General features: G+C 39.2%; 8 protein-coding genes across 8 annotated transcripts; 4 read left to right on the forward strand and 4 right to left on the reverse strand.

The window, feature by feature from the left end:
* Positions 1-14,525: 14,525 nt before the first annotated feature.
* Positions 14,526-15,908, forward strand: LOC133726979 (uncharacterized). The gene has a single exon (XM_062154610.1). It carries the CDS (start codon positions 14,526-14,528, stop codon positions 15,906-15,908), a length of 1,383 nt encoding a protein of 460 aa, XP_062010594.1.
* A 12,774-nt stretch (positions 15,909-28,682) lies between these two features.
* On the forward strand, positions 28,683-30,297 carry LOC133710385 (2-alkenal reductase (NADP(+)-dependent)-like). Its single transcript, XM_062136446.1, has 5 exons — positions 28,683-29,063; positions 29,145-29,325; positions 29,436-29,602; positions 29,679-29,761; positions 29,855-30,297. The coding sequence occupies exons 1-5, from the start codon at positions 28,830-28,832 to the stop codon at positions 30,231-30,233; spliced, it is 1,044 nt and encodes a 347-aa protein (XP_061992430.1). The 5' UTR covers positions 28,683-28,829; the 3' UTR covers positions 30,234-30,297.
* A 137-nt stretch (positions 30,298-30,434) lies between these two features.
* Positions 30,435-32,690, forward strand: LOC133710367 (pentatricopeptide repeat-containing protein At5g48910-like). The gene has a single exon (XM_062136427.1). It carries the CDS (start codon positions 31,084-31,086, stop codon positions 32,662-32,664), a length of 1,581 nt encoding a protein of 526 aa, XP_061992411.1. The 5' UTR covers positions 30,435-31,083; the 3' UTR covers positions 32,665-32,690.
* Positions 32,691-32,908: 218 nt separating this feature from the next.
* Positions 32,909-36,433, reverse strand: LOC133710375 (beta-glucuronosyltransferase GlcAT14B-like). Its single transcript, XM_062136435.1, has 4 exons — positions 35,280-36,433; positions 34,579-34,654; positions 34,333-34,448; positions 32,909-33,695 (listed from the first exon to the last, which is right to left on the reverse strand). The coding sequence occupies exons 1-4, from the start codon at positions 35,824-35,826 to the stop codon at positions 33,178-33,180; spliced, it is 1,257 nt and encodes a 418-aa protein (XP_061992419.1). The 5' UTR covers positions 35,827-36,433; the 3' UTR covers positions 32,909-33,177.
* A 1,249-nt stretch (positions 36,434-37,682) lies between these two features.
* On the forward strand, positions 37,683-39,434 carry LOC133710399 (probable sugar phosphate/phosphate translocator At2g25520). Its single transcript, XM_062136471.1, has one exon. The coding sequence runs from the start codon at positions 37,982-37,984 to the stop codon at positions 39,011-39,013; it is 1,032 nt and encodes a 343-aa protein (XP_061992455.1). The 5' UTR covers positions 37,683-37,981; the 3' UTR covers positions 39,014-39,434.
* A 1,115-nt stretch (positions 39,435-40,549) lies between these two features.
* LOC133710390 (protein NRT1/ PTR FAMILY 6.2-like) lies at positions 40,550-43,625 on the reverse strand. The gene is made up of 6 exons (XM_062136460.1): positions 43,304-43,625; positions 43,089-43,191; positions 42,570-42,787; positions 41,931-42,481; positions 41,379-41,725; positions 40,550-41,144 (listed from the first exon to the last, which is right to left on the reverse strand). Exons 1-6 carry the CDS (start codon positions 43,304-43,306, stop codon positions 40,627-40,629), a joined length of 1,740 nt encoding a protein of 579 aa, XP_061992444.1. The 5' UTR covers positions 43,307-43,625; the 3' UTR covers positions 40,550-40,626.
* Positions 43,626-47,967: 4,342 nt separating this feature from the next.
* On the reverse strand, positions 47,968-51,177 carry LOC133726966 (protein NRT1/ PTR FAMILY 6.2-like). Its single transcript, XM_062154598.1, has 6 exons — positions 50,939-51,177; positions 50,720-50,822; positions 50,348-50,565; positions 49,710-50,260; positions 49,149-49,495; positions 47,968-48,913 (listed from the first exon to the last, which is right to left on the reverse strand). Exons 1-6 carry the CDS (start codon positions 50,939-50,941, stop codon positions 48,396-48,398), a joined length of 1,740 nt encoding a protein of 579 aa, XP_062010582.1. The 5' UTR covers positions 50,942-51,177; the 3' UTR covers positions 47,968-48,395.
* Positions 51,178-55,913: 4,736 nt separating this feature from the next.
* LOC133736146 (uncharacterized) lies at positions 55,914-56,939 on the reverse strand. The gene is made up of 3 exons (XM_062163585.1): positions 56,729-56,939; positions 56,286-56,438; positions 55,914-56,203 (listed from the first exon to the last, which is right to left on the reverse strand). Exons 1-3 carry the CDS (start codon positions 56,769-56,771, stop codon positions 56,034-56,036), a joined length of 366 nt encoding a protein of 121 aa, XP_062019569.1. The 5' UTR covers positions 56,772-56,939; the 3' UTR covers positions 55,914-56,033.
* Between the last annotated feature and the right edge of the window lie 9,661 nt (positions 56,940-66,600).

The raw sequence follows: 66,600 nt of genomic DNA on the forward strand, positions 1-66,600 counted from the left end.
AATTTGTGATCACAATATGTTGCACATTCATTCACTTTCTTTTACCTAGCCTAATGAACACAGAGCATCAAAAAACCATTTGATCACAATAGATTAGTAGTGTACACATAGAGATACACATCCTCAGCAGCGCCGACATTCACCGTTTGATCTGCCAACACCTCTCGGAATAAGAAAATAAACTCCGGAAAAATCATTGCCAAAGTATCATCAGACTTCACCTCTTGCCAGAACCAACTCCAATCGAAACTTTCTGCTACACCCTCTGGATCAGATTTCTCAAATTCAGATTCATCAAATTTAATTCTGATGAAATGGGAATCATCGTCCGACAAGGCAGAAAGCGTCAGCAGTGCCAGTGGGACATCAACCAGTTTCTCAGATTCTGAGGAAATGGGAATCACCGCCGTACGAGGCAGAGAGCGCTGGCGGTTCGAGTGGGACATCAACCAACACTGGTTCTGATCTCTGAAACATGGACAAGTCGGTGTGAACTTCGGCCAACAATGGGAGCAGAACGGTGAACAATGCCGCCGCCGAAGGTAGTTTTGCCTTGATGGCTCTTGGTAAGCAAATTACGGGATCTTGACCAAAAGCCCCAAAATGAGCCAAAGTTATCCCACTTACCCCAGCAACAGATTTTTATTCCCACATACACAATTTAATAGAAAATGACCATTTTGCCCTCAGCCCAATTAAACAATTACAACCATTGCCACTCAACACCAATCTCTCACACATCCCGATCTCTCTCTCCTCTCTCTATGCCCCTCCCTCTCTCCCTACTGACCTCCGGCTCCGGCGCACGACCCAGGCTCTCTCTCCCCTCCGGCGCTGGACCCAGGCCATCTCCCTTTCCTCCAGACTCGGGCCGCCCACCACGGCTTCGTCACCGGAGGAATCGACCTCGACGACTCTGTCCAGATTGGAGTCGACCTCGACGACTGGCTGGTCCTAGTCCAGCACCACTTCACCGTCGATCATAGTAACGACCACAACGCCGAATTCAAAGTCGACAATTTCTCCGTCGACGACGACGGCGGTTCCACTCCCAAGTCCTCCTCTGCCGTGGCGATTCGTCGAACACCTCGAGCTACAGGTCCACCAGTAGCATCCGGAAACTCGATCTCATCCCACTCCAAAGCGGTGACTGACCTCGGTGGATCGGCTGGTCCAGGTGACGTAGAAGAGGTGAGTGAGTGAGTGACGTCGGTCAACGACGAGAGCTTGGCCTTGGAGTCCTAGGCGTTGGAAACGTCGCACTGGATGTACTCAACGGAGGAGAAGAAGAGGAGCGAAGGAGGAAGATAAGGAGTGGAGAGAGTGAGGGGCTGAGAAAGGCCGGTAGATGAGATGAGGGGAATAGTAGGTGTTTTGAATCTTTTGATTTCTGAGCAGCCATCTTTTTTTTCTCCTTTTCTTTTTATTTTTCCTTAATTATCTATTGTATGGACTTGCAACAACTAGTATTAGAGAATCTTTGAAGATTGGAGCCTACTCATCCTGCATATAGTCCATACCTTGACTTGTTTTTTTATGATTGAGCTGCAACCCTCTTGCTTTTTTTATTTTTTTACTTTTTTGGTAAAATAGGGGGCAGAAGGTCGAAAAGGAAAGAAAAAAAAAGGAAAAAACAAGTTTTATTGAGGGACAATAGACGTCTATTGGGGGGCAATAGACGTCTATTGCGGGGCAATAGATATTTTAAATTAATGTAATCTCCTCTTTTTTTTCTTTAATTAAAGTTATATTTGTGTAATTTTAGAAAAATTAGTTCTCATTTCGGTAATCGAAACGTCTATTGGGGGGCAATAGACGTCTATTGGGAGGCAATAGACGTTTTAAAATTGATATAATTTCTTCGTTTTTTTCTTTAATCAAAGTTTTATCTGTCAAATTTTAGGAAGATTAGTTCCTATTTCGGCTACCGAAAGTTCTATTGGGGGGCAATAGACGTCTATTGGGGGGCAATACATGGCTGATAGTCGTCTATTGGGGGGCAATAGACGTCTATTAGGGGGCAATAGACTATCGGGGCAAGAGACGTCTATTGGGGGGCAATAGGAGGCAATAGAGGTCTATTGGGGGGCAATAGATGTCTATTGGGGGCCAAAAAACCTTTCCGGTGAGATTTTCAACAAATTCCGGTGACCGGAATCCGGCGGCCGGTGATCGGAATCCGGCGAAAGTTTGCCGGAATCCGGCGGCCGGTGACCGGAATCCGGCGACCGGTGACGGGCTCCGGCGAAGTCTCCTATGGTTTCTCTCTCTTCTATTTTCTCTCTCTCTCTAAGTAAATAAGGGGTGAGGGGTAAAATGGTATTAAAAAAAAATTAAAAACAAAAAAAAAATCTTAATGGGGTATTAGGGAAGACTCCCTTAGAGTGTATTGGGTAAGAGGGAATTAAAAAAACTCAATGGGGTTAGTGGGAAAAAAATCCCTAGAAATTGGGTAAATGGACAAAACCCATTCAGAGGAGGTGAGATGAAGGGTTTTCAAGCTTCCCTTTCTGACTGAATCCCTTTTCCGACTAAAAACCCTAACCCAAAAATTGAAAATATCCCGTTTATACTAAATCAAAAATGACTACTTTACCCTCTACTGCAAAATTTGGTGGGACCTTATTCTAATCAGTGTTGCTAGGGTTTGGGAGCTGGGACCTTATTCTAAAAAATATTTGATTAATAATATATGTAGTTTAAAAAAATTGTCTTTTGTTTTTTTTAAAAAAAAAAAAAAAATCTGGATGACAGTTTTTTCCACACCCCACCCCTGATGTCAGTGAGATTTGAATCTATGACTTCCAAAGTGTTAGTTAAGCTAGCTAACCAATAAGCCATGACTCATCGACTAGTTTAAAATCTTATTCTAATAACTTATTTTTTCTATTAAAGCTTTGGTATATAGTTTAAGAAGGAACGTTCTAGAGCTAACCAGTTACCTTTTAAGAAGCTAACCGGCTTTTAGACCAACTTTTTGGTCATTATATCGACATCTCTACCATTCAGTTTTTAGGTCTCTATGAATAGATTATTTGTGTTGTGGCTTTTGGTCATTATATCAATTGCAGAAGTAGATGACTCAACAACCACAATACCGAATGGCTACTTTCTTGAAAACTGTCACAGCCCATGAAGACACCAGTCTTGATGCAAATCTTGCCTGGCTTCCAACCTTCAAAATCGTTAACCATCGAAGCAATGCGAGGTTCAAAGACACTGCGCACAGCTCTGCCCTTCCAGGGACTGATAGTCAGTGCCAACCATCTAACATGAAGAAAGCACAACCAATAGCTAATATAGCAGTGTACACATAGAGATACGCATCCCAGCAACGCCGGTATTACTGTTTGATCCGCCAACACCTCTCGGAAGAAGAAAATAAACTCTGAAAAAATCAACGCCAAAGTATCAACAGACTTCATCTCATGCCAAAACCAACTCCAATCGAAACTTTCTGCTACACCTTCCAGATTAGATTTCTCATATTCAGATTCATCAGATTAAATTCTGATGAAATGGGAATCACCGTCTGACGAGCAGAGAGAGCAGGAGGATCGTGGCCGCCGGAGAGCACTGGCGGTTCAAGTGGAACATCAACCAACACTGGTCATGATCTCTGAAACATGGAAAAGTTGATGCTAAAACTTCCACAACAACGGAAGCAGAATGGTAAACAGTGTTGCCGCTGGAGGAAGTTTGATTGTGATTGGAGTGGGAAACTGTTGCCGCCAGAGGAAGGTTGGCCGTGATGGCTCTTAGTAAGAAAACGATGCATATTTGTTGATTCGAAAGAGGTGAGATGAAGGGTTTTCAAGCTGATTCCCTTTCCGAGTGAATTATTTTCCGACTAAAAACCCTAACCTGGAAATTGAAAAGATCCTGTTTATACTAAATTGGAAATGACTACTTTACCTTGTAACGCAGAATTTGGCGGGAAGGATTAGGCTAGACCTTATTCTAATCGGTGTTGCTAGGGTTTGGGAAGAATTAGTCGGGACCTTATTCTAAAAAATATATGATTAATAATATATGTAGTTTAAAAATAAAAAATAAAAAAAATAAAAAAATTGGATTACAGTTCTTCCCCCACTCCATCCCTGATGTTAGTGAGATTTGAACGCATTTTCCCCACTTCATCCCAGATGTTAGTGAGATTTGAATGCATGACCTCCACGGTGTTAGTTAGGCTAGCTAACCAATAAGTCACGGCTCACCAACTAGTTTAAAAAATCTTATTATAATAACTTATTTTTATATTAAAGTTTTGATATATAGATTAAGGAGAAGCGTTCTAGATCTAACCGGTTACCTTTTAAGAAGCTAACCGGCTTTTAGACCAACTTTTCGGTCATTATATCTCGGTATCTCCACCGTTCAGTTTGGTCCATATGAGAAGATTATTTATGCAAATTTTTAGCCAAATTAAGGATCGTTCGGGTACCGAACTCAATCAAATCAATGGACGAACCGAATATGTTCAGGTTGAACCGTTCGTGTTCATAATTAGTAAATCATGATTATGAATACCCAAACGATCATCAATTTGGCTAAAAATTTGCATAAATGATATACTCACAGGGACCTAAAAACTAAATGGTGGAGATTTCGATATGTGATCGAAAAGTTGGTCTAAAAGCCGGTTAGCTCTAGAGCGCTACTCATAGTTTTGTAAGATCAAATATGGACATAACACATATCATCATAAAGTAATTGATGATTAGCTTAATATCAATCCTAGATTAACATGGATACAAACAGTAAATCAATACTTGTAACTTAATGGAAGAGTGTATCTATTCATTAAGGTAAGTAATCCTATTCTTAGTCTGCAAGAAAGACTACAATGAAGTGTTACATTAGGAATCTAACTAGGAAACCTAAACCGATATGGATTGCTTTAATGGGAAGCTTCTTGAGGTTTAAGTCTACTATATATACAGACGAATTGGTCCCTGATTACTACCGACGTTTTGCATATTGTTCTGTCCATTGAGAAGCAAGTTGATAAGTAACAAAAGGCCATATTCAGTGAACGTGTTTAGCAGCTGCATAAGATGGAATCCATGTCAGTGATTGCTGAAGGTAAGCCTTGATCCCTTTTAGATTGTTATGCATATGTTGTGAGCATGTAACTATGGTTTTACAATTGGTATCAGAGCATAGGCTCACAAATATGAAAAATCGTTTTAGGGTTTTGCAAACCAAACATAAAATATTTAAATGGTTTTTTGCTTTACGGGTCATGTAACTGATCAGGTTTTTTTTTTTTTTTTTTTTTTTTTTTTTTTTTTTTTATGGTAAGGACCAAAGTGGCCTCCCTCCAAATATTATTAATAGCAAGAAGAATACAAGTGGGTCAGAGAGCAAACCCTCTCCCAGCACTACAAACAAAGAAAGAAACACTACACACAATGAAAAGAACACTCCAGAAAGTTCTAAAAACTGACAGCCAACCACCCATGCACCATCTCTAGCAAGAACCAATGAGCCCAACTTATCTGAACCTATAAGTAGGCAAGGACACAAAGTCTCGCCCAAATGCAGGGACCAAGAACTGAGGTAACACCTCCCAAACATGGCATCCATCATTCGAAGCTCCATAGTTAGCGAGCACATCCGCTGGACCATTACCCTCACGGAAAATATGAGTTACTCGTAAACGCAACTGCCGAGCCATCACCATACCATTATTCCACAACGTACGCAGCCTCCAAGGAACTAAAGTCGGGGAGGCAAAATACATAACCACCATTGCAGAGTCCGTTTCAACCCATAGAGAAAGCCATTCCCGGAGTCTAGCCACACGAATCGCTTCAAGAAAAGCAAGGACCTCTGCATCTAGGTACCTGACCAAGTAAGTAACTGACCAAGTAACTGGTCAGGTACCTGATCAAAGGTAAGTTACTTAAGTCGATTGCTGCATCTGGTTAAATATAAAATTCACGCTTCCGCTATGATTTTTTTTTTTAGCAGCAAATTGGGGAAAAAGCAAAAACAGGTTTTTTTTGTGAAAATTGTTTTCGATTCATAGCATGATAATTAAGTTTTGATTGTGCTCAAGAACCCTAGTAGCATTCCCGGCGTGCGTTAGGTTAGAGTAGATGGTGACCGGATGAAATTTACAATTTCTTGATTGTTCTGTGGATTCTTGGAATCAAAACAATTGTCTGTGCTTCAATGTGTATGTGTGAATTGATATGCATGTTCAGTTAATTGCTGATATGGTATTGTATCTGTGATTGTGTAAAATTGTATGAAGAACAAAAATCTCCCAGAAATTATTTACACATTTTTAAGGTTGACAAGAGCTTAATTTTCTTATAAGGATGAATCTAGATAGAATATAAAGTAAAAGAGCTCATATGTTTTGTGGTTTTCTGTTGGCATAAGTGATTATGATGCACAAAGCATCCTTCATTGATGTTGGCAGAAAACATTGATCAGGTACGTGTAACTGGTCAAGTAACTGACCAAGTAACTGTACCTGATCGAGTAACAAAACTGAAATTGTGTTTTGTGTTTTAAAACTATGCTTCAGTTTTATCTTCCAAAGAAGTGGTTAAGTATGGTTTTAGAATACAAAACAGCAGTATGCATGCTTGATGAAAATAAATACGGGTACTTGGAAATTTTTCTTCTGTCTAAAGATGTGGATGAATTTCTTTGGATAACATATTTTGATTAAGCATGGCATATTGATAAAGAACTCCAGGATATTAAGTTTCTGCTCAAAAGTGATGCTTAATATTGTTTTTTTTTTTTTATGGACTGACATGAGTGCAAGTATGGATGAATAGGTTTTCTGTATGAACTTTTCTTGAACTGTTCTTGTTTTAGTTGCTTAAAGCTAAATAAAACACAGAAAACTTAAAAGTTATTTTCTTTACAAAATTAAGAACTCACTTGAATTTCTTTTGCTCCTTAGGTAACTCTTACATGAACTTGAACAGTGTCTTGATGCTAACTGGAACAAATTATAGAGCTTGGCTAGACTCCGTAGAAAACTATATGGGAATGCATGAGAACATAGACTATTGCTTTACTGAGGATAAGCCTGAAGAGTTAAATGAAAAGAGCACCAAGGAAGATACTGACCTTTACAAGAAGTGGCATAGATCTAATAGAATGGCTAAGAACCTCATCAGAACATCTATGTCTAAAACTGTCAGAGGAAGTATTGAAGAGCCCGAGCTAGCATCAGATTTTTTGGAACACATATGTGCTAAGTTTAAAGAAAGTGAAAAAGCTGAAGCAGCTAGGCTGACTAAAGAGTTTCATGATTTGAAGTACATGGGTTCAGGGGGAGTTAGAGAGCATATTATGAAGATGATCAATATAAATGGCAGACTCAGGAAGCTCTTGATGGGGGTTAGGGATGAGCAGGTAGTGCATTATGCACTACATTCCCTACCTAATAGTTTTAGTCATCTTAGAACCAGTTACAATTCACAAAAGGGAAACTAGACTTTAGATGAACTTATATCCATCTGTGTGGATGAGGAAGCTAGGATCAAGGAAGAAAAGGAACCTGCAACATCCATAAATCTCATAGAGAAGCCTAAGAAGAAAAAGCCCCAGAATAAGCTTAAGCCTACCAAAGCCATAACTAAGAGTTCAACAACTGCAGTGGCTAAGGAAAACAGGTCATTCAGGTTCAAGTGCTACTTTTGCAAAAGAGTAGGACACATGAAAAAGGACTGCACTGGCTATAAAAATTATTTAGCCAAAAAGGGTAAGATTTTTTCTAATACAGTTTTTTCCTTAGAAATTAATCTTATAAATGTTGAACCACAGTCTTGGTGGATAGATTCAGGCTCACCTATTCATATTACTAATTCTTTGCAGGGATTCATAAGGAGGAGAATCCCAAAAGGTGATGAAGTGAACCTGTGTGTAGGAAATGGCATGAGAGTGGCAGTCAAGGCTATTGGAACCTTAAAGCTCGATTTAGGATTAGGAAAATAGTTAGTTTTGGACAATGTTTTTTATGTACCTTCCATGAGAAGGAATTTGGTTTCAGTTTCTCTTTTAGTAAAATCTGGTTGTAGACTTATTATGGATAGTAATGGAATTCTTATTTCTAAAAATTCTGTTCAAATTGGTTCTGGTGTTATCTCGAATGATTATTTACAGTTAAATTGTTCAATGGCTCAACAAGAAATTTTACTTGTTGAAAATAACACCAACAGTACTAGCACTTTAACAGGTGTTAAAAGAACCAAACTAAATGAAAAGTCTGCATTTTTATGGCATAGAAGACTCGGCCATGTTTCAAAAGAGAGACTGAAAATTTTGGTGAAAAACAACATCCTAAATGAACTTGATTTTTCTGATCTAACAGACTGTGTTGAATGCCTTAAGGGAAAAATAACTAATACTAGAAAGAAGACTGCATATAGAAGCCAAAATTTATTAGAACTCATACACACTGATATATGTGGACCATTTAGGCATCAAACTATCTGTGGGAATGTGTATTTTATCACATTCATTGATGACTTTTCTAGATACAGTTATATTTATCTACTTTCAGAAAAGGCACAAGCATTGAAAGCCTTTAAAATTTTTAAGTCTGAGGTAGAAAATCAACTAGAAAAGAAAATCAAAACAGTGAGATCAGATAGAGGGGGTGAGTTCTATGGCAAGTACACTGAATCCGGCCAACAAAAGGGTCTATTTGCCTTGTTTTTGCAAGACAATGGAATTAAAGCTCAATATACAACACCCTATAACCCACAACAGAATGGTGTTGCAGAGAGAAAGAATAGGACTCTTTTGAACATGGTTAGATGTATGATGTGTACAACAGGTTTGCCTAAATTTCTGTGGGGTGAGGCTTTAAAAACTGCAAATTATATTTGCAACAGAACACCTAGCAAAGCTATAGAAAAGACTGCTTTTGAACTTTGGTGTGGCAGAAAACCTAGTCTTCATCACTGCCATGTTTGGGGATGTCATGCAGAAGCTAGGATTTATAATCCAAGCTTGAATAAACTTGATCCTAAGACAGTTAGTTGCTATTTTATAGGTTATCCAGATAAATCTAAAGGCTATAAATTATATTCTGCTTATCATTCACCTAGAATTTTTGAAACACATCAAGTAAAGTTTCTAAGTGAAAAAGTTCACAATACAAATCTTGAGGATTTATCCTCAGATTTTGAGGAAATTGTGTCGGATGAGAATATAAGTGTTGTATTGCCTTTAGAACAAGATGTCACTGATCGAGTCACTGGTCGAGTAACTGACCACGTAACTGTCCCTAATCAAGTAACCGGTCATGTAACTGGTCATGTCACTGACCATGTAACTGACCAAGTAACTGTACCTGGTCATGTAACTGACCATGTAACTGGTCAAGTACCTGTCACTGGTCAAGTCACTGACCAAGTAACTGTCGCTGGACAAGTAACTGACCATGTCACTGGTCAAGTAACTGACCAAGTAATTGTCACTGGTCAAGTAACTGACCATGTAACTGACAATCCTCAGCCTAGAAGATCACAGAGAGCAAGAAAACCAACTTATGGGGGGGAAGATAGTGACTACATTGTTTATCTGCAAGAAGCAGAAATTGAAATGGATTGTGCAGAGGACAATGATCCAACTACATTTAACCAGGCCATTGAAAGTAGTGAATCTCATCAATGGCAGCTAGCAATGGAAGCAGAAATTAATTCCATGAGTAAAAATGCAGTTTGGGAATTAGTTGAACCTGACCCAAATCAGAAACCTATAGGTTGTAAATGGGTTTTCAAAACCAAAAGAGATGCAAATGGCAATGTAGAGAGACATAAAGCAAGATTAGTTGCCAAGGGTTTTACACAAAAGGAGGGCATTGATTTTATTGAGACTTTTTCTCCAGTTTCTACAAAAGACTCGTTTAGAATAATCATGGCTTTAGTTGCTCACTTTGATATGGAGCTACACCAAATGGATGTTAAGACAGCCTTTTTGAATGGTGAACTAGATGAAGTGATTTATATGAAGCAGCCAGAAGGTTTTGTGCAAGCTGGAAGTGAAAACTTAGTATGCAGGTTAAGAAAATCAATTTATGGCCTTAAACAAGCTTCTAGACAGTGGTACAAGAAATTTGATTCTGTGATTTCTACTTTTGGATTTACAGAGAATCTTGTTGATGAATGTGTTTACTTGAAGACAGTTGGGAACAATTTTATTTTCCTAGTACTTTATGTCAATGATATACTTTTGGCTAGCAGTAACATTAAACTGCTTAAAGACACCAAAAGCTTTCTGTCAAAGAATTTTGACATGAAAGACTTAGGAGAAGCATCCTATGTACTAGGCATTGAGATTAAAAGAGATAGAGCACATAGACTACTTGGTTTGTCTCAACAGAATTATATTACCAAAGTTTTGAAGAGATTTGGTATGGAGAAGTGTGCAGCAGGAGAAGTTCCCATGTCCAAAGGTGATAAGTTAACCAAGAAGCAGAGTCCTAAAAATGATGTTGAGAAAGAAAATATGGAGTCAAAGCCTTATGCCAGACTTGTAGGAAGTCTCATGTATGCACAAGTCTGCACTAGGCCAGACTTGTCTTTTGCAGTAGGGATTTTATCAAGATTTCAATCTAATCCAGGCCATGAACATTGGGTAGCTGGGAAGAAAGTGTTGAGATACCTGCAGAAAACTAAAAGACATATGCTAGTTTATAGGCAAGTGGAGGATTTGAAACTCGTTGGATTTTCAGATTCTGATTTCGCAGGGAATTATCCAGACTCCAAGAAGTCAACTTGTGGATACGTGTACATGCTAGCAGGAGGTGCAATTGCTTGGAAAACCATGAAGCAAACTCTAGTTTCAACCTCCACCATGCAAGCTGAATTTATTGCAGTATATGAAACTGTGTGTGAAGGACTTTGGATAAGGAATTTCTTGATGCAGACCAAAGTGTTAAGTCACATTGTGGCAGACACACTTGTGATTATTGCGATAATGAAGCAGTAGTTTTCTTTAGCAAGAACAGTAAAAGATCAAATAATTCTAAGCATATTGATTTAAAGTATTACAGTGTTAGAGAAAGGGTTAAGCATGGTGAGATAGCTGTTTTGAGCATTGACACGAATTCACAGCTAGCAGACCCCTTCACCAAGGCATTGTCAGTAGCAGCATTCCAGAAGCATACAGCCAGCATTGGAGTTTTAGCTAATCTAGATGCTTAGGTTCAGTAGAGAGTTAATCCAGTTGGAGCAATTTAAATTTCTAAGGTTTTTGAGTTCTTGTATTTTTAGTTGTGATATTTTGACTTTATTTATCATAACTTATTTGTAATGACAGATTTTATTATTAATAAATTTTGAGGTATTTTCAGATTTTGGTTTTTGCTGCAGCTTTTATTAAATGTTCTGAAAATTATCGATTTTGTGTTTAAAGTTATACTTGCGATCAGGTGGCTGAAATCATGTTTAGCATGATGTTAAGGTTCAAACAATAATTTTAAGCCATCGGTGTTCAGAAAAAAAATTGCTTGAGTTTCTGGTTTAAGAAACATAAAGTAGGACCTGGTATATATATGCCTTCTTGTTGATACACATTAGCATATATCGTATCACTTCTGGATTGACATATGTAGATTGCAGGGGCTTGTGTTAGTGGTTTTGAAACTCTGCATTTTTGTTAAAATGTATACTGTTTCTTGCTCTACATAAGTAACTGTGATCTGACCATGTTGGAATGGATTTTCGATTTGAGTTTGTTATCTGGCGCGCACTTTAGTAAGTTAAGTAGGTTTTGATGTTTTCTGGTGCAAATCATCGAGCATGATATGTGTGAGTCCAAGGGGGAGATTGTAAGATCAAATATGGACATAACACATATCATCATAAAGTAATTGATGATTAGCTTAATATCAATCCTAGATTAACATGGATACAAACAGTAAATCAATACTTGTAACTTAATGGAAGAGTGTATCTATTCATTAAGGTAAGTAATCCTATTCTTAGTCTGCAAGAAAGACTACAATGAAGTGTTACATTAGGAATCTAACTAGGAAACCTAAACCGATATGGATTGCTTTAATGGGAAGCTTCTTGAGGTTTAAGTCTACTATATATACAGACGAATTGGTCCCTGATTACTACCGACGTTTTGCATATTGTTCTGTCCATTGAGAAGCAAATTGGTAAGTAACAGAAGGCCATATTCAGTGAACGTGTTTAGCAGCTGCAAAAGATGGAATCCATGTCAGTGATTGCTGAAGGTAAGCCTTGATCCCTTTTAGATTGTTATGCATATGTTGTGAGCATGTAACTATGGTTTTACAAGTTTAAGTTCCAGAATTTTTTTTCTAAAACATCCGAGTGCCCCCTTTGAGATCAAATTCTAAAAAGTTATTATTATTTTTTATTAAAGCTTTGGTATATAGTTTAAGGAGGAGCGCTCTAGAGCTAACCAGTTACATTCTTAATACGAAGCTAACCGGCTTTTAGACCAACTTTTCAGTCACATATCGGCATCTCCAACGTTCAGTTTTTAGGTTCTTATGAGTAGATCACTTATGCAAATTTTCAGTCAAATTGATGATCATTTAATTAGGTACCGAACTAGATCAAATCAATAGACGAATCGAATGTGTTCAACATGACCAATCATGTTCATACTAAGTATATCATGCTTATGAATACCCGAACAATAATAAATTTGACTGAAAATTGCAGAAATTATCTACTCAGAAGGACCTAAAAACTGAACGATGGAGATGTCGATATGTGACCGAAAAGTTAGTCTAAAAGCCGGTTAGCTCTAGAGCGCTACTCATAGTTTAAGTTTTGAAATTGTTTTTCTAAAACATTCGAGTAAAGCCGGTTAGCTCTAGAGCGCTACTCATAGTTTAAGTTTTGAAATTGTTTTTCTAAAACATTCGAGTGCCCCCTTAGAGATTAAATTCTGGCCCTAGTCCCTACCACTGCCACGAGGCATAATTAAATAACTTGAAATCAACTTAACCAGAAAGTATGCCAGCATTAATGTTTTACCTCACATAGAGGTATATTTTCACTTGGCAAAGATTAAATATGGTGTGTCTAGTATAAACCTAACAAATTTAGGTGTTGAGTCGCAAAATTGAAAAGAAAATAAATCCAATTTAGGTGTTGATTTGATGATGCATTCAACTACAAGGAAGAGCTTGATTTATAATCAGCTGAATGGTAGAGTTGATTGAAGAACAAATAGATCAGTGCAAGAATGGGAAAGTCAGCACAGTGCAAGTTTGGGTTCTGACTGCTGATTAACTATTATAATACCTTTATAAAAGATTAATAGAGGAACGGTCAGACGAGTCAAAGACAACGCTTTGCCCCAACTTATAGCTTTTCCAGGCAATCGAGGTTGTTTAGGCCTGAAATCAGCATTTTAATATATATTAAAAATTCATTCAGTTTGGTAATTTGTTTTATTTTGGAAATGTGGACTTGATTAGAACTTTTGTTAGCGCATCAGGGTTTTTAAATTATATTTAAGTACGGCAACTAAACATATCTTTCATGTTATCGATTATAAATAAAATTGAGAAGTTCATTCTCAATTCTCTGAGGGATCCAAGATTTATTCTCTCAAATACCGGTTTACCACTTGTAAACACTTATTACTCCGGCTGCGTCATCAAAGGTAAATCCTCATTTTTTTTTTTTTTTTGGACAAAAGGTAAATCCTCACTTTAGATCGGGAAGATTAGGTACAACTAGCGCACTCACAGACTTGCACCCGATAAGTACTCTGAGTCTTCTATTAAAAAAAAAAAAAATGGTACGTACCCTGAGTCTTTTCGACCACAAAGTCATTTCATCAAACGGCTACTACTCATTTGGATACATATATACCCGCCATTTTCAGATGATTCAAAAAACCATTTTTTTAAGACCTACTATCTGGTTCTCCTCTGCCACAAATGCAAATCCCTGAACCAACTCAAGAAAATCTACTCGATCCCATCTCCTCACTTCCACTCGACCCGGAAACCCATACGCCGTTGCGCCGCTCCTCTCCTCCGCCGCAAAAGTTCTAAAAGGGATGTGGTGGCGTGGGCCGCGATGATTGATGGGTATGTGTAGAATGTTCGATCGATGAAATGTCTGAGAGAAATTCTGTATCGTTGAGTGCAATGATGGCTGCGTATTCTAGAGTGAGCGGCTTCAGAGAGGTGATTCCTTTGTTTCGACAAATGCAAGAAGTGGGGACGAGGCCTGATGAGGCATTTCTTGTTAGTGTTCTCACTGCCGCCGCTCATCTCGGTGCTGTAACACGGGGTTGTGGGTGCACCTACTCCTATGCTAAGAGGCAAACGCTTGAGTCAAATACAATCTTGGCCACTGCATTAGTTGATATTTACTCAAAGTGTGGCTATGTGGAGGCAGGCAGGCAGCTTTGAAGGTCTTTTAGGGCATTCCCAATAGGGACGCCAGAGCGTGCATGGAATACTATGATTACCGGCGACGCAAGGAAATCGATTGAGCTGTTCAATAAAATGTTGTGGATAATAACCAACCCATAAAATGACGATGTCGGCGACAAGCGCAGGAATACCAACAGAGGCTGTGTGTCCATGGGCCTTCCTGTGCCCCTTGGAGGAGGGTTTGCCTCGTCTTCAACCAGCTCCAAAGGCAAAAACATTCGCCTCCATTCTCTCCGACTCAGTTGAGTCTTCGGTCTCTCTTAGCCAACTCCCTGCTCCAGTCATTCGTGGTGACAAGACATACGTCAAAATCAATGAAGCTCTCTATCAGGAACAATTGAAAAACTTCAAAACCAATCTTATTGGTAGATTGCTACTGCGAAAGGGTTCTGTCCCAATGAAAACTTCTGTTCTCAAGGGCTTGCTTGCTGATCTATGGAGGCCGGCAGCGCCTTGGCGCTTGGTGCCGCTTGGGAAGGGTTATTTTGACATTCACTTTGGCACCGAAGAGGATCTCCGACGAGTTTGGGGAGGTGGTACATGCACCCTTGCAGATGGGCTCTTTCGACTGGCTCAATGGAAACCTGACTTTGTGCCTGGAGACGTCCTTCCACAAACACATGCCCAACTATGGATCAGACTGTATGGCTTGAGCCAGGACTACTGGCATCCTCAGCACCTCATGGAAATTGCACGTGGAGTGGGTACGCCCTTGCAGTTAGACAGGGCTACGAAGGAGAGGGAGTTTGGGTACTATGCTCGAGTGCTTGTTGATGTTGATCTTGCTAGCGAATTGCCAACGTCGGTAATGGTTGAGCGTGAGTCACTCTGTTTCCCCATTGAGATCATTTATGAAAACAAGTGTACTCATTGCGGTATCGTTGGGCATATGGTTGATCGTTGTAGACGATTGCATGGTGACAACCCAAAGCCTCGCAATGTTGGAAAACCTTCCACAGTTTCAAGCACGGTGGTTCGCCAGGAGTATAGGGTGAAAGATAAGGTGCAAGGTGACCAAGATCCTATACAAGTTTCCGGGAGAATCAGTGAGCCTTGTGGCGGTGGAAGAGATGATATTCCAAGGGGGGTAGCCACTGAGAGACCGGCAACTCCTAATAATGATTCCATGGAGAATCAGTTCGCCATTTTGGCTCAAGAAGTCATTGCGGGGGCTGCCAACGATTTAATTGAGCAATTGGCAGCTCAAGTGTATCTTGAGCCAATTAATCAGTCTTCTGACGTACAACATTCAAGGCAGGTTGCTGCTGAGGCTACGGATGATGAACATGATTCTTGCCCCACCTCCCTAATAGTGACGGAGGGAGATGAAGAAGTTGTTCAAGGGCAGGAAGATGATATGATTATTGTTCTTTCTAAATCGCAGAGAAAGAAGAAAAAGAAGAACATGCATAAGGAAACAGTACAGGAGCAAGCTTCCGACCGCTATCCTACCCGCAATAGGGCTCCCACTCCTCGCCTTAACCTATGAAGGTTCTTTTTTGGAACGCTCGGGGCTTGGGTAACGCCCCCACTCAAAGAGTCTTGCGTAGAATGGTTCATAGATACAAACCTGCAATTATTGGTATCTCTGAACCTTTTATTAATTTAAGTGCACTTAAATCTTCCTTTTGGCATTCTTTGAAGATGTTTCCAGCTGCAGTGAAGGATCGGGGAGACCAACCTCCAAATATTTGGCTCATTTGTGATCAGGCTGCTCAACCAACCATATTACTAGCTACTGATCAGCAGCTCACGGTTTCCTGCACTCTGGACACTGTGAAGTGTGTTATCACCTGGGTTTATGCTAAAACAACGGTGCTGGAGCGTCGTCGGCTTTGGAGAGATCTTCTACAGGTTAAAAATACTTTTGTTCAAGGGCCATGGATAGTGTTGGGAGATTTTAATTGTGTTCTAGGTGCTCATGAAAAAAGAGGAGGACTTCTTCCCAGTGCAATTTCTTGTTCTGAGTTTCAAGATATGTCAACTAATTGTGAACTAGTTCATCTTCCTACTAAGGGTCTGCCTTATACTTGGACGAATAAAAGGGGTGTTAGTGCGAATATTGAAATGAGGCTCGATCGGTGCCTTAGTAATTTTTCTTGGATTGATATTTGGCGCAAGTTGGAGTGCTCCACCCTCCCTCGTTGTTCCTCAGATCATTCTCCTCTTTTAGTGTCCTTCTCAAGGCTCATGCTAATTCAGCGACCACCGTTCCGGTTTCAACGCATGTGGTTGGATCATCCATGTTTTGTTTCTTTGGTAACTGAGGTCTGGCAGAGTGCGCAATTCTTTGGTAATCCAATGTTTGTGTTGGCTTCTAAGCTTAGGACTCTTAAACAACGGATTCGGGCTTGGAATAAAACTGAGTTTGGGGATGTCAACAAAATGGTGGAGAATTCTTTTGAGGACTTGGACAAAATTCAGCAGGAAATTGCTAGTTTGGGGCCTTCAGAAGACAGGCTTTCCCAGGAAAGTGTGGCTAGCGCTCAAGTTCATATGGCCCTGGCTCATCAAGAAAAATGGTACTGTGATAAATCAAGGATTAAGTGGCTTTCAGAAGGTGATCGTAACACATCTTTCTTCCATGCAATGGTTAAGGTTCGTCAACTTAAACAATCCTTATCGGCTTTGAGGGATGGAAGCCGTGTTATTGACGATCCGAAGGAGATCAGTGACCATGTTGTTAATTATTTTAGCGACCTTTTCACTGCTGATTCTTCTGTTAGAGACACTGGTTTGGTTTCTCAAGTAATTCCCAAGCTTGTAACTAATGAAGAAAATGCTCAGCTTACGGCAATTCCCACTTCCGAAGAAATTTTTCAAGTTATGTGCTCCATGGATCATAATAGCTCTCCAGGTCCAGATGGTTTTGGGGGAGTTTTCTACATGAGATGCTGGTCGATTGTTGGTGAGGAGGTAATCCAGGCTGTTCGGAGTTTTTTCACTCACGGCTACATTCTCCCTCACTTTAATTCAAACCTGATGATTTTGATTCCTAAAGTTCCAGGTGCAGACTCGGTAACACAACTGCGTCCTATTGCTATGGCGAATTTTGTTTTCAAGCTTATTACAAAAATTATAGCAGATAGATTGGGTTGTATTGCAGCTCGGATTATATCCCCAAATCAAAGTGCTTTTCTTAAAGGTCGCACTATTGCAGATCCTATTATATTGACATCAGAGTGCATCAACCTCCTGGATCATAAGTGCAAGGGTGGAAACATAGCAATTAAATTTGATGTGCGAAAGGCTTTTGATACCCTGGACTGGAGATTCTTAATTCGCGTACTGAAGGCTTTTGGGTTTTCTGATCCTTTTGCGGATTGGATTAAAGCTATTTTGAATTCTGCACACTTGTCAATTCTTATTAATGGTGCAACGGAGGGGTTCTTCTCCTGTTCTCGGGGTGTTCGACAAGGTGATCCTTTATCACCTATTCTGTTTTGTCTTGCTGAAGAGGTATTGAGTAGGGGTCTCACCAAACTGGCAGAGGATGGCCGTACTGATTTGTTGTCAGCTCCTCTTGGTATTACTCCGCCCTCCCATGTTCTTTTCGCAGATGATATTATGGTTTTCATGCGGGGTACTAAGCGTTCGTTGAGAAATCTAATGCTTTTTATGGAGGAATATGGCTTGAATTCGGGGCAGCAAATCAACAGAGCAAAATCTATAGTTTTTTTGGGGAAATATGCCGCCCGTCGTCGTTTTATTATCCGGAAGTTTCTTGGCGTTAAGCGAGGGTCTCTTCCTTTCACTTATCTTGGCGTCCCCATTTTCCAGGGACGTCCTAAAAAACTGTATTTTCAGGCCATTGCAGATAGAGTACGATGTAAATTGGCATCTTGGAAAGGTTCTTTGCTTTCACAAGCAGGTAGGCTTCAGCTTATTCAGTCAGTAATACAAGGCATTTTGGTCTATAGTTTCCAGATTTATGAGTGGCCGACATGCCTGCTTCGTGACCTGCAATCTTGGATTAGGAATTTTTTTTGGACAGGTGATCCTTTAAAAAGAGGCATGTGTTGTAAATCATTATGGCTATATCATGTAAATAGATATAGGGTAAATCATTATGTTGTTATAGGCTTACCCTTTCCATGTTTTATGGATGACTTTAGGAATCCTTGTTTTATGGAGGACTTTAGGGGTCCTTGTTTTATGGAGGACTTTAGGCTACATGTTCCCTATCTTCCACTATATGTAGTCCATTTCTCATCCATGTTATGAGATGAAAAACAGAAAATACTACACTTATTATCTGCATCTAAACTCTCTCTCTCTCTCAAGTTCTTAGAAGCAAAGCTCTCTCCATTTTCTGAAACACTTTCTATGTTCGTTTTACAACACGTTATCAGCACGACTAGCTCTAGGATTCGGATTGCCGATCGACAAGAGAAGAGGTGAATAACTCTTGGGTTGCAGAAAAGAAGAGGTTCATCATTCAATCAACATCAATCTACCAGCTCTACAACCAAGTATGTTTTTCCAAGCAAAAACGGATTTTACTGTTTCAGTTTACCTTCTGTCCTCTGTGTTCCCGTATTTATTTAAAATAGTAATTCAACTCCAAAATTCACCAAATTTTGTATGCTGGAGCCCTTATGTGTTTAGTGAATCTCTGTAAATTTTCGTATTTTTCTGGGTAGTTTTGCTTAATGTTTCAGTTCGTCTTTCGACTGTTATTCAGTAGAAGCTGCAATCATGTTTTTGATTTTTGTTGAAGCATTATGGACTTAATTTTTTGGTTACACTAATTTGAATTATGCCATTATAATTCCTTATGCTAGAAGCATTATGGGCTAAATTATTACGCGATTATTACTTAAAGTTATGCGATAAGCATTTACTCAATTTATTACCTATACGAAATGCCAGAAGCATTAATGGGATTTGAACCCATTTCCTTAGGTACATAACCCCTGCATTAATTTGTTTCTGTTATGATGTAATAACATATATTGAATTTGGTTATGTTATAATTGTGAATATTAAATGTGGTTGAGTCAGAAGCTCAAATCAAGCCCAAAGCCACAATAACAAACCCGAGCCAGAAGCTCAGGCCCAAGCTACAAGACCATAACAGAAGCTCGCCATGTGTTGCCATGACAAAGACCAGTTTGAGCCCAGCAGGCCTACTCTCCCTCTGCAGGACCTAGCAGCCCAGCAGGCCTCACACACCATTTAAATTACGCATGAAAGGCCGGGTCACAAGCCCGCAGACTAAGCCCGATAGGCTTCACTATCAAGCCCACTCTTTCTTTGGTCCAGCAGAACCAAATAAAAGAAAAAATGATTTGATTCTACTGAGATTTGAACCCAGACAATGTGCATGTCATTATGGCTATTGTAAATAAATTCACTATATTTCATATGTGTAATTAATTGCCAGAAGCATTTATTCACATAATTGTGTGATAATTAATATGTTATTTTACTAGCATGCAATTAATATCTCAATTGATTTGTGATTTCCATTTATCCAATTTGTGAGATTATTTCAATCTGCTCAATTCAATATTATTGTGTTACTTGTCTAAATTTTCGCACTAGAATATATGTGTAGAAAATGCAGGTACCTAATGAACTAGAAGTTCTAAATGAACCAGTAGTTCATTCACATATCGAACCTGTAGTTTCGATAATGCCATTTAAGAAACTTGAAGTTTCCTTCATAAATTCACCACACATGATAAAACCAGTAGATTTTACATGTTTAATCCGATTTTCCATACCATGTTATAGAACCTGAAATTCCTATTAGTTGCTTATGGACGATACTACCCAAAGCACTAAGATTATTTGTTCCTTTCCTGTAAGAAATGCCAAATCTCAACAAACTTGACTTTGTGGCTTTGGAGGTTTCCAGAAGAAACTATCTAAAGTGGACTCAAGATGTGATAATTCATCTAACTGCAAAGAAGATGAGATCAACAATCAATGCTAACAATGTCGTCATTGAGGCTTTTAATATGAGTGCCATAATTTTCAAAGGAAACATATGGAGAAAACACTCCAAGTTGAGTATCCGATGAAGAGGATACACAGATTCTTTGGGTCGCTCTAGAAGAGCACTTTCACCATCAAATGACCATTTTCTTGCTTGAAGCAAGACATGATTGGCAGAACGAAATTAGCCCATATGACCGTCTGCCACTTGGCCAAAGCCCAAGAGGCCATGTAATCAGGCTCCACGTGGCCAAGGCCCACGTGGTAGGAACCATGATGCCATAACTCAGCAAGCCCAAGTTGAAAGGAACACTGGTCCGGCCCGCTGCCACCAGAATCAGCATGATCTTTGTTATCAATGTGGAGGAATTGACTGCTGGTCCCGCACCTGTTGTGCGATAGCCTAAGCAGTAGATGAGTATTACGCCAGTCGCAGAACTCGAAATACCAACTTTATTAAAGGGTCATTTTCTATCGATTCCACACTAGAGATCATGGATTTTCAGGCAGTTACTGAACATACCGAGGATTAGAACTCGAAGACATGGGTATAATTGGCCCCTTGTGCCATATCTATTTCATCTTAATGAATGAAACATCTTCGGATTTTGGTGATTTATGTTTTCAATTATTTTGGATTATAGAAATGTGGTTATGTTCGAATATATTTAATTCAATAAACTTATTCATACATGTGATCCATTGAATTAAATAAATGAATAGGCATATTCTGTGGGGAAGTTTGTTGTCCGGTTAAAAGTGCTATTACGCACACCATACTCCGAGATCGGAGATATGTTTCAAACTTATTGCCCATGCATACCTCTGTGACAACCATATCAGGCCAATCCAACCTGATAGAAGGCTATGGCAAAGCCCACTTTATGTTGTCCAATGGTACTGAATTTACCATTAATGAGGCCTTATATTCTCCACGTTCCAGAAGAACGTTATTGAGTATTAAGGATATTCGAACCAACGGTTATCACGCTGAAACCACTGAGAAAAATGAGTGTAATATCTTTGCATAACCTCCAAAGTGTGTGGCCAGAAGCGTACATTGGAGAAATTGGAATCTGTTAGCTAGATGCTAACTAATTTAAGCAACTACTTGCTATGGCATGACCGTTTGGGACACCCAGGTCAAAGTATGATGCATCGTATCCTCAATTCATTGCAGGTGCATCCCCTTCTGAATAAGGGTCTTGTATATAATGACACGCTATGCCATACTAGACCATCATATGCAAAGACTAGTACATACACCACCATTTTTCTGCACAGAATGCAAGGGAAATTTGTGGACATATATATCCAACCACCATGTGGACCAGTTAAATATTAATGGTTTTGGTTGATGTATCGACAAAGTGATCACATGTTACACTATTGTCCACAAGAAAACGCTGCTTTTGCTAAACTCTCACCCATATCATGAAATTGAGGGTTCACCACTCGGATTATCCCATAAAGTCTATAAGACTTGATAATACCGGAGAGTTTACATTGAAGTCTTTCGATGATTATTGCATATCCCTTGGGATTGATGCTGAACATATAGTTCCCTATGTTCACACCCAAGATGGTCTCGCAAATAGAATCTTGGTAATGCGCACCAAGCTTCTAATTTTTGCGTGGGGCTATGCAATCTTGCATGCAGCTATGTTGGTCCCGTTGAGGCCCACTGCTACCCAACCTTACTCCACGTTACAGTTGGTAACTGGGTACGAACCTGATGTTTCGCACTTACTCGCATTTGGGTATGCAGTCCGCGTGCCAATTGTGCCGTCACAACGTACAAAATTGGGTCCTCAACGAAGGATGGGCATATATGTCGGTTATGAATCCCCATCCATTATACGCTTTTTAGAGCCCTTGACAGGCGATCTCTTTACCGCTAGATTTGCGGATTGTCACTTTGATGAGACAGTCTTCCCGCCGTTAGGGGGAGATAAGAACGTTACCGTTCCTGATGAACGACGTGAATTGACGTGGAATGTCCCCACTATGTCTCATCTTGATCCCCGAACCGCACAATGTGATAATGAAGTGCGGAGAATTCTAGATCTACAGAGTGTAGCCCAAAATATGCCAGACGCTTTCTCTGATCTAGCTAAAGTGACGAGATCACATATACCTGCTGCAAATGTGCCTGCAAGGATAGATGTCCCTGTAGGACGCGTCGTCCCAGATGGACGAGGTACGACCATGGCGGCTAACCAGTCACATATCCCTGCCCAGAAGCTAGATAGACCATTAGGTTCGAAAGATTCTTATCCCCAGAAGAGGGTAAACTCGGCACAAATGAATCTTCTTAACATCGCAATCTCAAACTGATTCATCTCACGAGATAAATCTGGATTATGGGTCTGTCCTAGAAGAGACGACGTTGGGGGACGCTCCAACATTTGAACCCACTCCCGAGAATAGAGAAATCTCGGTAAATTTTGTGAGATTTGGAATTTGAATGAGATTATCATCGATGATATATTAGTATTTGCGGTGGCCACCGAAACTATAATATGCGATGATCTCGAACCTTGCTTTGTTGATGAATGTCAACGAAGAAACGACTGGCCAAAAAGAAAATAAGCAATCCAGGTCAAATTAGATTCCTTGACAAAGAGAAAGGTGTTTTGGACCTGTTGTTCCTACACCTCCCATGTTAAACCTGTAGAATTTAAATGGGTATTTATAAGGAAGCGTAATGAGAAAAATGAGATTGTGATACACAAAGCTCGTCTAGTGGCGCAAGAATTTTCTCAACGCCCTGTGATTGATTACGAGGACGCGTATTCTCCCGTAATGAACGTCATAACGTTCCACTACCTTATCAATTTGGTAGTTTCCGAAAAACTGAATATGCAGCTTATGAATGTGGTCATAACTTATCTCTAGGGGGATCATAATACAGAAATATACCTGAAAGTTCCTGAAGAACTTAATATACCCGATGCAAATAGTTCTAGACCACGGAACACGTTCTCCATTAGTTTTGAGGTGTTCACTTTATGAATTAAAACAATCTAGACGGAGATGGTATAACCGTCTAAGTGAATATTTAATCAGGATGGGATATGTGAATAATAAACTATGCCCATGCGTGTTTATTAAGGAAATAAGTTCCTAGTTTAGAATTGTGGCGGTCTATGTCAATGACATGAATTTGATCGATACTCCTGAAGAGATCAAGGAAACCGCAAAGCACCTGAAGTTGGAATTTGAGATGCTTTCCTTGGGAGAACAAATTATTGTCTCGACCTGGAGCCCGAGCACAGTGCAGATGAAATTTTGGTCCATCAACCAAATTACATCCAGAAGATGTTAAGATGCTTTAATGAGGATAAAAGCAAGCACACCCATGGTCGTCTGAAGTCTAGAGAGAACCGTATCGTCCTGCAGATGATAACGAAGAGATATTGGTACCAGAAGTCTCATATCTAAGTGCAATAGGCGCATTATTGTACTTGGCTCAATGCCCTAGATTCCTCATCTCATTCGATGTGAACTTGTTAGCTAGATATAGCTCTGCGCCAACACGCCGCCACTGGAATGGCATGAAAGACATTTTTCCGCTACCTTAGAGGTACAACGGATATGGGCTTATTCTATCCCTACGCATCAAGGAATGGATCAAACCCCCTTGATCCTCAGAATGATGCTCGCCTTGTTGGATATGCTGATATAGACTATCTATCAGACCCGCACAAGGCACGTTCCCAAACTGGTTATGTCTTTACCATTGGGAATACTGCAATTTCTTGGAGGTCTACGAAATAGACACTTGTTGCTACCTCTTCGAATCATGCTGAGATACTAGCTCTTCAAGAAGCAGTATGTGAATGTACATGGCTAAGAGCCGTTACAAAGCATGTTCGAAGCACATGTGGACTGCATTCCACCACTGATGAACCAACCATTATCTACGAGGATAATGCTGCTTACATAGAGCAGATGAAGACGGGTTTCATCAAAGGAGACAACACCAAACATATTGCACCGAAGTTCTTCTTCAATCAGCAACAACAGGAGCATCAGAAGATTGAAGTCAAGCAGATTCGATCTGAAGATAATCGTGCAGACCTCTTTACCAAGTCACTACCAAAGTCTACATTCCAGAAGCATGTTCAAGGTATTGGTCTACGTAAACTATCTGAATTACCTAACATGTAATTTTCAGGGGGAGTCGAAATCAGGGGGAGTATCCCGAAGCACATACACTTGACCATCGTGTACTCTTTTCGTCCTTCGTCCAGGGTTATTTTGTCCCACTGGGTTTTGTTACCTGGCAAGGTTTTAACGAGGCACATCTTTAGAATGGTCACCCCACTTATACTACATCCTGAAGATGCTTTGATTTGACATATATGCATTTGCTCATCTTTTCCCTTCGACCACGGGTTTCTCCCACTGGGTTTACCGGGCAAGGTTTTGGTGTAGCAAATCTAAATGCATCCCTCTCGTAGACATACTACCTACTTATGATGCTAATAAGAAGACTCCACTTATCTCCGAAGCTGTGATATTACTACTCCACACTCATACGCGTTGTGCTCTTTTTCTCCTTCGACCAAGGTTGTTTTTTTTTTCCACAGGGTTTTTATTACTTGGCAAGGTTTTTGATGAGACAACTTAGAAGCGCACAACCCATGCAACACTATTGACATGAAATATCCAAGGGGGAGTGTTGTAAATCATTATGGCTATATCATGTAAATAGATATAGGGTAAATCATTATGTTGTTATAGGCTTACCCTTTCCATGTTTTATGGATGACTTTAGGAATCCTTGTTTTATGGAGGACTTTAGGGGTCCTTGTTTTATGGAGGACTTTAGGCTACATGTTCCCTATCTTCCACTATATGTAGTCCATTTCTCATCCATGTTATGAGATGAATACAGAAAATACTACACTCCTTCTCTACATCTAAACTCTCTCTCTCTCTCAAGTTCTTTGAAGCAAAGCTCTCTCCATTTTCTGCATGAAACACTTTCTATGTTCGTTTTACAACAGCATGCCTCTACTAGCTTGGCGTATTTGCTGTAAACCCAAGGAGGAAGGTGGTTTGGGATTACGTGATCTCTTTGAGGCTAATCATGCTCTTCTAATAAAGCGGTGTTGGGAAGTGCTCTCTTCTTCCTCTCCTGCTTCTGTTTTGGTAAGGACTCGGTTTTTGAAAGAAGACTTTCAACCTCTAAAATCCTTTAAAAAATCCTCAGTTTGGTTGGGTCTCAAAAAAGTTTGGCCTACATTCTTCAATTCTCTACAATGGTGTGTTGGTAATGGTCGGAAAATTTCCTTTTGGCTTGATAATTGGTTAGGTGGGCCTTTGGCTTCTTCTATTGGAGTAGCTGACGCCATTCCACTTCAAGCCAAAGTTCATGAGTTCATTGTGGATTCAAATTGGGTCCTTCCAGAAGATTTTACAGCTTCCTTCCCTCAAGTTGCTTGTAAAATAAAACAAATTGCTTTGCCTGTGGAAGACACATCGGATTCCCTTTTCTGGCCAGTTTCCTCCTCAGGTGTTCTGACAGCTAAAGAAGCCTTTACTTTCTTTTCAAGTCACATTGATCGTCGGAATTGGGGTAAAGTCATATGGAACAAAGCAATTCAGCCACGCAAAAGCCTTGTTGTTTGGAAAGCTCTTCATGGGCGGCTGCTTACAGATGATGCATTGAAGCGGCGAGGTTTTTCCCTCCCATCTTGTTGCTCTTTCTGTGGTAGTCATGCCGAGTCATATACGCATCTTCTCCTACACTGTCCTCAAACTGTGCCCTTATGGAAATGGATTTGCCTTCTTTTTTCTCATTCTTTCTCCCCTTGGAATACTCTTGAGGAAGTGTTCTTTGGAGATTTTGCTTCTACCCTCTCTAAACATAAGCGTCAGCTTTGGTTTCTAGTAATTTGCAATCTAATTTGGTATATTTGGATCACTAGAAATCTGCTGCGTTTTGAGGCTAGGGTGTTTGATGTTTTGGATGCCCAGCGTCACCTTTTGGAGTTGTTCAAGGAGTCTGCTAAGCTTTCTTTCCATCCCTACAAAAAGCACACAACTGCTTCTATTTACTCTATTCTTGGGATCTCTCAATTGTCAGCCGCTGCTACTAGTTTTATTCCGTCCTTCCATTCTTTGGAACTGGTTTCGCTCTATCATCCACCATGATAACACTTATTCAAGTCCCCCACAGCTCCTCACCCAACACTGTCCCATATTCTTGTCACATATTCTTGGTGCAGTTGTCAAAGTTTTCAACTGAAACAAAGTGGTGGACCATGCTTCTTCACGTGTGCAAAAATGGGTCTTCTTGCTCCCCCACTTGTGAGATGCTCCTCAGCTTTTTTGGCAGGCACGGTATTATAAACGTTGGGCTGTGGGATATAGCATGATAATACTTATTCAAGTCCTCCCACAGCTCCTGACCCAACACTGTCATATTCCCGTCGCAGTGTTCAATGTTTTGGGACTGTTGGGGGGTCTATGATACTATGATCTGTGTATCTGCTCCTCACGTCCCTCCTGTTATTTATGCTCTACAAAACCAACTGGTACAACGCTGGGGAGCACGCTTCTTCACGCGTGCAGAAGTGGGGTTTTGTCCAGTGCTCCACTTCTCTTTGTGTTAGTGGTCAGGGTCTTTTTCTTTGTGCGTTGGAAGGCATGTGAAGCTCACTAAAGCTGCTTTTCCTTTGCAGCCCCCACTGTGTTCATCCATTTCTCATTGTCTAGGAAGTCAGGATCTTTTCCCTTGTCCGAGGGAGGCCATGTGAGGCACAATTAAGTTTGGTTATGAACATTCTAGAATGTTCCTTGCTGTGCTTCCATATTTGTGTCACTTTTCTGGGATTGGCCTTGGCTTAGTCCTCCATCCCTCTTGTATTAGTTTTCATCCTCAAAAAAAAAAAAAAAAAAAAAAAAAAAAAAAAAACCCATAGAGACCACATTCGTTGCCATTCTCACAGCTTGTGCGCCTGCGAGGATGATAGACAGGGGTCTAGTTAAACCGGGGCTTCAGAACTATGCGTTTGTTGTTGACCTATTAGCCAGAGCAGGCAGGTAGAGGAAGCTGAGACCTTTATAGAGGACAAGATGGGAGGACTATGAAGAGGGATTTCCAATGTGTTGTGAGCATTAGTAAGTGCGTGTATAGTTCATGTTCGTTCATATAATATGTACAAGGAAGCTGGCCTGAGAATGGAAGCAAATAAGAGAATCCGAGATATGATCTCAGAAGCTGGAATGAAGAAGAAACCTTGTTCCAGTGTGATAGAGGTAAAATGGAGTGGCTGAAGAATTCCTTGTTGCTGATTACTGTCCTCCACAAGCACAAGAAAGGCTTAAGATGCTTGGTTCTTCTCGTAAAATGGTGAATTCAGATCGAGGATGTATGATATGGTGTAAGATCTTGACACTTTGACAGTGAGCTAGCTAAAGCGTCCCTTATGTATCAATCCATATAATAATGTTGAGCAGGATCCGTCATTCTTTTCCCTCAAAAATCAAAATACATTGTAAAGGTAGTGAAATGTCGAAAGATGACAAGAAAACTAAGCTAGTGTGCAGATTCAGTAGATAATTTTTCAAATAATGTGAATCTTACCTCAAAGTTTCAAGCAATATATAAACAAAACAAGAAGAAGAAAAGAAAAGGAAGAAAAAAAAAAGCACCTACCCCCATTTTTAGATACATGGAAAGAATTACAGGCTAGGCTTATACGCATGCACTTATCAGCAGAGTTGGATTAACAACTGAGGTCTTGTAGACTGATAATTAAGTTTAATTAATCACTGGATTAATCTTAAAACATGTTTGATATATTGTTATAAATGAATGTTGACTTAGCCTCCAAAATGGTATAATCTCTTTGAGAAAGGAGAGAAGAAGAAAGAAGCAAAAAAGTAAGACGTCGAAAGTATCGACATGCATCTATTAATAGATGGTTGGCTTGACGTTTTGGGAACTATAACAAGTGTACAGGATCGACCGAAAGCATCTTCATCTGGATTTTAAATCTCCAATTGATTGATTACTTTACTTTCCTTTCAAGTTTTTAAACTTTTATATTGGTTTTGGCCTATTCTCAAAGGAATCCTCCATTTTTGTGGATTCTTATGAACATGTGATTCCTTGTACGTGTGTGCCATTTTCCTTCGTGTTTTAATCAATGTTAGACTTTTCTTTGGACGCAGTAACATCTAACAACACTTTGACAACGTATAGTATATGACTTTTTTTGTCCTATTCTCAAAAAGGCATATCAAATTATCGATATTTAAACAGCATGAACAACAAAACGTCCGGTCCACTTAATTTTTCTGGGGAGCATAATGCCATGTGCCCAGAAACCGGATAATTAGGAACGCTCAGTGAGGCTAGCTATTTATATCTCATCCTTTTTTCTGCTAGTACTTCTACATATATACCTTGTTCATTGAGCTTTCCCTGCACAGAGCTAGGTAGTTGAAAATGGAGGTAACCAATAGGTACATCACCATAAAGACTCAGGTAGACGGAGAGCCCAAAGAGTCTGATTTTGAGCTCAAAACTTCAGCCCTTTCACTCTCACTTGACCCCAGTTCCAATGACATCATTGTGAAGAATCTGTATGTGTCAATCGACCCTTACCAGCTAAACCGCATGAAAAGTCAGAGCTCATCACAGAAAGCTATAGGTTTTGCAGCAGCCATCACTCCCGGCGAGGTAAGCTAGCAGCTATACAATTCAGGTTGAATGATAGAGATTCATTTATATAGATTGGTGTAATTGTTTTTGTGATCACAGGATATTGATGCTTATGGTGTCGCGAAGGTTGTGGCTTCTGGGAACCCTGAGTTTGAGAAGGATGACTTGGTTGTGGGGCTCATCACTTGGGGAGAGTACAGTTTGCTAAAAGGAGGAAAATACATGTTGAGGAAATTTGATCCTATGGGATTCCCACTGTCTTACCAAGTTGGAATTCTAGGTATATATTTACCACTTTAGTGCCACGTACTATTAATTACATGTGCTTGAACTCAAAGAAGTACTAGTTCTTCATAAAAATGTATCAATTTGCTCATTTTGCTGTTGCAGGTTTCAGTGGACTTACAGCATATGGTGGATTTTTTGAAGTATGCAAACCGAAGAAGGGGGAGAAAGTTTTCGTCTCTGCAGCTTCTGGATCGGTTGGGAATTTGGTCGGACAATATGCAAAGCTTTTTGGTTGCTATGTTGTTGGATGTGCAGGAAGCAAAGAAAAGGTAACATTACAAAATACTACAGAATGTACATTCTAGTGAAAGGTGACTACTTGAGCTGAAGTTAAACTTGTTATAGGTAGCATTGCTTAAGGAAAAGCTTGGATTTGATGATGCATTCAACTACAAGGAAGAGCCTGATTTGAAGGCAGCTCTCCAAAGGTAAGTCATTCATTTGATGCTCAAGGTCAAGGATAGCAGTTTGAGCCTTTGAGGCAAACACACGGCGAATTATAACTTGTGTTTGATATACAGGTACTTCCCTGATGGGATTGACATCTACTTTGATAATGTGGGGTTTGAAATGCTAGAGGCTGCAGTTGTTAACATGAACACCTTCGGTAGAGTTGCTGTCTGCGGCGTGATCTCCGAGTACATTGATGCTACGAAGCGAGCCGCACCCAATATGCTAGATGTTGTGTACAAGAGAATTAAAATCCAAGGGTTTCTAGCAGCCGATCAAATGAATGTGTTTCCGGATTTCCTTTCCACCACAACTGATCATCTTCGTACAGGAAAATTGCATGCGGTTGAAGACATCTCAGATGGTGTGGAGAGTTTCCCATCGGCTTTCATTGGACTTTTTCGTGGTCATAACACTGGAAAGAAAATGGTTAAAGTTGCAGATGAATGAACATTACATGGAGTCACATTTTGCTTGATCTATACTTAAATTGGAAGTGAGCATTTCTTATGTCTTCCTATTGTGTCATTGCTTCTACTAGCTAGCCCTATTTTTATCTGCAATAGTTTCAAAATAAGAAAGAGTTACTAAACAGAACTAGCTAGGAGAAGAAGAAACCTTGTCCACTTATGCAATGCATTTGAAGCCAAGTCTTCGATCAACTTAATGTAATATGAGCATGACTTGGATACAAATTAATTTTGAGAGGAAATTAGAACTTGAAAACTGATCACCTAGCTGGATATGTTCACGAAAAAAAAAATGAATAAACTCAAATTCGACCATATTAATTAAGCAGTCATGTTCACCTACTCATTTTATCTTGTGCTCAACTGTCATTGAATCTGGTAGTTAAGAATAATGAAGTTGTTGGAATAAATATATTACCTCATTATTTTTCACCGTATGCATGATTTAGATCCAATGACGAGGTATATCTAAATAAGAAATACAGCCATTAAGTAAGAGGAGCAGCCGGATTAGGTGCGTACAAACCCAATCACATACTTCCCAACCTGAAAAATGCTTTGACTTCACAAAGCCAATAGATCAGACGTCTCCTACTCATTTTGATCAATTACCCTTACACCCAATGACCAAAGTATCAATAGTTTGAAAAGAAAAAGAATTTTTTTTTATGGAAATATTGAATATCGATAAAAATTATATATTCAACTAAAAATAAAATATCAAAAGATGTGAAAATTAATACCGATAATTGTAAAATCTTGAAAAAATATCAAAGATATTGAGAATATTTTAGTCTCAAGGCCCAAGACACATACCCGCCATTTTTCAGATGATTCAAAAAACCGTTAGAACCAACGATCTCATTCTCCTCTGCCAAAAATGCAAAACCCTAAACCAACTCAAGCAAATCCACGCCCACCTCCTCACTTCCACCCGACCCAAAAACCCCTACGCCATCGCGCCGCTCCTCTCCGCCGCCGCCAAAGACGCTTCCTTGTTCTCCTACGCTTGCTCAATCTTCAAACACCACCATCCCCACCGCAACACTTTCATGTACAACACCATGATCAGAGCGCACGCGCAATCACACGCGCCGGTGGCTGCGGTCATGTGCTATCTAGACTTGTTGAGTTACGGATTGATCGCTAATAAGTTTACTTTCCCGCCATTGATCAAGGCTTGCTCGATTTTGGTCCATAATTCTGAGCTAACCGGAAGGTTGGTTCATGCCCATGTTGCGAAATTCGGGTTCGGAGATGACCCGTTTGTTGTTAGCCGGCTAATCGAGTTTTACTCGGTGATTCTTGAGATGGGTGCTGCCCAATTGGTGTTTGATAAAAGTCCTAGCAAAGATGTGGTGGTGTGGACGGCGATGGTTGATGGGTATGGGAAGATTGGGGATGTTGAGAATGCACGGAAGGTGTTCGATGAAATGCCTGAGAGAAATGCTGTGTCGTGGAGTGCGATGATGGCTGCGTATTCTCGAGTGAGTGATTTTAGAGAGGTGGTTTGTTTGTTTAGGCAAATGCAAGAGGTGGGGACGAGGCCTAATGAGTCTGTTCTTGTTAGTGTTCTCACTGCCGCTGCTCATTTGGGTGCGGTGGCGCAAGGGTTGTGGGTGCACTCCTATGCTAAGAGGCACGGGCTTGAGTCGAATAGGATATTGGCCACTGCATTGGTTGATATGTACTCCAAATGTGGCTATGTGGAAGCAGCTATGAAGGTTTTTGAGGGCATTTGTAATAAGGATGCCCGAGCGTGGAATGCCATGATTACTGGGGTTGCGATGAATGGGGATGCAAGGAAATCGATTGAGCTGTTTGATAAATTGGTTGTAGATAAGATCCAACCTACAGAAACCACATTTGTTGCTGTTCTCTCGGCTTGTACCCATGCAAAAATGGTAGACAAGGGACTTGAACTGTTTGATCAAATGAGTACCCTTTATGGGGTTGAACCCGGGCTTCAGCACTATGCTTGTGTTGTTGACCTCTTGGCCAGAGCAGGCATGGTAGAGGAAGCTGAGAAGTTTATAGAGGACAAGATGGGAGGACTAGGAAGAGGGGATGCCAACGTGTGGGGGGCGTTACTGGGTGCGTGTAGAGTTCATGGGAATGTTGAACTGGGGGACAGAATTTGGAAAAAGCTGGCTGATATGGGAGTAGCCGATTGCGGTATTCATGTTCTTTCATATAACATGTACAAGGAAGCTGGCTTGGAATTGGAGGCAAAGAGAGTCCGAGATATGATCTCAGAAGGCGGAATGAAGAAGAAACCTGGTTCTAGTGTGATAGAGATAAATGGAGTGGCTGAAGAGCTCATTGTTGGTGATCTTTGTCCTCCACAAGCACAAGAAATGCTTAAGATACTTGATTCTTTTTGTAAAATGGTGAATTTGGAGGATGTATGATATGGCGAATTCCTTCCCTTGATGTATTTATCCATATTTTATGTCACTTCATTCTTTTGCCTCAAAATACAGCGTAAATTGAATAATGCAGCAGAGAAATGTCTTTACTTGAACTTTTAGGAAGCACAACAAATTAATACAGGAATATGTAACTATTTACTTGTGGTTGCTGTATTCACTTTCTCTTCTGATCAAAGAACCAAACGATATGAAAGAAAAGAGATGGTAAAATCTTTGCTTCAAGTTAATCAAACATGCAAGCTTTTATAACCCTTCTTATTATGTAAACTAAATGATACATTACAGTACACTTTTAGCTTTTGAACTACAAGAATATCGTACTCAATATTGAGATGAGGTAACGAATATATGCTGGGAAGGTAAAATTCTCGTTCCCACTACGTTTCTATAGCCTGCTATCTGCCATGTCAACCATTATTAAGATCAATAGTCTGCCATTGCTGCCTACTAGGTATAGGATTAGAATAATCGTTTATCTGGACTCTTCGGATGTCAGGTGCATTGCTTCGCATGAAAATCCTCTGCAGATAACAAACCAGTGATGAGACGTTTTAGTCTTTCAGCACCAGGACCTGGCCTAAGAGTGGTCACATTTTTTATTGTGTAATCCGGAAGAGTAGCATTTGCATTTGCTCCAGTACTGAGCCATCCTCCTGGTACATACCCATCAGCATTGCAGCCTAAAAGCTCAGAGTCGATCTTGCTTAAAACCGACTCATTCCTGCCAAATTTCCTGGCGAAGGGTGCATTACTGTCTACCATGCGCTGGTAGTCATCAGCGGTGAGGAAATGTGGATGTTGTTTCGGGGGGTTGTCCCATGATATGAAGTGAAGATCATGGCTAACAGTAGTGTTTCGAAACTCCTCAGCATTACAGATGACTGTGTGGAAATACCCTTCTGGTGAAGAAAGAAAGTTGGCATAATACATAAGGACTATCCTTGGGAGGTTGTCCCACCCCCATACCATGTATTCCACAAAAGGACGGGAGAGCATCATCCAAGCAGAACCTGAGGAATTATTGAGCAGTATCCGGAATCAGGTATTAGGTAATGAATGGAGGGACAACATAGTTTATAGTTGAATAAATCAATTCAAAATCTTTTTATAAAGGAAAGATGACAAGAAAACTAAGCTAGTGTGCAGATTCAGTAGTTCAAGTCCATGTCAAGTGACAACAAATTTTAATCATATATTCCAAGCAATACATAAAACAAAACAAGAAATAGAAAAAGGAAAGAAACACAATGACACCCTTTTCCAGACTAATATTCCTGAACTAGCAGAAGGAAGTAGTTATGTAACTTATCTTACAGAACAGTATAACTGGTCACTTTTTGCTATGAAAGCCATACGCAAGGCATAAACTGACCAACTAGGCATGGACTAAAGAATTGTTTAATCTTTGCAGAGCTGCTAATAATAGTTCCGATTTCCGAACAGTGTCATAAAACTACCTTGGTATTGGCCTAAATCCATGCTTGGAGAATGATCTTATGTTTATCTATGAACATTACCTAACCTAGCTGTTCACCTAGTCCTTCTGCAGAAGACTCTGACATTATATCTTGTTGAACAGCAGTGTAATCATTTAGTAGGCAGATAGATCAAAAAAGAATGAGAAGCACCAGAAGCAAAGATTTTCACCTGTAAACAGCTTATATGCACTTGGAACGCTCCTTTTCTCTGTCACCCAGAATACATCTGACTTTTGTACACTATACAGCCCTGGGTCAATTATCACTGGTTTTGCCCTCTGATACCTGAGGAGTTCATGGAAACCCTTTATAGGAGAGCTATATATAACTTTGCAAGACTTCGTCTCTCATACTTTTCAAAATTAAACGATAAGAAAGAGTATTACTAAACAAAGAGGCAGGATGAGCAACATACTCCTTCCAGCCGATGTCACTGGTATGCTCTATAAAGTTGAGAGTTCTCGGAATGGATGACAAGACATGAAGCATATCTGTAGTGCAGAAAAAACAAACACATGAACTTAGGCATCTGTATATCTATATATGACCATGCAGCTTAATCACCTGATCAGTACTCTTTATTTTACCAAATATAGTTATTAACAGATCTAGTGAAAATGACAGGATGGACAATGAAACCAGCATAGTAAGTATGACTTTCATAATTGTCATGAATGTCAGAGGTCATAAGTAAAGCTAGAAAGAGCAAACACCTCTTTCATCATCTACTCAGTAAAATAGTTGAATAAGTATACAGACACAAAGCCAAATTTAAATGCTTCTGTAATTAGCAATGAGCAAAAGCAGAATTAATAGTTGAGTTATAAATATTGCTCTTGTAGTTACCAAAACCAGCTGTAATCAAGAACTCCAATGCATAAAAGTAAATGGAAATAAGCAAAATCGGTGACAACTTGGCTATAAACAACAGCATGTGGGATTGCAAAACCAATGCATCAAGGCAATCCATAACTAGCAAAAACCAGTTCCCCCTCCAATTAAAGAATCAGAACAAACTAATTTAAAAACTGAAACATCCAATGCTGAAAACAACTTGAACAAAACAACCCGAAAAGGCGGAAATGATTCTTGGCTACTTAAATTCCCTGGACTTACCATCTTGGGTCACTAAAGGATAATCAGAAGCACTCAAATTAATAAACCAATCCCACTTTCCACCTTCCTTCAACAAAATCGCCGCGGCATGAAGCGTATTAGTCACCATTGTTGGCCCTCTGTAGGTCACCAAATTAGCCCTCACAACCACTCTGACATTCCCCAGCTTCTCAAACATGGGCTCATTCCTCACAAACCTAACCAACTCCAACCTCTCCTCCGCCGAAGCTTCAAGGTCCAAGTGCACAGCGTACTGGTTCCTCGGATGGTACAGAGCCTTGAGTGTCCTCTTCAAGCTCTCGCCGTCCCCCATTGAGCCGGAGATCAAGTAAGCCAATCTGGGTACTGGGTCCTTGTTAGTATCCGAAACCTTGAGCTTTGACTCCACGAAGTGTGGGATGTCATTTCTCACATGGGCCTTGTACAATCTTGAAGCAGATGAACTTGAAGTGAAGACAGTGATGAAGATGAGGAAAGTGGATAGGAGCAGAGACAGCACCAGTGGTAAAAACCACTTCTTTTTCTTCTGGGCCTTGCTGGTTTCCATAGCAGCACAAAACCCAGAACCAGAATGAGCTCAGTTAGCTAGAAACAGATGAAAGACTGAAGCTTTTGGAGTTCTGGGTTGAAAGACTGAAGCTTTTGGAGTTCTGGGTTTCATTTCCTTACAAAGATAGAAGATTTTTCATGGGTTTTGGACAGGGGATCTGTGCTGAGCTAAGAGAAGAAGAAGAAGAAGAAGAAGAAGAAGGTGGTGTTGGTTGCACACACAAAAATGGTTGGTGGGGTTCACGGAATGAATGAGTGAGAGAATCAATTTGGGGGTGTATAATTTAAGTGATTTCGGTTAGTGGGTGAATGAAATTATTAGCTCTAAACAATGAGATTTGGAGAGAATGTGAGAGACTGTGTGGGACTGAGAGAGAGGGAGAGGGACTGTGTACTTTTGGGAGAGACTTTAACTTCTGTGGTGACTCCATTAGTCCATTACTGTTCAACTGGAATCAAATTTTCACCACGCGGTTGTGAATCTGTGGCCAGAGATTTAGAGAAAGCTGGACTCAGATGACAAAGGACTCAAAGAAGAGGAAAAGGAAATTCTTTGGGGCCTGTGGGACATGACAGAGAGATTAGACATTGCTTAGTTAATGAGGAAGAGAAATCGTGAAGATTAGAGACACACCACCTGTGCTTAGAAAAGCAGTTTACCTGAACAGTCATGCACTTTGTGATAATCACGATCTGTCCACAGCTTTATTAGAAAACTTTACCCCCTTTTGTTTTTTGAATAAATTTTGCAAAGATACCTCATTTCACCAATTGTTTATTTTGATGTGAAATGCAAAACCTTGTTATTGGAAAGTGCTTCTTTCTAAAGCACTAGGTAGGTACCTCATTTTATTATTTGTTTGTTTTGATCCCTTGTTATTGGAAAGTGTTTTTTTTTTCTTTCTAAAGCACTATGTTAGTAAGTATATTTTGAGGGTTTCATCTAAAAACATATTAAGTAGATCAGTTTGAAATAGTTAGTAATAGACCGACTCTAAATCAAATATGATTTTAAACTAGTCTTAAAAATTGATATACTAGACTGTCGGTAACAAATTTAGCCATCATTGAGATTCCAATACATTATATATTTGTACCATATAGACTTTGAGAGGCTAATTCAAACCTATGTTAGGCAAATGGGACAAATTAGGCCCCTGACGCCCCTCTCTTGTCACTGTCCATCAAACTGAGGATGGAAATTATGGGCCAGCTTAAGTTTGACACACCCATCCTTCCAAAAACAGTTTGACAGACCCATTTAGCAGCTTGAAAGCCCGTAATACACAAGAAAACAAAGACCCTAAAACATTTGGCAATGTAGCACTTGGAAGTGTAATTCTAACATAATCAATCCTTCAAGTCCACACGAGAGAACCCCTTCAACGTACGCAAGGGGCCTAATTGCTAAGACAAAGTGTCACATTCCTGCCGAGTCTTCGCCCTTAATTGCGAGGTAATTCACTCGTTTTCCTTTTCAACTTCCCATGTCCTAGTCTAAACGTCTTAATTAATCACCCTCTTTGATAGAAATTCTACAACTTGCATAGTTGCATCCATAAAAAAAAAAAAAAAAAACAACTTGACTTAGGGTCAAATGATGATGATCGAGCATAATTTTCTTAGTCAGAATATTTTCAATTATGTATTGTTATGGGGTCTTTATCAATGGAAGCAAATCAAATGAGTAGTGCCTCAATTATTATTAAATTAAATAGGACAGTTTGTTTGGTACCAAAAAGAAAAAAAATTAATACTCTCTTGTCATAGATTTTGGTAAGAGATGCTAATTCATAAGCATCACGTTGAAATTCTCATATCTTCGGTCGGAGTCTCCATTCTCATACTCAATCCAAGCAAGTAAACGCACAGTAAATGGGTATTCCGACGGGTAGGATGGATGCAAGAAACATGTGTCCCTCAAGCACAAAAATCTAGCCAACAAATTAAAACTCTCACCTTAAAGCCCACCACTACAAAAGCCCGAACGAATCTCACTCAAAACTTACCCCTCTCCCAGTCTCCACCTTCCTCACTTCTTCACACATTGGGATTTTGAAAGTCTCCTCCTTTCTTATTTAAATCCCAAATCTGAAGGTGACCCCCATTAGGGTTCCTCAGAGTTGCAGATCCAATCTCAACCTCAAAAAAGTATGGCGCTTTCCGACGGTGTGGTGAAGAAGGTCCTCCTCTCCTACGCCTACGTCGGCATATGGATCTTCCTCAGCTTCACCGTCATCGTCTACAACAAGTACATCCTCGACCGCAAGCTCTACAATTGGCCCTTCCCAATTTCCCTCACCATGATCCACATGGCCTTCTGCTCCTCCCTCGCCTACCTCCTCGTCAAGGTCTTCAAGCTCGTCGAGCCAGTCTCCATGTCAAGGGACCTCTACCTCAAGTCCGTCGTCCCCATCGGAGCTCTGTACGCCCTGTCCCTCTGGTTCTCCAACTCCGCTTACATCTTTCTGTCGGTGTCTTTCATTCAGATGCTCAAGGCTCTAATGCCGGTGGCCGTCTACTCGATCGGGATTCTCATCAAGAAGGACCCTTTCAAATCGGACACCATGGTCAACATGCTCTCGATCTCGTTCGGCGTGGCGGTTGCCGCTTACGGCGAGGCGAAATTCAACTCGTGGGGAGTGAGCCTGCAGCTAATGGCCGTGGGTTTCGAGGCCACGAGGTTGGTTCTGATTCAGATCTTGCTTAATGCTAAGGGTATCAGCTTGAATCCGATTACTTCTCTTTATTATGTTGCCCCCTGCTGCTTTGCGTTTCTGTGCATTCCTTGGATCGTTGTGGAGTTCCCCGTGTTGAAGGAGACCTCGAGTTTCCACTTTGATTTCGTCATTTTCGGGACCAATTCGCTCTGTGCGTTTGCGTTGAACCTGGCTGTGTTTCTGCTGGTGGGGAAGACTTCGGCTTTGACCATGAATGTTGCCGGGGTTGTGAAAGATTGGCTCTTGATTGCCTTTTCGTGGTCCGTGATCAAGGACACCGTGACGCCAATCAACCTGATTGGGTATCTGATTGCGTTTATCGGTGTGGCCTATTACAATCATGCGAAACTGCAGGCGCTTAAGGCCGCCGAGGCGCAGAAGAAGGCTCAGCAGGACAATGTGGAGGCCGGCAAGCTGTTGGAGGACAGAGATGAGGATGGAAAGAAGAACGAAACTCAGGATTGAGCTTCGTTTTCTAATTGGTAGCTCCATCGTTGTATGTATTGCCGGAAAGAAGAGGATAGAGGATTATTAGATCCAGGCTAATTGAGAAAGAGCAATGGCAAAACAATGTACCAAGTGGGGTGTTGCTTATTTAGACTCACTTAGCAGCTTATTGTTTTGGGTATGTGGTGTCAGATGTTTATGTGTTACTCTTCATTTTCAGTCATTTTCACTTTACAGTTGATAGTTCCGACTTAGCTGTGGTCAAGATCGAGTCATTGGGGGTGTCTGATGTTGATCATGGTCGTGCCTTGTGGCAATTTATCATTGTGATTAGGAGGTTATAAATGTTTTTGAGATTCTTATTGAATTCAGGAAGAGGATATGAACTTATTGTATCTTTATATTCTATCTGAATTACGTTCCCCTAGTATTCTACGTATGCTGGTGATTCAATTTATTGTGGCTTGCATTCGATGTTTATATGTCATTTTCTTTACCTAATATCGCAGTATGCTTTAAATCATCTCTACAAGGCAAGTAAGAGGCCTGGCACTCTGGCTGGCCTACAGGAAACATAAATAAGGAGAGCCTGATGTGCCATTTGTGTAGTAATTGTGTGTGTTTTGGTAGCTTAGTAGAATGCTTGTCGAATTTGTGTTGAGTTGAAGCATTTCTTGTATTCCCTTGTTCTGTCTATGATTTGACTTGAAGGTGGTAAGTTTCTTTTCCGACATTCTACGATGCAGCTTATATAATGCTTGTCCTGAGCAATAGCAAAACTACTCTACTTTTTCTTTAAGCGAGACGTCCGTGATCTGCCAACAGTTTTCATGCATGTTAGATGGTAAGTTTAACTGATGCATTAGTGCTAGTTACCCCATATTTTACTATTTTAGGACTACTCTTTACTTCGGATTCTAAGCTGTTACAGTAGTGCCGGTAATGTAGGAATGAGAAGTGAGAAGCATTCTCCTTTTTCTCCGTTACTGCAAAAGTATTGACAAAGTTTCTCCACTTTTGATGCCTGCGTTTTGGGTCTTTATATCATTTTGAAACAGAGTTGAATGATGGAGGAATCTAGAGCATTGAACGTTCATGATGGATTTGCTTCTCCTCCCCCATATCACGGCTAATTTAACGGCAATGATTTGAAGGCGTTAGACTTCTCGCATCCAAGCCATTGCCATTTCTCTATAGCCATTCAAACCTGTATTAAAGAAAGCAAAAGCCACAGAATAATATTCACTTCTATTCCTTCTATTCAAGATGGAACTACAAGAAAACCCACAGAATAATATTCACTTCTATTCCTTCTATTCAAGATGGAGAAGACAAGCAACTGAAGACAGTTTTTGACTCTAAGCTTATTCCAAAAGCCAAGGAAAAATGTCTATGCATCCCCTTGGATCTGGTTGTGGACTTGTGATCTTCAACTAAAGTAGGCAGGACTTTTTCCAAGCATAATGGACTTGTTGACTATGAGTAACATCACCAAGTTTTGATGCATGGATGCCATTAATCCTTTAATTTGTACTCATTCATTTCTCTTTCAAGGGACCCAAACTCAAACCAAATTTCATTAAGGTAATCAAGAACAATAGAACAGATACCACACCAGACCATTTGTTTAGCTAACACCTATCCTCAGCAGAGGAACCGTTGGATGGTTTGGTAGGTTTTCTTGGCTTGTACCATCTTGCACAAACAAGATATGCTACAAAATTTATGACACTTAAAACGCTCAAAAGTCCATAGAAACAGTCAAGCCTTCCATAGTTGATATTGTCTGCAAGCCATCCTTGCCCATCTTTGCTTCCGGTGAACCTCCTCACAATTGAAACCAAGAAGCTACTGACAAAGAAGCCTAGTGATAAAGTGCTCAGGAAGAGTCCTGTGCTCATAGTTTTCATTCCTTTTGGTGATTGAGTTATAAAGAAATCGAGCTGGCCAGTGTAGATGAAAGCTTCACCAGAACCCACCAAGAAGAATTGTGGGATTAACAAGTACACACTAATAGGCAGAGGACCTGTACTCATAGTTCTCATTTCTTTAGCCACTGATAACCGCTTCCTCTCGGTTAGTGCTGCCGCTGCCATTCCAAGAGTCGATAGGACAAGGCCAATTGCAATTCTCTGTAGATTGGTGAAACCTGTTGTTGAAAGAAAGACATTGGATACATAAATAGAATCTATTACAAGGAAGATCATAGGTACTGTAAGTTTAAAGTTTTGGTACTTCTAGTGCAAGGCATTGGATACTTAGGGTTCTAAGGTATGTTATTTTAAGTTCAAAGTGGTGTTGTTTAACACTAGTGCTGCTAGTAGATAGTACTACTATAATGCTTTTGTACAAATTGATCATCTTCTCCATCCAGTATGTATACCTGGTTGGCCCTTCCATTTCTTCCAAATAGGCATAATGAGACGGTCATTAACAGCCAATGTGATCAATATGGCTAACACAAAGAAGGCTGTGAGAGAGCCGGCCGGGATTTGAAACTTTCCAATGGATCTGTCCATGGTGGATGCTTGTTCTACTGAGAAGGTGAGCATCTGTGCGTATGCTGTCCAAAACATGATGGTTGTGGCCCATATCGGAAGTAGTTTCACCATCATTTTCACCTCCTCCACGCTTGTAACTGAGCATAAATTCCATGGGTTCGGAACAGAACCTGCAGGTGCATTTTTCGCAAAATCTTCTTCTGCCACAATAGCTGCCTTGTCCAAGAAACTAACCAAAAATTGAACCAGATGAGCATCAGCACTATACTATAATGAGTTACATGGATAGCAAGTGAACATGTAGAAACTTAACATGTTGTCAACATGTTTGAATATATGGTCCAAATTGTCTCTATGACCACATAACATGCCAGATGTTTTGTAAGTACTATATAGGGTTAGGGAGCCTAATTCAGCAACCAAATTAAACTTACCGGAACTGATCAGTGTGACCAATTCTTGAAGCCTCGGGATAATTCTCATACAACAAGGCAACGTCAAATGGAAGTGGCATCTTTCTCTTCCTTATAGCAGCCACAATAACCTGAAAAATTTGAACTATGGGACTTCCCAAGCTTTTCTTATATCTGTATCTTTTAGTCCCCGAAAAAAACACCAAGATGGCTATGAACATTGAAATGGAACATATTCCATAGGCCCAGCTTCTGTCCACTTTGTCTTGTATGTAGACAAGGACTGTGACTGCCATCAAGGTTCCAGTGCTAATGAAAAAGAAAAATCTATTGAAGAAATATGCCATCTGCGCTTTCTCTTTGTCATCTTTTTCATCAAATTGATCAGTTCCAAATCCGGAAACACTTGATTTCAGCCCACCAATCCCTAATGCAATTATATATAAAGCCAAGTAAAGGAATCCCGTTTGGAAGTCATTGGCTTGTTTGCAGTTGTTGTTGGCAGCAGTAATGTCACAATGAGGTGGCCGCAGCTTTGGCAATTTTACAGATATTGCTAATGCAATTATGCCCTGTACATACATCAAGATTCTATTATATATATAAAGATCATCATTAATCTTTGATAAATTGAAAGTTAAAAACCGAAAAAGTATTCACCAATGTCTGTATTGAAGCAAAGATTGCAATGGTCTTGTATCTGCCAAGGAAGGAATCGGCGAGGAAGCCTCCAAGCAAACAAAGGAGGAAGGATGTGCCTGCAAAGTCTGTGACAATATTTGCTGAAGTTGAGCTTGGAAAATGCATTGTCCCAACTAGGTATGTCACCAGGTTCACTGCTATTCCCATAGTTGATAGCCTTTCACATATTTCAATTCCTATAACAAATCATTTTGATCAAGAAATTAGCACCTTCAGCTTGGTGAATTATGACAGACGAAAGTTTTTCATCAAAAGCTAAGATTAATATATGCTAAACACTTGGGTTGACTACTAATTGAATATTCTTGTCGAACATTCTTTAGACACAAATGCATGCATATAATTCCCTCATTAAGTTATACAAGTCTGCTAAACCCCATCACCTTTGCATGAACCACCTACTTATATTGATCAAACCTGATAATCAAATTAGTCTCTCAACTGTCATGAAAAATAAAAGAATAAGCATATATATACCTAGTATAAGCGCTGCGGCAACCCAACCACCAGTTCTGGACTTATCAGCAGGAAACCCTTTGTAGTCCAGAGCATCGGCCGCAGACCCACTCATTTTCTCCTCCTGAAGATCAAAACAGACAGCAATGTGGTTGTTTTTAGTTTCAGTATGGTTAAGATCCCAGGAAGAAATTCTATTTCAGTTACAGTTAAGGAAAGAGAGCTAGATTACCAACCATGTTTCAACTGGGAAATATGACAAGAAAGCAGTTGTAGCTAGCTGGTAAAGAAAACTGGGAAACCTACAAATTTCTTGGGTTTGGCAGGAGCTTTCCCCCCTTTTATAGGCAAAGAGTGTAACGCAAACACATGAAAAGTGACTCTCCACTACTAGCTTAAGTGAAGAGATCTGATTGCTGCCTTGCTGGTTGTTATGATAAAGCTTTACTAGCTAGAGATTAGCCTTATCCCAACATTTGAGTGGAAGCAGGTTTGATGACTGATTGAAATTGTGTTTTGGTTCGAATAATATATACTAGAAGGTGTCCTTTGGTTGTGAAGCTGGTTAATGTGATCCGCAGAAATATATAGATGAACCTACCTTACCTACATAAACATAAGCCTCAATAGGTGCTTTTGCTGCCCCACAATCTAGCAAAGAGTTAGGCTCATTTCATGTACGTTGATCAGAATAGTGATAATATGATACATATATGTTAATTTCTTTTGTTTTGAAGCAAGCATGGATCTTAGTTCCATGAAGTAACGAAATTGATCAATCGCAGATATGAAAGCAATCTTGTCACTTTGTCAGCAAGTAGTTTGTGATCACAAGGATTAAGCGGCAGTTAACAATGGTCCTCATGTCGACTTCCAATTTTGTGTCTAAGAGCAACATAAAACGGTATCTGCATGTGGAACATGAGATTTATGGTTTTCATTGTCATGGGATTTCCAGCTAGCTAAGCTTCATATATTTTCTGCATAATTCTCTTAAAAAGTTGAAACCGACTCAAAAGTAGTCTGGATTTCAGCTTATTTTGTTCACTAAAACCGTATATCGTAGGGTCACACCAGAGTTGACATATTGATGGAGGAATGGTCCAGTGGGGGATTGTCCACTGTGGCTCCATGTGATCTCTACGTGCTTATTAGAACTAAACATGATTATATACAGTGCATCTAAGAACTACTACTGTATTTGGGTATTTTATGATAATATCAAATCCACCGGCCATCAAAAAAGTAGTGAACACAATAAGAAGGAAAGAAAAGGCAAACGAAACCCATAACCAGACAAAACCAGTTGGGGATCTGAGGCCAGTCCCTACAGCCACACCTCTCCCCAGCTAGCTAGCATCTTCTATTCCACTAAATTAATCACTAAAATGTAGTATATGCCTTATTTTGTTATCATTGTTTTTTTTCTAATACGTACCATGATATGATGTATAAGTTGCCAATTGTTTAAAAGGTAGAGTTTCTCAATTTTTAACAGTTCAAAGATATCATGAAATTTTACTTCTTGCCTGCAGATAACAGATTAGTTAGGTGATTAAATGTTAGATGTTTATCGATCTCTATGATGACTCGTATCTTTTATTTACATCTGGCATGCAAAACAAGCTATTGAGCTAGCTAGCTAGTCAATGTTATAATTTTATTTATGCCATATTTGGATGAAATTTGGTTCTATTCTGCAGCTTCTTTGCAGCAACTAATCAGAAGTTGATTCATTCAAAAAAAAAAAAAAAGGCTAAAAATATATAAAGTTTAGAGTTTATCCATAAATGATTTGATGGTCTAGTTTGTGTGCGCATGTCTAATGTGCACGTGTCCTCCTAATGAAGCTTTATTTTCTGGCCACCCTAAAACAACAGCTAGCTGATCAATGTTGAAACGAGTGGTTAAAGTTAAGCCAATATTTATAGTTAATACCAGAATAAGAGATTGAGCTGAGAAAACCGGCAAATAATTGAACGTTCATCCATTACAAGATCCATTTCCTAAACGGTTAAGCTTGGTGCTTGAATATTCCCGGTGATGAACAGAATCGTTGTGACTTAAAGATCACATCAGAATCCTCTAAATGATTCCAGCCTTGGAGGCCAAGTCTACTTGATGCCTAAGTTTGGCCTCTGTAATCTCTTTGTAAATCTGTGTTTAATACTTTCTTTATTACCTGTATCTGATGTAATATAAATAAGCAATACAATTGATCCTGTCTGTGTGAGGTTTTCCACAAACTCTCTGTTCTCTTTCAGTTATTTTCACCCAGTACCCCCTTGAAAACCTTCGACTACTCGTAGTTGGCTAATTAATTGCATGTAATCCAAGTCCCAAAATAAAAAAGAAATCATTCCTAATGCCAATAGACTAAGGAAATACTATGTTTTTGAGAAGCACTAGAGTTTCGAAACTGCAAGCCGATTATTTCCAAAGAAATTGAACTGCCACCATGAAAATACATAATTGACTAATTGAGAATAGAGAGTATATCTGGAGTAGTTTTGCACCTTTTAATTGAGTACTACTCCAGGAGTATGAAGAGAAATATTTTCATATGAAAGCTAGTTAAGTTTCATGCATCTTGATCAACACACCGGTAATTATTTCAGAAGTGCATTTGCAGTCTGCAGGCTGCAGACACATGAGTAGTGAGTTTTATCATATTAGGATGGTGATCATCTGTGGAAGTTAATGCTCTCCTGCTTCAATTAGGAAAGTCAGTTTCAGCCACTTGTTGCTAGATATTTTGTATCTAAAGTACTTTTAATCTAGTTAGTTAAGCTTTCATTCTAGCCACAAGATGGTTAGGTAGGTTAACTTTTGCTTTACTATATAAACTTAAGTTTATATTGGAAGATGCACACGATACCTTACTGCTGCACGCCATACCTTAACTGTTCATAGCTTACTTCCCTTACTTTGTACATAGGTGTGATAGAGTAAATTTTAAGTTTAGGATTGTGGTTTGTTCCTTTAATCAAGGGTAAGTTGTTGAGGGTCTATAGGGAGTGTTTCAAATGTGTTTGAACACTCCATCTCCTTTGTATAGATGTAGCTTGTAATCGTTTTCTCTTATGAAGTAATACCAGAAAATCTTCCACAAGTATCTGTCTTTCATTTTCTTCAGTTTGTTCCTCGTAATATAGAAGAATTGTAGATCTGAGTGTCTAAGCACTCAAGTTTGCAGTAAACTCTGCTACTGTTCTTGCTTCAAATTGCTAATGCAATTTTCAATCAAACATCTATGTGTCATTGATTGTGGTTTGTTAAACACAAATAGAAGCACAAATTCATTAATGCACTATAAAAGTAGTGCACACCATAAGAAGAAGGGAAAGAAAAAGCAAATAAAATCCATTTTGTTTTTTTGCGGCTAGTCTCTGTATCCACACCTTTTCATACCACTAATCAAGTAGGATATGCATGCATATGCAGTCCTTATTATTATTCTTTTTGTTATTTTTGTCGAAATGCATCGTCCTTCTTTAGTTATCATTTTATTTCTAATACCATGAAAGTAGTTATATATGTTTTTCTTTTCTTTTTTCCTCAAATACTTTGATATCACCAGTTTGCTGCAATGCCATCAAAGTGTTGAGAATATATACATCCCACATGGGAAAAATGGGATCTTGCCTATGAGTTTATAAGGGTTTGGGCCACTCCATCCATTGCCAATTGGTTTTAGATGTGAACCCCAGATTACTTTTTCATGGTATCAAAGCGGGTTACCCACGTGTGCATGCCTAACGACCACACGGGCTCCACGTCACCCAAAGTTGTCCACGTGTATGGCTTGAAAATTCGCCATACGTGCGGGGGCGTGTTGAGAATATATACATCCCACATGGGAAAAATGGGATCTTGCCTATGAGTTTATAAGGGTTTGGGCCACTCCATCCATTGCCATTTGGTTTTGGATGTGAACCCCAGATTACTTTATCACAAATATCATATATGCACTTTTTTACTGTTGTTTGCAGATATCAGTTTTCTTTAGGGGACCGATTAATAAAACATTAGAGACTTCTATTTGTGATGACTCATATATGTTTGATTGTGGCATTCTTAGTGTCATAAGGCAGGCTAGCTGGCTAGTCAGGGTTATATATTGTGACGATTTATAACAATTGATCCTTTTAAAAAAGAGATCTAAGAAAAATATTGTTTTAGAACCAATAAAATGCTCTTGTTAGTCTATTTTATGGCCGTTAAAGTTTCCGGATCTAGTAGTGGTTCATGATATCAAACTCTATTGACAAGATAGATGACTCTTCTGCACTTTCCGCTTTGCAGTGTACAACATTAGATGTACATATACGCTTCCAAACGAAAAAGAAAACCCGTATGCACAAGATAAGTAACTATCCAGCACCTATCTTCAGTAGTACAAGAACCACTCTGAAAAGCAGCTGGTACTGTAGTTTTTGTGGCTTGTACCACTTTACAGAATCAAGATATGCAGCAAAATTGATGACACTTAGACAACTCAAAAGTCCATAGAAACAGTCAAGCCTCTGTATCATCTGCAAGCCATCCTTGCCCGTGTTTGCTTCCTGTCACCTTATTCACAATCGAAACCAAGAAGCTACTAGCGAAAAAACAAAGTGATAAAGTGGCGAGGAAGAGAACGACCTGTAGTCATGGTTTTCATTCCTTTCGGTGATTGAGTTATGAAGCATGCATTCTCCTTTCTCCGTTACTGCAGAAGTATTGACGAGGTTTATTCACTTTTGATGCTTGCATTTTGGGTCTTTACCGGTTTGAAACAGAGTTGAATGATGGAGGGGGAGTCTAGAGCGTTGAATGTTCATGATGGATTTGCTTCTCCTCCCCCATATCACAGCAAAATTTAATTGCAATGATTTGAAGGCGTTGAACTTCTCTAATTCAAGCTACTATCATTTCTCTATAGCCATTCAAACTTTTATCAAGAAAGCAAAAGCCAGAAAGGAACTACAAGAATACACAGTCACATACACGTACACTGTACTAATTACAAAGCCTCTGACTATCTACATGCTTAGCTAACACTTAGCATCTGCATAGGAACCTTTATTCATTAACACTGGCACAATAATACTTAACACCTATTCCTTCTATTCAAAATGGGAAAACAAGCAACTGCAGAGAGTTATTGACTATAAGCTTATTCCAAAAGCGAAGGAAAAATGTCTATGCATCCCCTTGGAGCTGGTTGTGGATTTGTGATCTTCAACTAAAGTACGTAGGCAGGACTTTTCCCAAGCATAATGGACTTCTGTTGACTATGAGTAACATCAAAAAGTTTTGATGCATGGATGCCATTAATCCTTGAATTTAACACCTATCCTCAGCAGAGGAACCGTCAGATGGTTTGGTAGATTTCCTTGGCTTGTACCATCTTGCACAAACGAGATATGCTACAAAATTAATGACACTTAAAACGCTCAAAAGTCCATAGAAACAGTCAAGCCTTCCATAGTTGATATTGTCTGCAAGCCATCCTTGCCCATTTTTGCTTCCGGTGAACCTCCTCACAATTGAAACCAAGAAGCTACTGAAAAAGAAGCCTAGTGATAAAGTGCTCAGGAAGAGTCCTGTGCTCATAGTTTTCATTCCTTTTGGTGATTGAGTTATAAAGAAATCGAGCTGGCCAGTGTAGATGAAAGCTTCACCAGAACCCACCAAGAAGAATTGTGGGATTAACAAGTACACACTGATAGGCAGAGGACCTGCACTCATAGTTCTCATTTCTTTAGCCACTGATAACCGCTTCCTCTCGGTTAGTGCTGCCGCTGCCATTCCAAGAGTCGATAGAACAAGGCCAATTGCAATTCTCTGTAGATGGGTGAAACCTGTTGTAGAAAGAAAGATATTAGATAGATAAATAGAATCTATGGTAAGGAAGATCATAGGTACTCAAACTTTAAAGTTTTGGTACTTCTAGTAAGGCATTGGGTATAGAACCATAGTTTCAGTTCAACGTGGTGGTGTTTAATAGTGAATACTAGTGCTGCTAGTAGATAGTAATTATATAAGTCTATAATGCTTTTGGACAAATTGATCATCTTCTAGGTCCAGTATTTATACCTGGCTGGCCCTTCCATTTCTTCCAAATAGGCATAATGAGACGGTCATTAACAGCCAGTGTGATCAGTATGGCCAGCACAAAGAAGACCGTGAGAGAGCCAGCCGGGATCTGGAACTTTCCGATGGATCTCTCCATGGTGGATGCTTGTTCTACTGAAAAGGTCATCATCTGTCCGTATGTTGTCCAAAAGATGATGGTTGTGGCCCATATCGGAAGTAGTTTCACCATCATTTTCACCTCCTCCACTCTTGTAACCGAGCATAACTTCCATGGGTTCGGAACAGAACCTGCTGGTTCATTTCTCTGGGAATCTTCTTCTGCCACAATAGATGCCTTGTCCAAGAAACTATATGAAAATTGAACCGGATGAGTATCAACACTATACAAAAATGAGTTACATGGATAGCAAATGGAAATGTAGAAACTTCACATGTAGACAATATGTTTGAATTTATGGCCCAAATTGACACTAAGACCACATAACATGCCAGATATTTAGTAAGTACACTATATATAGGGTTAGGTAGGGAGCCTAATTCAGTAACCAAATTAAAACTTACCGGAACTGATCTGTGTGACCAGTTCTTGAAGCCTCGGGATAATTCTCATACAACAAGGCAACGTCGAATGGAAGTGGCATCTTTCTCTTCCTTATAGCAGCCACAATAACCTGAAAAATTTGAACTATGGGACTTCCCAAGCTTTTCTTATATCTGTATCTTTTAGTCCCCGAAAAAAACAGCAAGATGGCTATAAACATTGAAATGGAACATATTCCATAGGCCCAGCTTCTGTCCACTTGGTCTTGTATGTAGACAAGGACTGTGACTGCCATCAAGGATCCTGTGCTAATGAAGAAGAAAAATCTATTGAAGAAATATGCCATCTGCGCTTTCTCTCTGTCGTCTTTTTCATCAAATTGATCAGTTCCAAATCCTGAAACACTTGATTTCAACCCACCAGTCCCTAATGCAATTATATATAAAGCCAAGTAAAGAATTCCCATTTGGAGCTTATTGGCTTGTTTGCAGTTGTTGTTGGCAGCAGTAATATCACAATGAGGTGGACGCAGCTGCGGCAATTTTACTGATATTGCTAATGCAGCAGTGCCCTGTACATACATATATCAAGATTCTATTATTTAAAGTTCATCGTAAATTTTAGAAATGTTTAAGGTAAAAATTGAACAAGAACTTACCAATGTCTGTATTGAAGCAAAGATTGCAATGGTCTTGTATCTGCCAAGGAAGGAATCGGCGAGGAACCCTCCAAGCAAACAAAGGAGGAAGGATGTGCCTAAAAAGTTTGTGACAATATTTGCTGAAGTTGAGCTTGGCAAATGCATTGTCCCAACTAGGTATGTCACCAGGTTCACTGCTATTCCCATAGTTGATAGCCTTTCACATATTTCAATTCCTATAGTACGCGCGTAGATCATTTTGATCAAGAAATTAGCACCTTTAGATTGGTGAATGATGACACATGAAAGTTCTTCATTAAAAGCTAAGATTAATATGTGCTAAACAATTGGGTTAACTACTATTTAAATATGCTCGTGGAATTAATGTACCTAATATAAGCGTGGCAGTTACCCAACCACCAGTTATGGACTTATCTGCAGAAGACCCTTTGTAGTCCACAGCATCGGCCGCAGTCCAACTCGTTTTCTCCTCCTGAAGATCAAAACAGACAGCAATGCAAATGTGTTTAGTTTCAGTATGGTTAAGATCCCAGGAAAAAAATTATATTTCAGTTTCAGTTAATAAGGCAAGGGGGCTAGAGTACCGACCATGTTTTTCAGCTGGGAAATATAGCAAGAAAGCAGTTCTAGCTAGCTGGTAAAGATACCTAGGAAGCCACAAATTTCTTGGGTTTGGCAGGTGCTTTCCCCTCTTTAAGGGAAAAGAGTGTAATACAAACAAATAAAAAGTGACTCTCCACTACTAGCTTAAGTGAAGAGATCTGAGAGCTGGCAGTTATGATAAAGCTTTACTAGCTAGAGATTAGCATTATCCCAACATGAGTGGAAGCAGGTTTGTTGAATGATTGAAATTGTGTTTTGATTCGAATTATATATACTAGAAGGTTTACTTGGTTGTGAAACAAAATATATGGATGACCCTACCTTGGATAGATGCATAAGCCTCTATAAGTGGGAAAGGACTAGTCTCATTTCATGTACGTCCCTTAATCAGATTAGTGATGATCAGGGGCGGAACCAGAATTTGACATCAGGGGAGGTCCAGACGACCAGACATATATAGTATATAATATTAAAATTTTGTAAAAAATTAATGTTTTGTATATTTCCCTTATAGAAGATGTTCATCTTCAAATCAAGCAAGATTCTATTTTATACATCTCCTAAACTCATATAAAGATTACAAATGTTCATGTGAAGAAAGTAATAACTTATTCATAAATTACTTTACGTTTTCTTGGTAAATTAATTACTTTCTATTTTTCAAATAAAACAAATCAATTACTTTACTTATTCAGACATAAAGACCAATCAATTTAATAAGGGCCAATGATAAAAGAGGTCATTTTGAAGTGCCTTATTATAATCTAGGACACACAAATGTCCCCATGATAATTAAGGTCACCTCTTCACAACCTGCCACTAAAAGTAACAATAATTACAAAAACTGCCACTGACAGCTCTCTATCTTCCTCCCGTTACCCAATCCCGGGTTCACTGAACCCTTATCCATTCGGACTCATTCAGAGCTCTCTCTCTCTCTCTCTCTCTCTCTCCTTCCCTCCCCAATGGCGTCCAGTACGCCCGGTCTCCCTACGCCATCGTTTCTGCGCTTCTTCGCCGGAGCGGGATCTTCGAATCGACTCTGTAGAGATAGAGAGATCTGGTAGAGGCGGCACTGATTTCCGAGACTTGCTTCGGAGATCCTCAGGAGGTCCGATTTCATTCTTGAGCTTTTCGATGCCTATGGGTTTGAATGTTGTTTCGGCGGCGACGGTGGCGATTCTGGTAGTGGAGTCGAAGTGGCGCTCACGGCGAACGTTCTCCTCGATTTTTTGCTGGGCGCGGCGTCGCTGGTTGAATTTCTCAGAGGTTCGACACTTTGACATACTTGTCGCTGCATTTTGCACTGCCATTTGCATAAAAATCTCACGGAGCCTCTCGCCTTGACTTCTGGACTATGCATTATGTATCTTTACGGGCGTACTTCATCCATAGATGGTACCACAATATGCATGTATGAACTGAAAATGGCAATGTGGTTATATTCATATATATAATGGTACCAGAGGCCAAATCGAAACTCTTGTTATCAATGATCTTTATAGTTACAACTTCTATCTCAACAAGTCATAGTTGCTCGCTTGGCTTGGTTTGCAACAAGATATGTCAAAGTCAAGTCATAATCACTTTGAGGCATTATGTTTAGTTTCGTCTCCAAGCAATTGTTTTTCCTTGCTCATTGGTATCAAAATATATGTCTTATATGTGGCAGTACTCAATTACTTACTATTAGCAAAGTATATATGATCATTTGAACTTTTAGTTGGCTGCATTTGCTAGTTGTTGCTTCTTGGAGATTACATGCAGATTCATCATTCCTGATTTGTAGATGAGAATGTTGCATTTATTTGTATAAAAACTGCAAACTTTGATAAATATATCTAAGACCTTTTTTTACTTTGTGTGATTATTCTAAAGATCCAGATTTCCCAAATCATTGAATAGTAGAAACTAGGTTCACTTTGGATTCTGCTTGAATGTTGTCTAATTTTGTAACAAAAGGCCCTAATGTTTCTGTTTTTGCATACTCTACCAGTGGAAGATGACAGAAAGTAAAGAAATAGAAGATCAATAGCTCATCTGGCAAAGCATTGTCCAGAATCTAAAAAGAGATTATCTGTGATAATCGTTGTTTTGGAGGTTTGCCATTTGCTCTCATGCATAGACAGAATGTTCTTTATAGCAAGGCCGAGGCCTTATTCAATTTTGGATCAAAACCAATCATAAAAAGTCCATATGAAATTCCTATCTCATTTCCTGAGAGAACACATGTTGGATTATGCCCTAGCATCAGAATTACAGGTTGGGAAGTTTCAAAGTTTAGCTCTGGATTTCGTTTATTAAGAAGATCAGAGTGGCTGATGAAAATCAAGGAGAATTGTCTGATGAAGATGATGATCTGTGTCCAGTTGAATGTGTTAGAGAATTTTATCTGATGAGGAGTTCTTCAAAATTCTTGATACGGCCAAAAAAAAAAAACAATTCTTTAGTTGTAGATTTTTATCGCACCTCGTGTGGAAGCTGCAAGTACATAGAGCAAGGGTTTTCAAAGTTATGAAAGAGGGCTGGTGAGAGGAGAAGTTGAAGCAATCTTCTTAAAAAGGAAAATTATGGTTCTTCCATGTAGCATTTGAATTTGTTGCTAATAATATGAAGTTCTGTTTCTTCAACTATCTGCTGATTTGATTTCGAATTTGATGTTTCGAACATTGTTTGCACTATCCGTGCTTGAAATTTCGGATAAGTCCAACTAGCATAGCCACAAGTTTGGTTCACTTTGTAGCAACTTGTTTGGTTCATTTGTTAATTAGTTTTAGTTTTCTGGTGTAGATGTTAATTAGTTGGATGTGGATTGTTTTTCTGATGCAGGAATCAATTACATAAGCATTTAGGTGACACTGGATATGCTTCATTGAAGAGGTGAAGAACCAATGATGGAACCTTGCTGAATATTGGATTGGAAGAGGTGAAGAACCAGTGATGGAACCTTGCTGAATATTGGATTGATGCGAGTAAACTATGAACCATGCTTCAACAGATTATCTGTCCTAATATGCTACATGAGATGACATAGGCCTTGTCTTGCTCCTCTTGTATCAGTACACAATCTCGTTTGTCTTGTTACACCCCATTCCCGACATAGAAAATGTCTGCTGAAGATGATTGCATAATAATCTGTTGAAGATGAATTTGTAATAATCTGATGGATCATTTTAAGAGTTGGCTACTGACAGTTACTTGGTTAGTGACATTGTCAGTGACATGGTCAGTTACTTAGTTAGTGACATTGTCAGTGACATGGTCAGTTACTTAGTTAGTGACATGTGATTAACAGTGACTAACCAAGTCACTGTTAATCACATGTCACTAACCAAGTAACTGACCATGTCACTAACCAAGTAACTGTCAGTAGCCAAGTTGATAGCCAAGTCACTGTTAATCACATGTCACTAACCAAGTAACTGACCATGTCACTAACCAAGTAACTGTCAGTAGCCAAGTTGATAGCCAAGTCACTGTTAATCACATGTCACTAACCAAGTAACTGACCATGTCACTAACCAAGTAACTGTCAGTAGCCAAGTCACAAGTTAATAACCAAGTCACTGTTAATCACATGTCACTAACCAAGTAACTGACCATGTCACTAACCAAGTAACTGTCAGTAGCCAAGTCACAAGTTAATAGCCAAGTCACTGTTAATAGAGGTGGCAAACGGGCCACTAAGCACGAGCACGGCACGGGCCCGGCACGCTTAAAAGAGGCCCGGCACGGCCCAAGCCCGTTAGTGGCCCGGCACGACCCGAGCACGTTAGAATAACGGGCCGGGTTGGGCCTAGGAATATTGGCCCATTGGCCCGGCCCGGCCCGAGCCCGTAATGGGCCCGGCACGGCCCAAGCACGACATATTGTGGGCCGGCCCGTTACAAATACAAAATTTCATTTTGTTTTTAAAAATATTTAAAAACCACAATGATGAGATTTGAATATTAGACCTCTTTATTTAAAATCTCATGACAATTCAACCAATGCTATTTCTTTATATTGTCAAAATAGTGAAATAAAACATTATATCCTTGTTTTGACATAAAATATTTTTTCTAATCTCATAACAATACAACTATAGAATGAAGGAAAGAATAATATGATACTAAATCTTCATTATATTAATAAAGATTAATCTCACAATAATATACTACAAGCAATATATTTTGAGTTATTTTTTTTCTTTCTTTCTTTCTTGTAGACTACAAGTTGTAGTGGAATATAAAAAATATTAGAAAACTAATCTTAAAAAGCTAAGATTAAGAAAAATATTGTAGAACTTAATTTATTTTAATTTTCTAAATAGTTAAATAAAATTAATTTTTATTTATTCAAATTAAGATTTTAAAATCGTGCTTTATAGTGGGTAGGCACGAGCACGGCCCGTTTATTGACCCGGCACGATATGGGCTCGGGCCATGGGCCGGACCGGGCTTAATGTTTAAGTAAATGGGTCGGCATGAGCCCGGCACGATAATAAATGGGCCGGCCCAAGCACGGCACGAAGCACAACTAGGCCCGCTTAAAATGGGCCGGATCGGGCCGGGCCGGCCCGTTTGCCACCTCTAACTGTTAATCACATGTCACTAACCAAGTAACTGTCAGTAGCCAAGTCACAACCAAGTAACCAAGTAACTGACCATGTCACTAACTAAGTAACTGACCATGTCACTAACCAAGTAACTGTCAGTAGCCAAGTCACAAGTTAATAGCCAAGTCACTGTTAATCACATGTCACTGGCTATGTCACCGGCCAAGTTATTGTGACATTTTACCTATTGCATAACCTAGTGACCTAGTGACATTTTAAGAGAGCCGGACTTCTAGATCAATGTCTGGTTCGAATCGGGGAGGTTTCGGTAGCACGCTGTAGGGTATTACAAGAAGCAGCAGTAGGTCTTCCCTTGACAACTTCCTTAGAACCAACCCTAAAGGCATAGCTGACATTAAAGAAGAATATAATAAAAACTCTAGCTTAACATCAGAAAACAGCAATTACCTATTGCATAACTAGTTAGGAATATAAAGAAAGAAAAGGAAAAATGTTAATTCAATTTGCACTTGTTACACTATTTTAATTAACAACGAAGAAAAAAACTTGAAGACGTAATTGAAGCGATACTATAACCACAACAATGTCACTAGACATAATTGAAGACTTCAACTCCCATAGAAATTCAATTTGTTGTAAAATGTCATTTGCTGTAGGCTCAACTGGCATAGTTAAGAACACCAGAACCTTCACTGCAAATTTCAAAATAAATGAATAATTAAACAATGCCATTCGGAAGTAACTTGACTTGGTAAGCACATTACAAGAACTTGCCTGCATTTAAAACCAAGCTACGATCATCTTGGCAGTGCTCAATAATAGGTATCAAATCCTTAGATACAATATTCCACTTGCATACTTCCTTGAAAACATCCCGGTTCTGCGGATCATTGCGCCTCAAGAACCTCAGCAAATCCTTCAAATTATCTGTCAATATAATAAAAATTGAAACTTCAGACGATTTCCTTGTCAATTTGAGCCAAAAAAGCAAAATAAGCCAATCAATCACAGAAATGTAATTCTAACTAAACATATAAACATACAGCAACAGATTAACTCCGCAGCGGAAACCGAAAACACCAATTGGCACAATTTCTGAAAACTACCGATTATCAAAACTTTCATTTCAGAAAAACAATCCATAATAAGTTAGACATTCGGTACTTTAATTCAAGATTACTCAATAATATTGATAATCGGAGAAATCGGTGACGTACCTAAGCAGTACTTGTGCTTTCTGTAGCCGATCCGATAAGCCATACCTTTCACCAAAAGATCAAGTTAAAGAACAGCAGGATCGACAAAGACCACAAACCCAAAACCTCTGGGTCTTTGAGTGATCCTGTCTCTCATAACCACCGTCTGCAAAACGTTGCGGTAGTTGCCGAAGTACTCCTTCAGATTGTCCTCCGACATCTCCCATGAATTCCTGCCGATACAAAGCTTGCTCAGATCCGAATCCATCTGAGTCTCTGACAAATGCTTGTTATTGCCACGGCTGTATAGCCCTATTTGGAGGAGTAGCACCACATTGGGACGGATTGTGAATTTGTCCGTCGCTCACATGCTGTTAAACTCTGATATTGGTGACTTATCATAATATTTGCCACTAAACAACACCAACCGTCCCCATTGGCTTAATAAAAGCCACCGATGGTTGCTAGTACCCAATGCTGCTGTGGCCATAGGCCAAATAGCTAGTAGTGTGTTCTTCGCCATTCACACTCTCTCGAGGTCTGTCTCTGTGCGGAGGAGAAGAAGAAGATACTGAAGGTAGAGAGAGAGAGTTGGCTTTAAGGGTAGAATGGGAATCAAAAAAATAAAAAACTAACCTTTTTTAACATCACCTTATTATTTATAGGGACTAAATTAATATTACTAACAATTCATTATGGACCTTTTTATCAAGTGGGAAACTAGGTGACCTTTTTATCATTTCATATTCTAATATGACCTTTTCTATCATTTCCCTATTTAATAATTATGTTTCTTAATATAATTGATTAATTATTCAAATTGATTGGTTATAGAAGTTTTTGGGGGGTGTAATACTTAAATTAAGCCTATTTTTAATATTAATAAGGTAAATATGTAACTAAAATTGAAGTATACCAAAAATTCTTGGGGGGGGGGTCCGGACCCCTTCGGGCCTATGAATAGGTCCGCCCCTGGTGATGATATATGTGTGTGTTAATTTCTTTTGTATCGAAGCTCGCTTCGATCAATTAGTTCCATGAATTAAGTAATGAACTGGATTAATCGCAAATATGAAAGCAATCTTGTCAGCAAGTAGTTTGTGCTTGTAAGGATGAAAGGGCAGTTTGTTACAATGGTACCTCCTCATGTCGATTGTGTCTACAAGCAACATAAAATGGTATCTGCATGTGGAATTGAGATTGATGGTTTTCATTGTCATAGGATTTCCTATTGAGAATATATAGATCACACACATGAGAAAAGTAGGAGCTTGCTTGTGGGTTTATAAGGAGTTTAGGGTTTGCCTAATCCTTTCCCACATAACACGTTCTAACTGTGGGTTTACTTTGGTGTATATTTTTGCCATTACTCGTTATGGCAAGGGTTTAGGGAATGTCTCATTTTTCCCATGTGGGATATATATATATATATATATATATATATATTCCAAGGTTCGAAAAATCGCTAGGCGCTAGTCGGGCGGTGGGCTGGGGAGAAGCGCCTAGGCGGTTTTATATTTTTTAATTTTTATTTATTTTATATCATATAAAAATATATATAAGATATTCTAAAACTTATCAATATTTGTTTTTTATATTTTAAAATTTTTATTTATTTTATATCATATAAAACTTTTAAATGAATATATGAAGACTTATTATAACTTATAAAAATAATAATAAGATATTCTATAAAACTATATTTTATTTCAAGATTCCAGTGCCCACAAACATAATAACCAATGAATTAAAAGGGGGAACATGGGGAAGTGGATGTCAAAAAGAGAACCGTGAAAGATATAAAAAAAAAAAAATCATCTCTGTTTCTCCTGCTCTCCTCCCCTCTCCCTCTCTATCTGGGAGAGGATCCTCTCCTAAGCTATTCCCCTCCTAACCTGCCTAACCTTTTGATAACAAAGCGACATGTGTGTATAACAACATCCAACGGCATATATTGATTTTCATAAATATTTATTTATTTTTATTTTTTTTAATCCCTGCTGAGGCAAAAAACAAATCAGACACCCTCCCTCTCGAGCTCTCTCTTCCCTTCCCCCTTTTTGTTTCTTCTTTGCCAGTTTTCCAGATCTTGTGTCTCCCTCATGAATGCAATTTTTTATGCTTCAAATCTTCAATTCCATCTATTCTCAAAACAGAAATTCTTCAATTCCCTCATTCTTTGTTTCCATGATGGGTTCATGTTGATTGATTAAGAGGAGAAGAAAAGGAGGAATCTGGGTTTGAGCTGAATCTAGGTTTATATAATAAGATCATGCCTGCTAAATGTCGCTCTTCCTTTGCTTGATACTCTTCTTCCTCCCTCATGCCTCAATTCATCTCGTCCTCAAATTTCTCTTCGGCATAGTATGAAGGAGCGTGCCGTGTTCTCTGTCTCAAATTGATCTTAAATTGAGATAGGATTATGATTGTTCCCACCTCTAATTTTCAATGAAAGACAATTAAGGATATGGGTATTGCTATATTTGAATATAATTCATGGGATTTTACAAAATTTGGGTAGAAGAAGAAGAAGAAGAAGAAGAACTGGAGAGAGAGAGAGAGAGAGACTTCAGGCGTAAAGGAAGAGAAGAATAGGACGGACAGAAAAAAAAATGAAAATTGTTGTAGACCATTAGATTCACTATAGCCACGTGTCAAAATTCAATGAAAGGTTAGGCGGATTAGGAGGGGAAATAGCTTAGGAGAGGATTCTCCCTGAGTGGTTCCAAATAAGCTGAGATACTCACAAACTATGCTTCTTAATTGTACATCCACTCTATCTTCTCTCTCTCTCTCGACAAACAGCAGCCCAGCCATTCTCTCTCTCTCTCTCTTGAAATCTTCTTCCTCTCTTGCTCAAAACCAATAGCCACCAGTCCACCACTCTCCACCGTCTCTCATATTTTTCTTCATCAATGTTTCTTCTTTTTCATTGTTCAATCACCTCATGAATAACTTTACAAAAACAAGGTTTCAGTTCTCACTTCTCAGATTTCAAGATCTTGATTTGGGAGGAAGCTGCGGTGGCTGAATGGTTTGGGGATCAAATATGGTTGTTTTGGAGTTTATGTCTCACAAAAAAAAAACCGCCTAGTCGGCAAGACTGCCCAGGCCGCCTAATTCCTCCCCGCCTAAGTCCATCGATCAGCCCTTACACGCCTTGGTCTGCTGCTGCCCAGCGCCTAGGCGGCCGTTTTTTAAAACACTGATATGTTCTCAACAACTCCATCCATTGCCAATTGGTTTTGAATGTGTTCACCAAGATTACTTTATCATGGTATCAGAGCAAGTTATGAGGTTATCTCATGTGTGCATACCTCATAGCCACACGGGTTTCATGTCACTCATTTACGCTCTATATATATATATATATATATATATATATATATATATATATATATATATATATATATATATATATATATATTTGGGTATGCACTCTTTGTGCCAACCCTAGATGATCAACTTAATGGATATGCAACCAAAAATCTGAGGATCATAACAAAGATTTTTGGGTAAGATTGGATAAATGAACACTTCAATTATCTTATTAATATGCAACAGTATAGATATACAGTGGAGGAATGGTCCACTTCAATTATCTTATTAATATGCAAAAATTCTACATACATACTAGTATTTAAGCTCTGAACGGATGGAGGAATGGTCCAGTGGTGGATTGTCCACTAGCTTCATATATGCGCTGCATTATTCTCTTAAAAACAGATGGAGGATTTGGATCACTCCATCTATTGCTAATTGATTTTAGATGTGAACCCTATATTACTTTATCATTCAACTAGCTAGCTAGCTAAGCTTCACATATGTGGTACATAGTTCTCTTAAAAACGGACGGTGAAATGTTCCAGTAGTGGATTGTCCACTAACTTCATATATGCGCTGCATAATTCTCCCAAAAAGGGATGGAGGATTGGTCCTTCCGGGGGATTGTCCCCGGATCTCTACGTGCTCATTAGTACTAAGCATTATTATATATAATTCCATCTAAGAACTACTACTGCAATTCAAAAGTGGCGAACATAGAAAGAAGGAAAAGAAAGGCAAACGGAACCCCATAACCACTACTGCATTGAAAAAGTAGTGAACAGAAAAAGGAGGAGGAGAAATGGCAAACGAAACCCCATAACCAGACAAAACCAGTTTGGGATCTGAGGCCAGTTCGTACAGAGCCACCCCTCCCCAGGTAGCTTGTATCTTCTGTTCCACTAAATCACTAAAAAGTAGTATATTCCTTTTAGTTATCTTTCCATTCCACTAAATCACTGAAAAGTAGTGTATGCCTTCTTTAAATCTCATTTCTCTTATTTTAAATACCATAAAAAAAAATTTAAAAAAATTTGACGAGAAAACCTAGAGAGCGAGAAAAACCCTGAGGTCGACGGCGCGGCCGAATTAGACTGTGAGATCGCTTCTTGTTCGGTGGCGACCTGGGCCTCTAGGCTGGCCTTTGGGCTCGCCGATGCCGTGCGGTCTGCTGCCGGAAGGGGATGAATGGCTAGCTTTCGGGGCGCTTCTTTGAGGGGTATTGCTTGGGGCTTTGCAGGTTGGTCTTGGCTTCAGGTTCGGTGTGACATCTCTATGATGCGGTGGCTATGACGGATCGGGACTCGCTTTGCTGCTTCCTGGATCGACGACCTTCGGGGAACGTTATCTTTCTGTGGCGGCGTGGATCACAGGTGCTGGACTGGGGCGAGATGTGGTGATGCTTGGTGTGGTGGCACTGCTCCGGGGGTGATTGGGTCGTGGCGGTTGAATCGTGGCTACGGATCATGGCGGTGCAGGAGCGGCATGGTCGACGGAGCAAAGTTGGAACTGGTGACGCTGGTCAGCGTGTTTGGAGAGAAGGCTGGGCCTGGACCCTGTCGGGCCTGTTGGGCTTTGGGTGGGCTTCTCTTTGGATTTGCCTTGCACTGATTATGGTGGGCTAGGGTTTTTACCCAGGCCCATCTCTATGTTAATTTTGTCTAAGTACACTAATTTTTTGTAGGCCTTTTCTGGGGCAGTCTAGTGGATTTTTTCCAATCTAGTTTAGTATTGGATCTTGGTCTTGTCGACTTAAGTCTCAGTGTCTCTAATTGTACACCAATTGAGGTCTCTAGGCGACTAGATTCACTGATTCAGAGTTAGGTTGGGGAGGCCGGATCCTTCTAGTTTTTCTAGCGCCTCCGGCGTAGTACCAAAGGGGGATCCCGCTATGTCTACGATGTATTCAATGTCAAATGAGTGACCTAGTTTCTATGTACCACTGTGGATACTAACACATCTTCTTGTCTGTCTTAGATGTCAGCGGAAGGGTATGTAAGGGCCATTATGGCTTTTGATCAATATATTGGCTTTGCCTTCTTTTCAAAAAAAAAAAAAACCATGATATGATGTAGAAGATTCTACATTGTTCAAAAGCTACGTTATTTTTAATATTATCAGTTCACATATATTATGCAATTTTACTTCTTGCCTGCAGAGAACACATTGATTAAATGGTAGATCCGTAGATGTTTATCGTTCTCTATAATGACTCATATCTTTCTACCTTAGAAAACATAGAAATATAAAAATCAATGCTTTAATGATATGGATACGCCACATAAGTGTCCACCTAAGATGGGCTCTAGGTGGTTCCCCAAAAGGTGGTTCACCTAGCATTACTCTTCTAGTTGTTGTTAAGAGGTCATCATCATGAAGTTGGTTCTCCTGACTCGACGTCGAGTCGTCGACATTGTCATTCTTGTACCTACACAAGTTATATATAGGCTTAGGGTTGCTTCAATAACTCGTATTAGCTAATTGCGCGCATGTAATCCTATTCCCAACATAATTAAGAATTAATCATTCCTGATACCACTAGAATAAGGAAATAATATGTCGAGTAGATTTATTGAAAATAAATAATTGAGAATAGAGAGTATATATATGGAGTAGATCCTCACCTTTTAATTACTCATTTTGAACGACATTTTTCATTGTAGGTACGATAAAATCTCTATAAATTAATATTGTTGGAGTTACAGAAGTTATTATTTTTACAAGGTTATTGTTATATTGATGAGTTAATAATTTATTAAGTTATCATATTCTCAAAAAAAAAATTATCAATTTATTGATAAATGAATATTTATTAATGTAGAAAAAGAATTATGTTTTTATGAAAAGCAATATTTTCATATGAAAGCTAGTTGAGTTTCGTGCATGCATCTTGAAACAATGGTTTTCAGTAGTGCATCTGCACACTGCGGACACAGGAGTAGTACTGTAGTAGTGCATCTTATCATATTTTGATGGTGATCATCATATATATGCACTAAATTACTAGTGCACACCATAATAAGAAGGGAAAGAAAAGGCAAATAAAACCCATTATGATTTTTCTGAGGCCAGTCCCTACATAAACACCTCTTTCGTGAACTGTGGTATAGACCGTACCTCGCTTCTAGGTTGGGCGCGAGATCGGAAGCAATAGTGTTTGGCGGCGATGGCGCAGGGCGGCGAGAAAGTCTGGAGGCATTCGCATTGGGCGGCGATGGCGTCGTGAAGCTCGATGGCTCTGCGCTGTGGAGAGATGATGGGCTGGGCTTCACTGTTGGGCCTTGGCTGAATATCCTGTAGGGCTGCTGTCTATTGGCTCGGGCCCTCCCTTTGTCTTTTGGGCTAAGTGTTGGTCTTAGGGCTACTATTGGGTCTGTTTTGGGCTCCAAATTGTTTAGATAGATTTTTTCTTTCTAAGTTATACCCTATTTTTTTAGGGACCTATACACTTTTGTTTTGTTTTTGTGTCTATTTACTATGTATGTTCATAGTTCATAAGCTCGCTGAATAAGTGAGCACTGGTTGTCTAAGTAGTGTATGGCTATATATATGCAGTCCTTATTATTATTATTATTATTATTATTCTTTTTGTTTGTTTTTTCTATTTTTTTTTTTTTTTTTTTTGTCGAATCTCATCGTCCTTGTTTAGTTACCATTTTTTTCCTCAAATACTTTGATATTACCAGTTTGCTGCAATGCCATCAAAGATCACATGGACATGCACTTTTTTACTCTTGCCCGGCTGCCGGCAGATATCAGTTTTCTTTACTAAACCGATTAATTAAAACATTAGAAGTCTCTATTTGTGATGACTAATATCTGTTTGATTGTGGCATCTAAAACGAGTTCTCAGTGTCATAAGGCTTGCTAGCTAGCTAGTCAATGTTATATATTGTGACTATCGATCCGAACCTTTCAAACGAAAAGCTGATCAGCGTTGAAATGGATGTTTTAACAAATTCAGTCAAATTATGACTATACTATTAGAAAAGATCTAAGAAAAATATTGTTTTAGAAGCAATAAAAAATGCTCTTGTTAGTCTATTTCACAAGTACATGTGAAAAATTTCGGGATCTAGTAGTGGTTGTCTGATGACATGATGTCAAACTCTATTGACAATTGATAGATAACTCTTCCGCACCCTCCGCTTTGCAGCGTACAACGTTAGATGTACATATACGCTTCCGTACAAAGCCACATGCACAACATAAATAACTAGTCACTAGCTAGCACCTATATATCTTCAGTACATTCTGCAAAGCAGGCCGGTGGCTTGTACCACGTACTTTGCACAAACAACAAGATATGCAGCAAAATTGCGAAAATTCTAACATGCTCCGAGCATGGGTTGCTCCGGCACATCAGCATCTCTTGTAACCGTCAATTGTTGTGCAGTGCTTGTGGCATAATCTTAGCCACTTATTCAATTAAACCGGAAACCTGCAAAGCATTTTTAAAACTTTAAGAAGAAGCCTGGGTCCACAAGGGTTTTGCAGGCGGGTTGCTACTTGCATCTGTGTGAAAAAGTAACAATATTTAACTTTGTAATTTTCTTTAGCAATGGTTTTACTGTCAAAGTGATTGACTGTAATTATATTTTTTTTACAACCAACCATAATAACCATTTGATTCCACATATCTACCCAACACGCATCCTAGAAATATTGTTAATTAACATTTGTTTAATTTAAGACATTTCCTTTTCTTTCTTTTTTTCAATAAAGAAGCAAACATCCCAATTTTTTTTTTTTAAGAGCAATCCTTCTAAATTTCGGGGTTCGCCAAACCCTACCATGAACACCAAAAAAAATTAAAAATGTACTTTTATTAATTTCTAATGACTCACATAAGGTTTTTAAATATTTCTTTTTATTAATTTAGAAGTCTCCAAGGAAATAAAATTATTATAAAATACTGAGTTTATTTATGTTTACATGTGTAGATAGACATAAAGTAGTAACAAATGGACTGATTATATTGATCAAGGCTAAAACAATGTGAAAGAGACTAATTACAAATATAATGGCAAAAACAATTTATACTTCACAATAATCACATCCAAATGTCCTATTTCCATCTTTATTTTCTTCCACCTTGTTGGCCTGCAAAGGTAGTCAACGTTAATATAATGAGTAAACAAATTAATAGCACACACGTATGGATTTAGTATGATTTCAGAAAACAAAGACGAAAACAAAAATAAGGAATGAGAGAGGCTACTTGTTTAAGGTGGAAGATTTTTTTTAAAAAAAAATCTTGCCCTCATTGAACGTCAGGATCAAGTTGTGAGAAAAAATTATCCATGAAGAAAGTCATGTCAACAATGGGCCAAATAAAGCGGTCAACCACTTATACACTTATAACTCCCTAAGGGGAGCTTAACCACAGTTTATCTACTTTCTGAAATTTTTACATTAGTTGATATAGGTCATAGCCACGAGAATGTGAGAGCTGACAGATCGAAAAAAGAAGTTGCGAGTGAGCGGTTATGAGCATAGTAGTTCTATGTGGTATTTAGGGTTTAGGGTTGACCTAGTAGATCGAGACCCAAACAGCTTCGAAAATAGCTGAAATTTTGACCATAATTATATCTTCTTATCATGGTGACATCCAACGGCCGATTTTGATAAAGTTTATTTCCTCCACATTGTTCGTCATGGAATGTATATTTTTCAATACAACTCAAAGAAGTTAAACTGCATTAGTAGGCATATAAGGATTTCGTGCGATCTAAACAATCGAAACTGTAAATCGATAAATTTGACATTACCCATCTATTTATAGCGTATTAATAGGTATTGTGTAAAAAAATTAACCTGATCCGCAATCAGTTAGATGTCAAATAAAGCGGTCAACCACTTATACACTTATAACTCCCTAAGGGTAGCTTAACCACGAGTAGATAAACTTTCTGAAATTTTTACATTAGTTGATATAGGTCATAGCCACGAGAGTGTGAGAGCTGACAGATCGAAAAAAGAAGTTGCGAGTGAGCGGTTATGAACATATTAGTTTTAGGTGATATTTAGGGTTTAGGGTTGACCTAGAAGATCGAGACCTAAACAACTTTGAAAATAGCTGAAATTTTGACCATAATTATATCTTCTTATCATGATGACATCCAACGGCTGATTTTGATAAAGTCTATTTCCTCCACATTGTCCCTCATGGAAGGTATATTTTTCAATACAACTAATTAATAAACAGGTTAAACCGCATTAGTAGGCATATAAGGATTTCGTGCGATCTAAACAATCGAAACTGAAAATCGACAAATTTGACATTATCCATCTATTTATAGCGTATTAGTAGGTATTATGTAAAAAAATTAACCCTATCCGCCATCATTTAGATGCCAAATAAAGCGGTCAACCACTTACACACCTATAACTCCCTAAGGAGAGCTTAACCACGGGTAGATAAACTTTTTGAAATTTTTACATTAGTTAATATAGGTCATAGCCATGAGAGTGTGAGAGCTGATAGATCGAAAAAAGAAGTTGCGAGTTAGTGGTTATGAGCATATTAGTTTTATGTGATATTTAGGGTTTAGGGTTGACCTAGTAGA

Source organism: Rosa rugosa, chromosome 1, assembly GCF_958449725.1.
Source record: "Rosa rugosa chromosome 1, drRosRugo1.1, whole genome shotgun sequence".
NCBI classification, from domain to species: Eukaryota; Viridiplantae; Streptophyta; class Magnoliopsida; order Rosales; family Rosaceae; genus Rosa; species Rosa rugosa.

Excerpts from the sequence above, each read along its gene's own strand:
- LOC133710367 (XM_062136427.1), top strand. The coding sequence starts at position 31,084 with ATGATTCAAAAAACCGTTAGAACCAACGATCTCATTCTCCTCTGCCAA.
- LOC133710390 (XM_062136460.1), bottom strand. Across the intron at positions 42,788-43,088 it reads TGCCGCAGCGCTTATACTAG|GAATTGAAATATGTGAAAGG; the intron begins GTATATATATGC and ends GATTTGTTATAG. Across the intron at positions 41,145-41,378 it reads GAAATGGAAGGGCCAACCAG|GTTTCACCAATCTACAGAGA; the intron begins GTATACATACTG and ends TTTCAACAACAG.
- LOC133726979 (XM_062154610.1), top strand. The coding sequence starts at position 14,526 with ATGTCGGCGACAAGCGCAGGAATACCAACAGAGGCTGTGTGTCCATGG.
- LOC133726966 (XM_062154598.1), bottom strand. Across the intron at positions 50,566-50,719 it reads AACTGCCACGCTTATATTAG|GAATTGAAATATGTGAAAGG; the intron begins GTACATTAATTC and ends CGCGTACTATAG. Across the intron at positions 48,914-49,148 it reads GAAATGGAAGGGCCAGCCAG|GTTTCACCCATCTACAGAGA; the intron begins GTATAAATACTG and ends TTTCTACAACAG.
- LOC133710375 (XM_062136435.1), bottom strand. The coding sequence starts at position 35,826 with ATGGAAACCAGCAAGGCCCAGAAGAAAAAGAAGTGGTTTTTACCACTG. Across the intron at positions 34,655-35,279 it reads TCCTTTAGTGACCCAAGATG|ATATGCTTCATGTCTTGTCA; the intron begins GTAAGTCCAGGG and ends TCTGCACTACAG. Across the intron at positions 34,449-34,578 it reads AGTGACATCGGCTGGAAGGA|GTATCAGAGGGCAAAACCAG; the intron begins GTATGTTGCTCA and ends TGAACTCCTCAG.
- LOC133710385 (XM_062136446.1), top strand. The coding sequence starts at position 28,830 with ATGGAGGTAACCAATAGGTACATCACCATAAAGACTCAGGTAGACGGA. Across the intron at positions 29,064-29,144 it reads CAGCCATCACTCCCGGCGAG|GATATTGATGCTTATGGTGT; the intron begins GTAAGCTAGCAG and ends TTGTGATCACAG. Across the intron at positions 29,762-29,854 it reads TTGAAGGCAGCTCTCCAAAG|GTACTTCCCTGATGGGATTG; the intron begins GTAAGTCATTCA and ends TTTGATATACAG.
- LOC133736146 (XM_062163585.1), bottom strand. The coding sequence starts at position 56,771 with ATGGCTTATCGGATCGGCTACAGAAAGCACAAGTACTGCTTAG. Across the intron at positions 56,439-56,728 it reads AAAGCACAAGTACTGCTTAG|ATAATTTGAAGGATTTGCTG; the intron begins GTACGTCACCGA and ends TTATATTGACAG. Across the intron at positions 56,204-56,285 it reads TAGCTTGGTTTTAAATGCAG|TGAAGGTTCTGGTGTTCTTA; the intron begins GCAAGTTCTTGT and ends TGAAATTTGCAG.
- LOC133710399 (XM_062136471.1), top strand. The coding sequence starts at position 37,982 with ATGGCGCTTTCCGACGGTGTGGTGAAGAAGGTCCTCCTCTCCTACGCC.